Source organism: Crinia signifera, chromosome 6, assembly GCF_055691185.1.
Source record: "Crinia signifera chromosome 6, ASM5569118v1, whole genome shotgun sequence".
In the NCBI taxonomy this organism is placed as follows: Eukaryota; Metazoa; Chordata; class Amphibia; order Anura; family Myobatrachidae; genus Crinia; species Crinia signifera.
In genome coordinates, this window is record NC_139222.1 from 241,620,867 (window position 1) to 241,692,955 (window position 72,089).

Consider the following 72,089-nt stretch of genomic DNA (forward strand, 5'->3'; position numbering starts at 1 on the left):
TCAGTTAAAGACCTCAATAAAAAATCAGACAAATTTGTCTGGGTGAATTTGTTCACCAATGAATCCCATGAAAGAATCAAAAAAGTCAAAAAATTTTGGCCGTTAGTCAGGTCTGATCCAGACCTCAATCTGGGCAACAAATCGTTGATGCCGGCATTTAGGAAAGGGAAAAGTCTATGTGATCACCTGGTCAAAACAGACATAACAAACATGGGTAAAGCACCGGTTACCACCTTTCTTGGCAAAACAAGGAATGGGTGCTTTAAATGCCCAAACTGCACGTCTTGCAGTTTTATGCAAATGGGATCCCATATTACACATCCCTATACAGGGAGACGTTTTCCCTTAAAACATTTCCTCACATGCACGACAAAATTTGACGTTTACATTATTTTCTGCCCCTGCTCCATGGCCTATATAGGCAAAACTGAGAGACAATTCAAGGAGCGTATGTCTCAACACCGCTCCGCCATTCGGGCCGCCATAATTAAGGGTACCAGTGATCAACCACTGGCCCGACATTATGCTAAAGCTAAACATCCACTATCCACAGTCAAATATATGATCCTTGACCATGTACCACCAATGGTGAGAGGGGGAGACAGGGGGAGAAAGCTATTGCAGCTTGAAACCCGCTGGATCCATAAGTTGGGTACTATGGCCCCCCGTGGTCTCAACGAGCAGTTGGGACTGCATTGGTTCTTGTGAGTTAAATAACAATAGGAGTTGTCCCAAAGTGGGATGACACCCAAGCAGCTGGTGTCTAACAGCACTGAAGTTCAGTGCTTATATATGTTGTCTTTATCATGTTATTAATATAGCACTACACCTTTTTGCTGATAGTTGGGAGCTTAATAGCGACCCATGCATTTAGAATATATTATTAATTTTTCAGCAATATATCCTTGTTTTGGGAAAAAAAACTTACTTGAGCAGTTATTGACCCTGATTTATTAAGTGATCCAAGCTTACAACATTGATAACTTTTATACATGCTATGCAGTGGTTCAAATTAGGCTACTCTTTCATCTTTTCTATTTACGTATTATATGTCTTTATATGTTAGCTCTATTTCATTGTCATCGTTGTCTAATTATGTTATAAGTATTGTTTATATTTATCCGCTGTCATCCAGGTTTATGTTGTGTTTTATCACTAATATTTCTTAAGTTTTGCTGTGTGTTATCACTCGTGTTATAAGCAGTGACAGCGGCTCACACATACCAGCATTCAAAGGCACATTCTCACTTTTTTTTTTCTTAGTCTCAACAAAACTTTATTGTTCACCTCAACGAACAGACGCGTTGCCGCGGCAACGGTCTCACAGACAGTGACATCACTAACACAGCGCCACCGGCGTCCACGAGTGACCGCGGTCTCTGCTTACAGCATCGATGTTGCACTATATATAGAGGTAAGCTCACCTTTTTTGATTTGTGTAAGCTGTTTTTGATAAAAGCCCTGAAGGGCTGAAACGTCATTGATCTTGGCTATGAGTCATTTTTGATTGTATCAAGTCCTGAGTGCCGCTGCTATCCCTCATACATATTCGGGTTTATGCTTTGGCTTCATCCCCGCTGATGGCACCAGGCCCTAAGAGACTTTAATAGGAGAGGAGTGCCAGCCCTACGCACTATATATATATATATATATATATATATATATATATATATATCTTGTTGCATGCATTGCCCCACAGAGTTACCCAAACTTGCCTTTTACCCCATACATCAGCGTGTTTTATAACTCACTAAATGCTGTATATCTAGAATGGCTTAATTTGCAGCCTTCATCCTTGGACTGTCATGTCTTTCCCTAGCCAACACATAGTAGACCACTACCACAATGCGTCTCACTTACATACCTGCATCACTCATACCACTACACACCTGCGTCACCCATACCACTACACACCTGCGTCATCCATATCACTACACACCGGCGTCATCCATATTACTACATACCTGTGTCACCCATATCACTACACACCTGCGTCACCTACAGTATGTGCCTATGCACATCCTTGCTGGCGGGTCGCCAGAACGTACGCGCTGGCGACCCGCCAGCAGCCTCGCCAGCGAGGAGACTGAGACGCGCGTGCGTCTCACGCGCACGCGCGTCTCAGTCTCCGTCGCTAGCGTGGCGGAAACCCTGTCCGTCTCCGCCTCAGGGAGACGGACGGGGTTAGGGGGGGGTTAGGGGGGATGCGGGCAGGCGGCGGGGACCCCGGGTTACCGCCGGCAAGCCGGCGGGGACCCGGGGAAACGTATGGAAGCGCCGTCGGAAGGGGGCGCGCGCGCCTCTCGTGCGCGCGCGTCCCCTTCTCACGATCGCCATGGCGCTGGCGGGGGATGGCGGCTGGCGACGCCAGCGCCATCCCCTGCCAAGATGGGAACAGACCCATCTGTATATCACTTCAGACCTGCGTCACCCATATCTCTACATACCTGCGTCACCCATATCTCTACACACCCGCATCATCCATATCACTACATACCTGCGTCATCCATATCACTACATACCTGCGTCACCCATATCACTACACACCCGCGTCATCCATATCACTACATACCTGCGTCATCCATATCACTACATACCTGCGTCACTCATATCACTACATACCTGCGTCATCCATATCACTACATACCTGCGTCATCCATAGCACTACATACCTGCGTCACTCATATCACTACACACCTGCGTCACCCATACCACTACACACCTGCGTCACCCATATCACTACATACCTGCATCACCCATATCACTACATACCTGCGTCACCCATATCTCTACATACCTGCGTCACCCATATCACTACACACCCGCATTATTCATATCACTACATACCCGCGTCACACATATCACTACACACCGGAGTCACCCATATCTCTACACACCTGCGTCTACCATATCACTACATACCTGCGTCACACATATCACTACATACCTGCGTCACCCATATCACTACACAGCTGCGTCACCCATATCACTACACACCTGCGTCACCCATATCACTACACACCTGCGTCACCCATACCACTACACACCTGCATCACCCATATCTCTACATACCTGCGTCACCCATATAACTACACACCCGCATCATCCATATCACTACATACCTGCATCATCCATATCACTACACACCTGTGTCACCCATATCACTACACACCTGCGTCACCCATATCACTACATACCTGTGTCACCCATATCACTACATACCTGCGTCACCCATATCACTACACACCTGCGTCACCCATATCACTACATACCTGCGTCACCCATATCACTACACACCTGCGTCACCCTTATCACTACACACCTGCGTCACCCATACCACTACACACCTGCGTCACCCATATCACTACACACCTGCGTCTCCCATATCACTACACACCTGCGTCACCCATATCACTACACACCTGCGTCACCCATATCACTAAATACCTGCGTCATCCATATCACTACATACCTGCGTCACCCATATCACTACACACCTGCGTCACCCATATCACTACACACCTGCCTCATCCATATTACTACACACCTGCGTCACCCATACCACTACACACCTGCGTCATCCATAGCACTACACACCTGCGTCACCCATACCACATCACACCTGCGTCACCCATATCACTACACACCTGCGTCTCCCATATCACTACAAACCTGTGTCACCCATATCACTACACACCTGCATCACCCATATCACTACATACCTGAGTCACCCATATCACCACATACCTGCGTCACCCATATCACTACACACCTGCATCATACATATCACTACACACCTGCATCATCCATATCACTACACACCTGCGTCATCCATATCACTACACACCTGCATCACCCATACCACTACATACCTGAGTCACCCATATCACTACATACCTGCGTCACCCATATCACTACACACCTGCATCATCCATATCACTACACACCTGCATCATCCATATCACTACACACCTGCGTCACCCATATCACTACAAACCTGCGTCATCCATATCACTACACACCTGCGTCATCCATATCTCTACACACCCGCATCATCCATATCACTACATACCTGCGTCATCCATAACACTACATACCTGCGTCACCCATATCACTACAAACCTGCGTCATCCATATAACTACACACCTGCGTCACCCATATCACTACACACCTGCATCATCCATATCACTACATACCTGCGTCATCCATATCACTACATACCTGCGTCATCCATAGCACTACATACCTGCGTCACTCATATCACTACACACCTGCGTCACCCATACCACTACACACCTGCGTCACCCATATCACTACATACCTGCATCACCCATATCACTACATACCTGCGTCACCCATATCTCTACATACCTGCGTCACCCATATCACTACACACCCGCATTATTCATATCACTACATACCCGCGTCACACATATCACTACACACCGGAGTCACCCATATCACTACATACCTGCGTCACCCATATCACTACACACCCGCATCATCCATATCACTACATACCTGCCTCATCCATATAACTACACACCTGCGTCACCCATATCACTACACACCCGCATCATCCATATCACTACATACCTTCTTCACCCATATCACCACATACCCGCGTCACCCATATCACCACACACCCGCATCATCCATATCTCTACATACCTGCGTCATCTATATCACTACATCAATACATTTATTAGTACATGCAGAAGAGAGTTGTGTGGGTTTTCGATTACGTGGGGGGGCCCCCAAAAATATCAGTGTACAGGGCCCCAAGATTTCTGTTCCCGGCCCTGCCCGTGTGAGCTGACTCTGTCCCGCTGGGAGCCGGGGGATCAGTATGGCAGCGGGTATTACAAGAGACGGCCTCCCTCGCTGGGAGAAAGACGGCATCTGGGAAGCATTACAGCATCTAGAACCATGATCAGACACATGCCTAGGCGGAAGAATGAGTCCATATCCCTATTAGAGCCAAAAATTACTACTATCTCAGTTGACAGCTGGCCACAAACCCATAACAATATCCAAATGTAGCTTAAACCTTGGCTTTATTATTTTATAGGATTCATCGCTCTTCCACCCGTTGACTAACTACTTAATATATGTACTATGTTAACATTTTATTACTCTGACAAATAATGCTTTTGCTAAACTTTTTACATCATTTGCATTACCTCACTGTGCAGAGAAAGCCTACAGATGCCAAGGTCATTTCTACAATATTTATACAAACCTGGGAATTTCAAATACCTACCTGAATGTCACATACTGTATATACTGTAAGTGTTATTTTGCACAGATCATTATCACATGCCATGCACTCTATTTTGTGAAGTACAGTATGTACATTCTCACACAAGCTTAAAGGTCACAATGATGTAAAGGTTTCGGGTGAGACAAAGGGAAAACTCATGACTTGTCTTGCTTAAGAGGTTTTGTGCTAGTGTTCCGTTGACAGCACATACACCATGGCCCTTATTCTGGTTGGTGCGGTAATATCCACGTGCGTTCGTGACGCCGATGTTTTGTGTCTGCGCATGTGCAGAGGAGTCTCTGCGCATGTGCGAGCGGGGCGTACGGCAAAATCCCGCATGAAATGTGAACACTCCGAACAGGGAGTGGAGAGGGGCGTGAAGGGCTATTTGGGCTCATTACCATATGCATACGCCCCCGCGTTTCATGGGCGTTCCCATGCAAACGCTGGGCGTACGTATGGTAATGCGGCCGTGACGCACGTGTAGGGGGCGGACATATGACATCGCCGGATGTCAGCTGCCCGCCCAGATCCCTGCTTTTGCACGGAAAAATGTCCGTGTGGTCTGAAGATGCGACCATCGAATGATGGGGGAGGTTCCCTGAGATGGAGGAGGTGTATTCCATGAAAAATACACGTGCGGTCCGTTCGGCCAGCTCCTTAACGCGTACGGACGGAGTTGGCGATTCGTATGGAAGGCGGGGTTTCGCACGCACGGTCCTGGCCGCATATTCGGATCCGGCCGCACCGATCAGAATAAGGGCCCATGTGAGGTGATGTCTGATATTTCTTTGTTACATAGTTGAAAAATACATTCATATTGTGTTGATCCAAAAAAACACACTTAAGATTTATATAAGACAACACTTAGCTGTGGTTCTGGTTCAGGGCAATTAATTAATTAAAAAACACTTATTAGTCTGTATTTATTATTATTGGCCACTTAAATCCAGCAGAACAACCAGAAAAGTGTAGTAGATACAGCCACTAGAGCAACAGTGCCCTTCAGAATGTAAGCTCTCACAAGCAGGGTCCTTTCCCCTGCATACCATCTATTCACCACTTCGGTGGTATGCCCAGAAATTTTCCGGGCTCAGCTGCGCTGCCGCAGCGGGCTGTCCTTAAAAATATCCGGGAATACCACAATACAGAAGGTGTGCGCCAGTGGTGCCTCCAGCTGTGCACCACCTCTAGGGGCACCCACCTGTCGCTCTCCCCCAAATGCTCACCTCCAGCAAGTCCCGACTCCATCACTCCCGCACAGCTCAAAAAGTATGTGCTGCACATACTTTTTGTACTAGATCTCATGTCATCTCATCTCATCTCATTGCATTGCAAAACCTATGCAATGTGATGCGATGCGATCTAGTCCAAATTGTATACAATAATTGTACCGTGTATGGGCACCTTTAGACACTGTGGAACCCTTGTGGTGTTATATAAATAAAATATATAATAATCAATCATCATCATCATGAACTTAGACATACAGGATGAAAAACATTTAATTCAAGTACATTTCAAACAACAAAAAGCAAAAAATATTATGTATAAAAATATACTCTGAGCAATATAACATCTATGGTAATAATGTACTGAGAGAGTTACATCATCATCATCACTAGAACCACAGTAACAGCTGATTCCTGTGTAGTATCCGCTATTAGATTACATGAGTAAACATGAGCTCATAGGCATCGCTAAGCCTCCAAGCAGATAATAAATCACAGTGTAGTAGTTCATTACAACATGACTAAGGAGCTACTGTATACTGTATATGTGTACTGTAAAGTAGTACATAGCAGCAGTTTCTACTGCAGCATTTATCAAACCAGTCAGCAAGCAGACGCAGGGAGACAGCTACCACACATCTAACAATCTCTAGTTTAATGAGCAATAAATCAGCTGTGCAAACACAGAAGGCATCACGTTTTGTTGCTTTCTAGGAACTATGCAATGAATCATTCTATGCATACAGGGCTGTGCACCATGTATGACAGGTGTAATAAGAGTGTCAAGCATTCATTCATAAATATAGTTTAACTAGGCGATTCATCGTGCCCTACGGGCGCTCTTCACACCGTCGTAAGGGGCTGCGCCCACTTAATTTGTGAACTTTTGTATTGTGTGAAATATGGTTAGAATTGTATGAAAGAATTGCCCTGTATTGCAACTTGAGTTATAGGTGAAATGTGTTAAATAGAGAGCATATGATTTGGAAGGGGGTGTGTATTGTTTTGTTTAATTAAAAAGCAATTACAGAGTAAGATGCACATTGATAGTGTGGAGGGTACAGTGACATTTGTGGGTGTGGGGGGGGGGCTGTGTGTGCATGTTGTTTAGGTTTGTGTGTGCAATAGTATAGTAGGGTGTTTTTGAGTCAGCGGCTCCCCACTAGCGGAGGTCACGACACAGGAAAACAGGAGGCTGGGTAGTGATAGGGGTGTGTGGGCATATGGGGGACCAAAGAGGAGGGTGGGGGACACTGTGCAGCTTCTGTCAGTAGGTGAGGGTCCAGCGTGGCAGCACAGGAGTACAGGACGGTGGCCCTGAGTCAGTGTCTCCTCCTACTGGTTGGGAGTTATGGTGCAAGAGAGCAGGAGGCTGGGCTATGAGGCATGATAGGGGTGTAATACCCGTAGTGCCTTGTATATAGTATGTCTAGGACTTAGAGGACATTTATTGGATGCCTCATCGGGACCCCGGAGAGATGAGTGCTTAATGAGATCCCCACAGGGGACAGTAAATGTGAGCAGACATATTCATAAGTACATGCCTTCACAGAAGGAAAAAGGAAGGCTTTCACGAAAACAGTAGAGACATTTATTTTTACTGTAAAAGACTGACACCCCTCTCAGAGGGAAATGAACTAGCCCCAAATGGAAGGTCCCTATAGTACTTCGACTATGGCTTAACCCATTACCCCTGAGTGGAGGGGGCGCCCAAGGACGGGACAGTTGATAGCAAATACTGATATGAATAAAGTTATCCAGCTCGTGCGGAGGGCGGGCAAGTGGGTTCAGCGCGAGAGAGAAGTGATAAGAACCCCCTGAGCAACGGCTGTGGCGCAGTTTGTTTACGGGGAACGAAAAGAGCAGAGCTGCGCAGCAGGACGGAGACGGAGAGCGTTGCTGGAGTGGGGCAGAGACTTACCAGAGATGTTGTCCGGTCTGCACGATTGACTCCTCGCAGCGGTGACCGGCAGTATCAGTCGACGTGGGCGAGGCGGAGCTCTGAGAGGCGGGCCGTGGCGTCATCCGGAAGGCGGTGCCTCCATTACAAGGATCAGGGGGACGGCCGGAGAGGCGGTGAAGGAAGCCAGCTGAGAGAGAGAGAGGCGGAGCGGTGAGTCCTAACCCAACCCCACAACCCCTATTATTAGGGCATCACACCCACCTAGGCCTAGGGGAGGGCCTTCCCGCAGCACCACCCACCACAGGAAAGCCTGTCCAGTGATAGCTCCTAACGGCCATCTATGCGCAGTACAGCCGCAGCAGATTAACTCTTGTATCACCAGAGCCTGTCTAGTACAGCTCCATAACGTCCATCTATACGCAGTACAGCCGCAGCAGGTTAACCCTCGCCTTACCCGGGTCTGCCAAGGAAGAACTACCTAAAACCAGCTTAGAGCCAGATTGTGTGCAGCAGGTTAAACCTGACGCTGCTAGGACTTGTGAAATCAGCTGGTGGTCAGTACCATTCGCGGAAGCTGACAGGTAGAACGGCGCTAAAGTTAGATATCGCAGAGCAGCACAGGGAACAGGGCTAAACCCGACGTAAATATAGTCAGGGGACGCCCCTCCGGAGAGAACCCTAAACTGGGGACTTAGTTCCAGAAATAGACTGTAACGCAGGAAACAGGCGAAACCCGGCCTCGTGGGCCAGGGGAGGGCCTAAAGGGAGAGAAGTCCTATTTGCAGCGATCCAGTATTTCATCCACCTCGCCATATACATAGATCTGTAGGAGATCAGCCGGCTACCGGAGACTTGTAACTCAGGCAGAAAGAACAGTGGAGATTTGATACTTAGTTACAGCGGAGTCCTTACCCTGAGAGACCTGCTTTGCAACTATACAGTGTTGCATTTCACTAGAAAGACAGGCCATATCTGCTGGCTTTTGTTACAACTTCGTCTCCAACCGTAGCGAGGAACAACTGTATCTTACTTACCTTCTTCTTAGTGCTGTTGAGCCAGGTAGTAGAAACTCTTCCGAGACTGTGGCCACGGGGTGAAACTCTGTAAGGGAAAAAGCGCTTATTATGTAAAGTATAGTTAAGTATAGTTAAGGTATAAGTTAGAATTGTTATTGCGCAATAATAAGGTGGCAATAAACTTCCCCCTACGTCTAAAAAGGGGTATTGGAACGTAAACGTTTGATTTGAGTTAATTTAAATATACGTACACATATACCCTGTTTATTGCCACATAGTTGTTTGTTATAATCTGACTTATTAGTTTCAGTGAATACGGTAAGGTGTTATGGTGATGTGTTAAAAGGAGCTCTGACAGTCCGAGAATCCTTGAAGGCGAAAGCAGGTTCCAGTGAAATAAAAAACCCAATTTGTGTATTGTGTTACTTACCTACTGTCTTGCCGTGTTCTTGAATTTATTGATGATTCTGTAATGTTATGCTCTTATGTGTATACAAAAGTAGACCTGTAAAAATAAAGAAAAAGTTTTAAACCTTCTGTGATCGTCTGTGGAAAACAAAGAAAAAACTTACTTACCGACTGAGGAGTGGAACAAAGCACAGGCGAAAGGTAAAGAGAATTAAAAGAAAATTCGCAACTACCCGTGACCTTACATTTGGCGTCATTGAACAGGATACGATCAAGAAAATGGCGGACGAAGTGATAGATAATGAAAAGCCATCAGGAAGTCAGGCACAACCGGAGCAGTCAGTAGTGGTCAGCTCCTCACCTGGCCCTTTACCCGGTCAAAGTGGTGTAACGGGTGGGAGTGTGATTACCATGCCATACTACTTTGGCACCCCTTGGTTACCGACGTTTTCGGGAGAGTACCCAAGAAAGGAAACTACCATGTTTACAGATTTCCAGAAGAAGATGCGGTCGACATTCAAAATTTATCCTCTAACAGTGGAGCAGCAAATAGAGATCCTGATTGGTCAGCTAAAAGGATCGGCATTACGAGAAGTCCTATCATGGCCTGATGCCGAAAAGGAAACCGTAGAACACATCTTCAAAAGGTTAGGCACTACCTTTGACGTTACGACATTGTCAGAATTAAAGTCCAGATTCTATGCCAGGAAGCAGCGGCCTCACGAGACCTTGAGAGACTTTGCTCTAAGTATATTGGAGTCCTATCAAGATATTAAGGCGATTAGCAGCACAGAAATTGTAGATGTGGAGAACACCTTGATCAGTCGACTCATTGAGGGGGTCCACTGCGGTAACATCAAATCCCAACTGAAATTATTGAGGCTGCAAAAGACCAGAGTCTCCTTTTTGGACTTCAAAGAGGCGGCAATTAAATTGTTCGGATCTTTACAAAAGACAGAGGCAGAGGTGTCGTTCCCAGAGCTGCCTGGATACCAAGAACAGGACTCAGCGGGGGAAGGAGAGTATACGGGGGCCGTGGGAGTCTCCAGGAATTTGCCTACTGTGATTCAACATGTTCAAGCACCCACCTCAGACCTCCCATCCTCCTGGAAGGGGCAGATGGAGGAGCTATCGTCCGAAATGGCCAACATGAGGAGGGATCTGCAACGATTGGTGAATCAGGGGCCGTCGGGAAGACAAGAAAGTGGATGGCGCTCCGGACCTCGCAGGTCCAGAAATGAATGGCCGAATCGGGCCCAAGGACAGGGGCGAAGAGCCTCCGACCAGTTTGACTCTCAGGGCCGGCCTATCTGCCGAGGATGTGGACGGGCTGGGCATATCGAGCGATTCTGTCGTGAAGAGGAGCCTTTAAACCTGAGAACCCCGAGGACCGAGACCGACCCTCGGGGGCCATCACCCCAATAGGTCACGAACCCGACGGCTGGTGTGGAAAATATGTTGGACCCTGCCCCATCATACCAGTTAAGATCGGGGAAATCGAATTCTTTGCTACATTGGACACTGGCTCCCAGGTGTCGACTATTCAACGCAACATCTATCAACAGTACTGGGGTACGAGTCAACCCTCTCCGCCTCCCCCAACTTGGATGAGACTACTAGCTGGCAACGGCCTCGATATCCAGTGCACAGGGTATTGTGAATTTGACTTTCAAGTGGGACCGGCTACCTTCGCCAAGCAGGGTTTCATTATTACAGAGGTCAGTGATGTGTCCGTCCCAGCCATTATCATTGGCATGAACATTTTAGCCCATTGTCCTGAAGCTCTGATTGCAGCCTTGACCTTTGAGGTCCGGCAGGCGGCCCCAATGCTAAAACAACCACTACAAAAGGTCATCCGCGTCCTGCAAGCTCAACAGTGCTTTCAAAATCTGGATGGAGGAGTTGGGAGAATCAAGACCACCGATCGAAAGGCTATCCTTTTGCAGCCTAACTCCGAAACCATAGTCTGGGGAAAGACCAGATGTGGGCCCGCCGGGAAACCTTATGAGGCCATTGTAGAACCCTGTCCTGCCTCCAGCCGAACCGATGTGATTGTGGCCCGGGCCTTAGTGACTGTACATGATGGCAGAGTCCCCGTCAGAATCTTAAACCCGCACGATTATGTGGTGAGACTACACCGAAACTATGTCCTGGCCAAGCTGTCGTGGGTCACATTTCAAGACATCTATGACTCATTGACCCTGAGAATAATTCAAGCTGAACAGACCTCGGCGGCCGAGTCCACAGAGCAACAATGGTGGGACGAAATTCCCATTGGGGACGAACGAACTCCGGTGGAACTCAAGGAAGGCATCCTAAAGGTTGTGAAAGAGAACGCCAGTACGTTCAGCCAACACGCGACTGACTTTGGGAAGGTCGAGACGGTGCGTCATCACATACCTACCGGAGATGCTCCCCCCATCAAGGAGCGGTATCGTCCCATAGCGCCCACAATGTATCAGCCTGTTCGGAAGTTGCTGAAAGAGATGAAGGCCGCGGGTGTGGTGCGTGAGAGTCATAGTCCCTGGGCCGCGCAAATTGTGATAGTAAAAAAAAAGGACGGGAATTTGAGATTCTGCGTGGACTACCGCAAATTAAATCAAATAACACATAAAGACGCATATCCGTTACCCCGTATTGAGGAGGCCCTTACAGCCCTGAAGGCAGCCACCTATTTTTCAACATTGGACCTTACGTCAGGTTACTGGCAAATACAAATGGCAGAGGGCGACAGAGAAAAGACAGCTTTCACCACGCCCATGGGGCTATACGAATTCGATAGGATGCCCTTTGGCTTATGTAATGCCCCTGGGACATTTCAGAGAGCAATGGAACATTGCCTGGGGTACCGCAATTTCGATATGGTCTTACTTTATCTGGACGACATCATCGTTTTCTCAGGGACATATCACGAACACTTGGCCCATCTCGACGAAGTCTTTAAACGTCTCGCTACCTACGGATTGAAAGTCAAACCCTCCAAGTGCCATTTATTGAAGGAGAGCGTAAAGTACTTAGGGCATGTCGTGAGTGCTGCTGGGGTCGTCCCAGATCCGGAGAAAATTGAGGCCATTCAAAATTGGCCCGTGCCCACAAACGTGAAGGAAGTCCGCAGTCTCCTGGGGTTTGTGGGCTACTATCGTAGATTCGTCAAGAACTTTGCCCAGGTAGTAAACCCTATTCATGAACTGTTGCGTGGAATCAGTAAGAGAGTTAGCAGCAAGAACTCCTCGATACAGTGGACTGAGCGTCAGCAAGTGGCTTTTGAAACCTTAAAGAAGCTCATGACAGAGACCCCGGTGCTAGCCTATCCCGACTTTAGTCAGCCGTTTCAATTATACACCGACGCCAGCTACTTGGGATTAGGGGCTGTGCTATCACAACAACAGCATGGACAAGAAAGAATCATTGCCTGCGCGAGCAGGAGCTTGAAAAAGACCGAGAGAAATGATGCTAATTACAGCGCTTTTAAGTTAGAACTGTTGGCGCTAGTGTGGGCCGTGACCGAGAAATTCAAACATTATCTCGCCTCAACGCCATTTGTGGCCTACACTGATAATAATCCGGTCGCCCACTTGTCCACCGCACAGCTAGGCGCATTAGAACAGCGTTGGTGCTCCCGGCTAGCTAATTATGACTTTACCATTAAATATCGCAGTGGGCGGAGTAACAGTAATGCCGATGCCTTGTCCCGACTTCCTGAGAGGCAAGGCGTAGCGGAGAGAGAGGAGGACCTCTGGGAAGATCTGGAAATGCCAGCCTTCTACACCTTACTCGCCTGCCGCCGCGATCCCCGGCCGTGCCGACAGTTGACCTGCTCTAAAAACCCAGTCCCTGGTGATGAGCCCGGTTCAGAGACTAAGTGGGAACAAATTCAACATAGTAGCCCCATGCTAAGAGAACTAAAGACACTGCTATCCTCTCCACGGGGCTGGGGCAAGGAGGAACGTCAAAAAGCCGAGCCTGAGCTGACCAAGTTGTGGCGACAACGTGATAAACTCCGGTACCAAAAGGGACTGCTCGTCCGTGCCACCATAAACGCAAAAACCCATCTACCCGTATTACAAATTGTCATACCTCGCCAAGAAAGGGGTGACCTGCTTCTTGCGTATCACGATAGTTCCGGGCATTTCGGTACCGACAAAATGGAAGCCATGATCCGGCGGCGGTTCTATTGGATCGGCATGAAACGAGACATAGGAGAATGGTGTCTACAATGCCCTACCTGTGCCATAAAAAGGCCCCCCTCGGGGACACAGAAGGCCCCCCTTCATTCGATACACAGTGGTCAGCCATTGGAACTGGTCTCTATTGACCACATTAAACTGGAGCCTAGCCCAAGTGGCTACCAATATGCTGTGACAATTATAGATCACTTCACTAAGTATGCGGTAGCCCTGCCTGTAAAGAACTTGGCCGCTGAAACTACGGCAGAGATTGTTTGGAGAGCCTTCGTCCGGCCTTATGGTTACCCACAACGGATTCTGACGGACCAGGGACCTGCCTTTGAGTCCAGACTCTTTCAGGAGCTATGTCGTCTATATGGATGCAAGAAGATACGCACTACGGCCTACCATCCTCAGGGAAATGGGGCCTGTGAGAGGATGAACCGATCATTGGTTAGTCTCCTGAGGGCTCTACCCGATGGAGAAAGGAAGAATTGGCCCACTCTGCTACCAGAAATAACTTTTATTTATAACAACACCGAACATAGCACCACTGGGTTCACCCCATACTACCTGCTGTTCGGTCGTGAGGGAAAATTGCCTGCCGATCTCCAGTTGGAGGTCCCTTGTGAATCTGATTCCGAGAAACTGCCAAGGAATGATTGGGTGCTAGAACATCGGAAGAGATTACAATCTGCCTATAAAATCGTGGAACAGTCGACTAGACAGTCCCAACACCAACAGACCAAGTACTACAACGAGACAGCCAAAGCCGAGCCGCTGAAGACAGGTGACTTCGTATGGAGAAGGAATAATCGACGCAACAGCAAACTGGATTCCTTCTGGGAGAAAACTCCATACCAAATCATAGATAGTTCCAAAGCCGATGTGGACGTCTATCGAGTACTCCGAGTGGGCGACACCGCGGCTAGCAATGTGCATCGGAACCAACTCAAGAAGTGTTATCAGTGGGATGTCGATGCGCCAAGAATCTCGCCAGGAGTCAGCGAGAGTTCGGCGCCCCCCAAAGCAAATGAAAGCCAACAATTCTTCCATGAAATGCTGAAAATGTTCTGGCCTATCCATGGGAACTTGCTCGTAACCTATCCAGAGGCTGGTTCAAAGGCTGTGGTTGAACTGTTTGATGTAAACCCAGGTGAAGAAGCTGTTGCACCCCTGAATGAGTCCGCTGTCTTGTCTTCTGGACCTGAAGCAGATCAAATGAGGGGACCGGAGGATGAGACAGTCAACGAATCAGTTGAAATAAGAAGGTCCATTCGGACCACCAAGGGAGTTCTGCCCCGCCGGTACTGTGATTGATCGTACAGTGTATATATGTGTATATTAATAGATGTTATTTGTGACGTTTATAAGTACGATTTTAATTCTTGTAATGGACACAAATGTGCTGGAGGACCAGCAAAATTCAGCGGGGGAATGTGTAATACCCGTAGTGCCTTGTATATAGTATGTCTAGGACTTAGAGGACATTTATTGGATGCCTCATCGGGACCCCGGAGAGATGAGTGCTTAATGAGATCCCCACAGGGGACAGTAAATGTGAGCAGACATATTCATAAGTACATGCCTTCACAGAAGGAAAAAGGAAGGCTTTCACGAAAACAGTAGAGACATTTATTTTTACTGTAAAAGACTGACACCCCTCTCAGAGGGAAATGAACTAGCCCCAAATGGAAGGTCCCTATAGTACTTCGACTATGGCTTAACCCATTACCCCTGAGTGGAGGGGGCGCCCAAGGACGGGACAGTTGATAGCAAATACTGATATGAATAAAGTTATCCAGCTCGTGCGGAGGGCGGGCAAGTGGGTTCAGCGCGAGAGAGAAGTGATAAGAACCCCCTGAGCAACGGCTGTGGCGCAGTTTGTTTACGGGGAACGAAAAGAGCAGAGCTGCGCAGCAGGACGGAGACGGAGAGCGTTGCTGGAGTGGGGCAGAGACTTACCAGAGATGTTGTCCGGTCTGCACGATTGACTCCTCGCAGCGGTGACCGGCAGTATCAGTCGACGTGGGCGAGGCGGAGCTCTGAGAGGCGGGCCGTGGCGTCATCCGGAAGGCGGTGCCTCCATTACAAGGATCAGGGGGACGGCCGGAGAGGCGGTGAAGGAAGCCAGCTGAGAGAGAGAGAGGCGGAGCGGTGAGTCCTAACCCAACCCCACAACCCCTATTATTAGGGCATCACACCCACCTAGGCCTAGGGGAGGGCCTTCCCGCAGCACCACCCACCACAGGAAAGCCTGTCCAGCGATAGCTCCTAACGGCCATCTATGCGCAGTACAGCCGCAGCAGATTAACTCTTGTATCACCAGAGCCTGTCTAGTACAGCTCCATAACGTCCATCTATACGCAGTACAGCCGCAGCAGGTTAACCCTCGCCTTACCCGGGTCTGCCAAGGAAGAACTACCTAAAACCAGCTTAGAGCCAGATTGTGTGCAGCAGGTTAAACCTGACGCTGCTAGGACTTGTGAAATCAGCTGGTGGTCAGTACCATTCGCGGAAGCTGACAGGTAGAACGGCGCTAAAGTTAGATATCGCAGAGCAGCACAGGGAACAGGGCTAAACCCGACGTAAATATAGTCAGGGGACGCCCCTCCGGAGAGAACCCTAAACTGGGGACTTAGTTCCAGAAATAGACTGTAACGCAGGAAACAGGCGAAACCCGGCCTCGTGGGCCAGGGGAGGGCCTAAAGGGAGAGAAGTCCTATTTGCAGCGATCCAGTATTTCATCCACCTCGCCATATACATAGATCTGTAGGAGATCAGCCGGCTACCGGAGACTTGTAACTCAGGCAGAAAGAACAGTGGAGATTTGATACTTAGTTACAGCGGAGTCCTTACCCTGAGAGACCTGCTTTGCAACTATACAGTGTTGCATTTCACTAGAAAGACAGGCCATATCTGCTGGCTTTTGTTACAACTTCGTCTCCAACCGTAGCGAGGAACAACTGTATCTTACTTACCTTCTTCTTAGTGCTGTTGAGCCAGGTAGTAGAAACTCTTCCGAGACTGTGGCCACGGGGTGAAACTCTGTAAGGGAAAAAGCGCTTATTATGTAAAGTATAGTTAAGTATAGTTAAGGTATAAGTTAGAATTGTTATTGCGCAATAATAAGGTGGCAATAAACTTCCCCCTACGTCTAAAAAGGGGTATTGGAACGTAAACGTTTGATTTGAGTTAATTTAAATATACGTACACATATACCCTGTTTATTGCCACATAGTTGTTTGTTATAATCTGACTTATTAGTTTCAGTGAATACGGTAAGGTGTTATGGTGATGTGTTAAAAGGAGCTCTGACAGTCCGAGAATCCTTGAAGGCGAAAGCAGGTTCCAGTGAAATAAAAAACCCAATTTGTGTATTGTGTTACTTACCTACTGTCTTGCCGTGTTCTTGAATTTATTGATGATTCTGTAATGTTATGCTCTTATGTGTATACAAAAGTAGACCTGTAAAAATAAAGAAAAAGTTTTAAACCTTCTGTGATCGTCTGTGGAAAACAAAGAAAAAACTTACTTACCGACTGAGGAGTGGAACAAAGCACAGGCGAAAGGTAAAGAGAATTAAAAGAAAATTCGCAACTACCCGTGACCTTACAGGGGTATGTGGCCAACACAGTGTCAACGACTCCCCAGTGCTGGAAGTTACGGTTCAGGAGAGCAGGAAGCTGGGTAGTGATAGGGGTGTGTGGGTATGAGGGTGACTAAAGCTTTTGCGCTGGTGCAGAGGAGGGTGGGGGACACTGTGCAGCTCCAGCCAGTGGGTGAGCATTCAGCATGCCAGCGCAGGAGTACAGGATGGTTCCCCTGAGTCAGTGTCTCCTCCTACTGGGTGGGAGTAAGGGTGCATGAGAGTAGGAGGCTGGGTGGTAATGCATGATAGGGGAATGTGGGCAACACAAGGTGAGCGGTTCCCCACTGGCGGAAGTTACGGGGCAGGAGAACAGGAGGCAGGGTAGTGATAGGGGTGTGTGGGCATGAGGGGTAGTAATGGTTTTTGGCTGTTGTAGAGTAGGGATGGCCATTGGTGCAGATGCCATCGATGGTTGGCTTTGATGGCGATTTTGCACCCTGCCATCGATAGTAGTAAAATATCGAATCACAGGAGGGGGGGCCCACGAATTGTGTGTGTGTGGGGGGGGGGGGGGTTACGGGGGTCCGAGGGGTGCCGCTCACCTACACTATGGTGGATGGTGGGCATGTACTGTAGCCCTGGCTGGGCGGGGGGAGGTGATGTCAAGGGGGTGGTGGTGTGTATCACACTTGTCTTTTAACTAGGGGGGGCAGGTTTGTGTAGAATGCTGGGCGGGAACGTTATACACACAGGGGATGAGTGACAGATCTGGCTAAATATATAAGATTTTTATACTGTACTCCGTATGTGCTTTGAATAAAATGACTGTCATAAACCCCACTTGAACACTGGCACCGCATTGTCAGCGTTAAGAGAAGTGGTCAGCGTTCACACACTGCACGTGGTGAACGGCTGTAACACTGAATCTCACAGTGCAGCGATCTCTATTAACCCACCACTGTAAAGATATTTAATGACCGATTAACACACATAATCCACACTGAGTATAAATGTGAATACACACTCCACTACCTAGAAGCGATAACCTGTAGAACTGTGTGAGATAGGACTGGACAGTCTATACCACTGACACCGGACAAGTTTCAGCGGAGCGTGTCTGTAAAATAAGGAAATGTTTACTATACTCCGTGTGTGCTTTGAATGAAATGACTGTCATAAATCTCACTTGAACACTGGCACCGCATTGTCAGCGTTAAGAGAAGTGGTCAGCGTTCACACACTGCACGTGGTGAACGGCTGTAACACTGAATGTCACAGTGCAGCGATCTCTATTAACCCACTACTGTTAAGACATTTAATGACGGATTACACACATAATCCACATTGAGTGTAAATGTGAATACACACTCCACTACCTAGAAGCGATAACCTGCAGAACTGTGTGAGATAGAACTGGAAAGTCTATACCACTGACACCGGACAAGGTGCAGCGGAGCGTGTCTGTAAAATAATATCAATACCAGACTAATTTAAATGACACTGCCATAATACCCAGTGACATCTAATACAGATTACTCTCACCCAGTCAATGAATCAGGAGTGGAGTTGAAACACAGCAGGAATGTGAAAGGATTAACGTTGACTGTGTGAACTGAAGTTGGATAGTGTGTATCTGTCATTTTTAGAATAAACAGCCAACATTCATCCACTGTATGTGGTGAACGGCTGCAATCAATAGATTCTACACCGCAGTGATCTCTATCAGCTTAAAGAGATATTAAAAATACACACAATATATACTGTATGTAGCGGGACAGAACAGTGTACAACACCAACACCTGTACGGTGCAGCGGAGCTGGTTCGCTAATTGGTCAATGCCCTGAGACGGCAAAAGATAAAGTTGTCACAGCAACAATTGATATAAAACAAATATTGTCCCTCACCAAGTGACATAGCAAAAGTGAAATAAAGCATCACAATAAATACAGTGTATTAAAAGTAAAGTGACTGTGCCGCTAAAATACACACATAACCTGTACGAGTGTGGATTGTATAGTGTGTATCACATAATTAGGCAATACAGCTGTTAGTGTGCATCATTAGGGGATCTTGAATACTTAAAAGTGAACACTGGCAATTTGCATCAAGAGGAATCGGAAAGTGTACACTATAAATAAATAATTAAAAACAGCAAGCAGCGTAAATGAATGGTCACTTTTATTACTAACATTAATCAAATGATATCCTCGTAATACAATAATCAGGGGATTACTATAAAAAGTGTACTAATAATTAGACACAATATTGTGAAAATATCTACTCCCCCAAACAAACGTGGAGATATCACAGTGGGACAGTAACGATTATACATAGATAAGCTGAGACACATTAAAATACATTAATTGAAAGAACAGACAGTGTTAAGTGGGAATTACCAACCAAAAAATAACACAGATCATTGTGAATTGATACGAAAGAACAAGAACAAAAGTCTGATTGTATCCAACTGTTTGCAACTATGTTTCCCTAAGAGTAAAAGGGTTACATAGTGAGAACATAGAGTTCAAACCAGAGTAATAGTCAATCTGCTGGAATGAAACTGCTGCAATAACTAGCAGATAGAAGGGATACTAGAATCAGATAAATAAATAAATATTTAACAAATAATATCACCTCCCAAAGAGGAGAGGTCAGGAGACAGTAGCACAAACAAACAGAGCATCCACATCACGATCTTTTTAAACACTTTTCTATACTTTAATCACATCTATACTATTGTTCTAAATGAGAAGATGTAATTAGCACATCTTTCTTTTTTAATTTATATATCGAATAAAAGTTAATTTTTAAGCGAGACAGTATCAGTTGGACGCCCGACACAGTAATCTGCAGTGTGCACCCATCCAATCTCTACTGTTCCCTCCCCCAACCTTCTTGTATATCTAATAATTAGAGAAGGGTAGCACCACCTCTCCTTTTTGAATGAAACAATCCAACCAATTTAAAGGAGATTAAATACAGAATATATAGGAGATAGCAGATCTAACCTGAAACAGGCGAACATAAGGACTATTCAGTGCGGAATCAACTCCCCTTCCCCTTTCCCCTCTTCTTTCATAAATATATAAGAGATAACTTTTTTATATTTTTAATACAGTTTTTCAATAATACAAAATCACCTATGAATACAAAGAGACACTGATGCGTTTTTTATGTGCGCTTTCAGAAGTGCAATGTAATATATAGTAATACAGTAGTTTCTAATAATACTGTATTTTTAAACACAGTATTCATTGTCTTACAATATCCCTTCCTTATGGGCCCTACACACATAGCGATGTGTGCAGGGCTACCTAGCTATGCTAGGTCGGGCTGTGCTGCGCCGCTATCGCCTAGCACACAGAGCTGACAGCCCACACACAGAGCGAGCTGTCAGCTCTGTGTGCTAAGCGAGGAGACAGCGCCAGTGTTCTCTGGTGGGAGAACACTGCCGATGCCGAGATTGATGGACACTGTCCATCAATCTCGGCCAGCGATGAAGACGCGCGGGGATGCGCACTGCTGCCGATATAGCCCCCACACATACACCGATGTGAGGGCATTTGCTAAGTGACTTTGCCAAACTAAGCAAAATCGCTTAGAAAATGCCTTAATATCGGCATGTGTGTAGGCCGTATTACTTAAGGGACTATTTATTAAGACATTTTTGTGGAAAGTTCTCAGAAAACTGCATTAACTGGCAGTGTTTAACCTAACATAACACCCCAAACCAGCTCAAACAGACCACTGCAGGGCACCAGACTAGTAAGCGATAGCAAGGGATATGTTAAGGAATGTTAGGATAAGTGAGAGCAGCTACTATGTATTGTAGTGCCAGGCAATGGTCTTTTTTGGACTGGTTTGGAGTTTCTCACATTCTAAACTTGATCCCAAAGAATATTAGGGAGTAAGATATTTACCTATAAGTGGCTACCTGGATGTGTTGGATAAGTCAGTAACTGTACTTTGGCCAAGATTAGGCAAATAACTGCTATATAATGGTGAAATGCCTTGCAACATTTACTATAATTAGATAAAATAGTATAAATCTGTATTATTTCTCTTTGTGTGTGGCACTACAAGTCTCAGCAAGGTAGTACCTCTCATTACAGTTTGGATGAGCAGTCTAATACCATTTCCCCATAACTGTTAGTTTGTTAGTCCCCCAAGAAGGCAGGGGTGTAGGATAGAAGAGCTACAGTGCTTAAATAACAGGTTCTTCTGCCATATTTTGTTTAGAGCTCTATGTCACCCAGGGGCACCGACAGCTCTGCCTGACCCCGGTATTGGGATGGGGTGTGGTTCTGCTATTGAGATGCATGGGATCTAAAAAAGTTTTGGAAATGGGCTGCATGTTCCTGGGCAGCGACTGGGAGGTGGCTACTTGGACACACAATGATGGTCTGTCTTATGGGTGTGTTAGGGGTGCCACAGGTATGTTGCTGAACTCGTGTACTCAGACACTTAATTTTTCACAATGGAGGTCAACCATTCCCTTGTCGAGCTCCTGCTTGTGTTACTCTTTTGTCAATTTCGACCTGGAGCATGTCAACATTTTTTCAATGTTAACCTGGCGCATGTCGACTATTTGGGCACCATCCAATGATTTTCCTCATAAGTTTCTATTGGGACTGTTTTGCTGGTGCTGGCAATTAAAAACAAGAGAGATCTATTTATCGAGCTATGTTGTAATACTAAACTCTGTCCTAAAATATGTATACAACAGCTGTGTATGAATCTTTTAAGGGTACTTGTTTCCTAGCACGGCCACAACGATTTAGATCGTTGTGGTCGGAAGATAAAAAATCGGATCGGTCGCATCGCATGCGATTTGGTCGCATACGATGCGACCGATCCGATCTGCCGATTTTTCACCCGATTTTTTTATTTTTTCACCAGATTTTTTTTAATTGCCCCCCCAAATGTTACTAAGTGTGCTAGACCCCACGATAGACGTGAACCCGAAGCGTGGCGAGCGCAGCGAGCCCGCGAGGGGCGGCGGTACGCGTCCTCCGACCTTTTCATTCCCCTACTATCCACTAGGGCGTGGAGTGAGAATATAATAGTGTGGCGAGCGCAGCGAGCCACCGAGCCCGAAGCGTGGCGAGCGCAGCGAGCCCCGCGAGGGGACGCGTATAACTTCACAGGTATACGCGTCCCCTCGCGGGGCTCGCTGCGCTCGCCACGCTTCGGGCTCGGTGGCTCGCTGCGCTCGCCACACTATTCTATTCTCACTCCACGCCCTAGTGGATAGTAGGGGAATGAAAAGGTCGGAGGACGCGTACCGCCGCCCCTCGCGGGCTCGCTGCGCTCGCCACGCTTCGGGTTCACGTCTATCGTGGGGTCATGGCGGGCACATAAAAAATGTGAAATGGGTCATATTGACCCATTTCACCTTTTTTATCAATTTTCCCTATGTGAGATGGACTTAATCAAGTCCATCTCATCTTGTGCCATTATAATGGCACAAGACCGACACGATCCTCCCGATTTCAATGTTAAAAGATTTTTTAACATTGAAGTCTATGGAAAAATCGGGTCAATCGGTCGGTCGCATCGCGGCCGATTTTAATTGGTCGCGACCGACCGATTGACCCGATTTCTGTCAATCAAAGGCAAAAAAATGTAAAAAATCGGCCACATCGTGAGGATCGTGTCCCTTAATTAAGAGCCACGATCACTCACGATTGTGGCCGTTCTAGGAAACAAGTACCCTTTTAAGTTTAGCTGTTGGACCTTTTGCTACTACAGTATCTCTTGGACCTCATATCCCATTGGCATTGCATAAACCAGGTGCATATACTTTACATCTGTTCATTCATGAAATAAAGCAGGCATATATAGGAGGTTATTCTGGTTCATTCCCTCAGATGCAAATTTGCATCCTTGCCAATGAACCAGATCCCACCTTGCAAACACTGTCCCACCATTTGAAAGGCGTGTTCCTTTGCACTGTCTGCGAATGGATGCTTTTCCTAAACATCCATTTGTATGTCAGTGGGAACCTCCCATATCTTTCGATTGAAAGATGTGGAAAATGCACGCATATGTAAGGGGGAAGTGGGCGGGCAGCTGACAACTGGTAAGCAACCTTACATATGTGTGTACCATCGGGGGTAAGTGGGTGAGCAGCTGACAACTGGTGATGTCAGCTGCCCACCCCCGCATGTCCGCCACGGACTCATTAGCATCATACCACTATGCTAATGTGCCGTCCCCACCCAGCATTCACAAAGTTGGGTGCACGCACCCAACGAACATTCTGTTTGCCGTGGCTGCACGCACCAAGCGCGTGCACATGTGCAGCAATGCGTATGCATAAACACAAAACATGTTTTTAAATATACTTACCTGTCCCCTGGTGGTGCCCCGATGGTCCCTCTGCATCCATTTTGTCCACCGGCGTCCACGGCAGGCCTCCAGCACCATCTCCGCCATCTCCAGCGGTCCCAGGAGCGCATTGCACTCCTGGGACCGCTGGAGACGACGGAGAGGATGCTGAAGGTCTGCTGTGGACGCCGGGGGACTTGGTAAGTATAAAAAAAGGGTTAGGGGGGTAAAGAAAAAAAAAATAGAATTATAACAAAAAAAATTGCAATTTATATGGAAATTCAGACAAACTCTGCATGAGCCCCTAATTACATAAGTGCTAATGTATCTACTCATCACGTGTCAAGTGTTCTGTGTTCTGAGGTATTTGCGTTCTCATACAAGCTTAAAGGTCACAATGATGTAAAGGTTATTGACGAGACAAAAGGAAAATCTCGTGACGGTCTTGCTTCAATTGCTTTGTGCTACATTGTTTCAGTGTACATAAACTATACACATGAACTCAGACACAGTTTTTTTTTATTTAAGAGCTAAATAACTGAAATAGTTTTTTAAATATATTTTATTTATAATAAATTGTTTTATTCCTTGACCCATGTAGTTATAAATAAACTTAAACTTCCAAAAGTTTTGTAATAATAATAAAAAAAAAAACAGTGGCAGATTTTACCTATGGACTACAGGAATACTGCACCCGATAGTAAAATCAGCCAATCCAGTGAGCCCGTTACAGTCTGTGACAGCACTGGCTATACTGTGATAGGCAGTGACTTTCTATTGCAGTGACGGCATGGCCATCGGTTGGATGGGTGGACCGGGGCAGGCGGCAAGCCACATGATCCCGCCATACAGTTCTGTACAAACTGGCACTGTGTTTTCTCCATCTGAGACTGCCAGTTCATCCATTCGCAGGCAGGGAGAAATCATTCGATGGTCGCTGACCATCGAATGATTTCTCCAGCACTCGCAGTTTAGAGACACCTATATAGTGACTCTAAACTGCGGGCGCCCTGTGCGAGGATCCGGTGATGTCAGCTGCCCGCCCCCCTCATGTCCGTCATGGCCTCATTAGCCTGAGAAACCCCAGCATTCGCACACGCTGGGCGTTCCCATATGCTATTGGGGCTGCTTAACGCCCCCTGCCCTTTTCTGCCCCCCCCCCGCTCACTGTGTCTGCACATGGGCAGAAACGCATCTGCGCATGCCCAAACATTGGTCCTCTGTGCAAATGCGTGGAGGACTAAATGGATCTGAATAAGGTCCTTAGTCACAGTGAAGTCCCATTGGACAGCTTGCAAAAATTATGCAGATCAGCGATTAGCAGCAAATCCCTATGCATGATGCTCACCATTGAATGATTTTTCCAGTCTGTGCAATCTGTGCATAGCCCAGGACTTGCTCGGCAGCTGCAATAGAAACAGCCGGTTACCAACTCCAAATGCCGGCTGCACTTAGTGATAACATAGAACAATTTTATCGCAGGATAGCCTTGTGCATGCGTAGTATCATGAACTGTACACATGTGCACTGGTTATTTTATCACCCGGGCTGCAAATTCACAGCTCTGCGATCAGGTCTCCATAACTCCCTACATTTCAGTGATTCAAAATAGAATCCTCTAGATAAGGACGGCCTTAAACAGGGACTGACAGCTTTGAGGTTTACATACATATAAGCAGGGCAGCTGAGAGGAATGCCGGACCCCAGTAACATGTTGGGGGAGTGGCTTAACCACAGAGGGCACTCTGTATTGCAGTCAATGTTTCGGAACTTTTGGTTACTATACATCTGTCACCTGTGAATAGATGTGCACATGTGCAGGGCCGGACTGGCCAACTGGCAGTTCCGGCAAATGCCAGAAGGGCTGATGGCCTTGTGGGCTGATTTTGTTCAGAAACTTCCCCCTCAGCCTGCTGCCTCCCTGTCCCTAGGCATCACTGTAAAGTGCCTCGCTACCGCCGCATCATTTGCATATTGATGCCGGCGTCATCGCATCATGAAGCAGTGGCGCCAGTTCCTGAGCCCTCTGCATCCAGTCCTGGCCGCCCGTCACTCTGCGGCGCCCCGATTGTCATTAGTCACACCTGACTGCCCGGCACCGCCACATCAAGTGACAGTCCTGATGAGGGGGGAGCTGAGGGGCAGGCCAGCCACCTGAGTCAGAGAGTCAATGCATCATTTCCCCTGAGCGGGGGAATCTGCAGCAGGGCGCCACGGCGGCGGGGTGCTATTTAAGCAGAGGGCCAGGCACAGCCAGTCACGTGGTGACTGTAGTCGGATCCAGTGCCACAGTGCAAGCCAATACTAGTAAGTCTCCTGCTCTTATTTTTGTCAATGGATATAACTGTATGCAGCATACTGTATTGTGTAATGGTAATAAGTTAACTGTGTGCAGCATATTGAGTAATGGGCATCACGGTGTGCAGCATACTGAGTAATGGGAATCAAGGTGTGCAGCATATTGTGTAATGGGCATCAAGGTGTGCAGCATATTGTGTAATGGGCATTATGGTGTGCAGCATTTTGTGTAATGGGCATTATGGTGTGCAGCATTTTATGTAATGGGCAACATGGTGTGTAGCATTTTGTGTAATGGGCATTATGGTGTGCAGCATTTTGTGTAATCGGCATTATGGTGTGCAGCATTTTGTGAAATGGGCAACACGGTGTGCAGCATTTTGTGTAATGGGCATTATGGTGTGCAGCATTTTGTGTAATGGGCATTACAGTGTGCAGCATTTTGTGTAATGGGCATAATGGTGTGTTCCATAATGTGTAATGGACATAATGGTGTGTTCCATAATGTGTAATGGGCAGTGTAATGCCTCCTTTTTGTGATGCCATGCCTCCTTTCCATGAGGCCACTCCCCCTTTTCACTGCCTGGCTTTGCCGCACAAAGGTCCCCCCTACTGCAGTGGGCCTGTTTGCTCAAAATGCCAGGGCCGATTTCTGGTCCCAGTCTGGCTCTGCACATGTGCACAGTGTATATTCATGGTGAAGACCTCCCAACTGCATCACCCACTGTGGAACACTGCTGCCTCTCACTCCCTTTCAACTCTCACTCCCAATATCATTCATTTATAGAAGTAGATGTTTTATTTTTGTCAATTACAAAAGGTAATATTTTGTTTACTTCAAGTTAGTAATGTTGCCACAAAACTCTTCTCAGTAACTCGGTTGACGTTTTTCAAAGGTTCAACGTCTTTGTTAGCGTTGAGCACTGGGTTTAAGATGTTTGTATGAGTACTTTTACCAGTGCAATGACTGTAGAACAGTATGCTAAACCCCTGTACACCAAAGCAGATTCATCAAACAGAGAGATATAGAACAATGGTTGGTGAAGAGAATTTTGTGCTTTGATCCACAAAAGATGTCTTCTTCTATTTCTTGTACAATTCTTATTGTTTTTCCACATATGAAAGAATAACAAATACTACAAAGTAGAATACCATACCTCCCAACTTTTTACTTGAACAAATCGGGACACTCGCGCGGCGAAGTCGCGCGAGCGCCCGCAAAGGGGGCGGGGCGTATGCAAATGAGGGCGCGGCTTATGCTAATTAGCCGCGACCTCATTTTCATACGAGAATAGACGCTGTGCGCATGCGCACAGCGTCTATTCTACTAGATTGGGGGGTCTCCCAACTGCCACCCCCCGCAGCGGGACAATGCCTGCCGCGGGTGGGACGTCGGGACAGGACCCGAAAATCGGGACTGTCCCGACGGAATCGTGACAGTTGGGAGGTATGGAATACTGTTTATAATAGGTGCACACCCTTGTGATTACGTGACGTATTCTTACAACCTGTATCCATATACAATAACCGCACCAACAAGGGGGTTGTTGTTGCTGTATTCTTCCAGTTTTGGATATATGGGAACTACAAATATCATCTTTTACTGTCAACCTTGTCACAAGGGTGTACACATAATAGAAACAGTATTATACTATGTCATTTATTATCCTTCTGTTTGTGAACAATAACACAGCTTGTAACATAAAGGGGGAAATTTACTAATATGAAAAACCTAGTTTTTCGTATTAGTATATTCCCTACGACTGCATACGACTGTTTCAGTCGTATGCAAAGTCGTGTTCCGGAGGGGAATGTACAAAGCAGTCATATACGACTGCTTTGTAACCCTCCGATGGTGTAACCATTCGTATTAGCTGGCCATATATACGGCCGCTAATACGAATTAGTAGAGGCAGTCTGCACGGATCAGTCAGATCCGTGCAGGCTGCAGAGTGTAAAAAAAAATAGAAAAATAAATAAATAAATAAAACAACGTGGGGTTCCCCCCACAGCTATAACCAGCACCAGGCTGAAAGAGCCGGGCCGGTAATTAAAAATCAGGGAACCCGACAAATAGGGGTTCTCCGATTTTTAACAACCAGCCCCAGGCTCCAGGTCCGGGGCTGGTTCCCAAAATACGGGGGACAAAATGACTAGGGGTCCCCCGTATTTTAAGAACCAGCCCCAGGAAAAACCAGCCAGCAGGGTAATGCCACAGCCGGGGGAGACTTTTTATACAAGTCCCCCCGGCCAAAGCATTAACCCTACCGACCAGTCAGCCTGGCCAGGGGCCCTGGGGGAGTGGGGACCACCCCAATAAAGGGGTCCCCCCCTCCAGGACTTACCTGACCAGGCTGAAGCCTGGTGCTGTCCTCGATGCCCCTGGGCGGTGGGCATCGAGCTGATTAAGTGTAAAAGAATAGATGAAAACCTATTGTTTAAAACTGTGAAACTATGAGTCCCAGCAAGCCTCCCCCGCAAGCTGGGACTTGGAGAACCACAAGTCCCAGCCTGCGGGGCATTAAAGGGCCCGCTGGCACTTGTAGTTCCACAGTAATAAAAATAGTACAATAAACACACACACTGACACAATGAAAATAAAAGTTTAATACATCCATTACACACATACTAATACTTACCTATCTTGATCCCGTAGGTAGCCCTCTGTCCTGGTGTCCGGTGTCATCCTCCAGGTGCATGTCGGCGGTCCGTGTCATCCTCCAGGTCCATGGCGGTGTCTGGGTCCGAAGAAATCCATGTTGGAGCTGTGGAAGGAAATCCTACTCACCTGGTCCTGTGCTGAAGATGTCTTCTCTTGGTCCGACGTAGTCCAGGTAATCTTCAAACTGTCGCCGGTCCCCACACTGTCCGCATCGCACTGAGGAGAGATACAGAGATATTTCATACTCGGCACCTCTCCTCAGAATGATTCCATTGGCCGCTTAGCGGCCAATCAGGACCCAAGAAAGTCGGCTCCTGATTGGCCGCTGAGGAGAGGCGCTGAGTATGAAATATCTCTGCATCTCTCCTCAGTGCGATGCGGACATTGCGGGATTACTTCCGAATGCCGCTATTGGCCGCCTTGCGGCCTAGCGGCCAATCAGGAGCTGCTAGGCCGCAAGGCAGCCAATAGCGGCATTCGGGAGGCGGAGCCGCACGATGTACACAGAGTAACGTGCGGCTCAGCTGTTCGTCTGGTTCGCATTCTCGGTTTGTTTTTTTGCAAAGACCCCTTACCTGGACTACGTCGCCCTGGGACAGGTGAGTATGGTTTCCTTCCACAGCTTCCTCCATGGAGTTCATCGGACCCGGATACCGACAGCGACGTCGACATGGAGCCAGAAGACGACACAGGACCAGAAGACCAGGACATCAGGACCAGGGCTACCTACAGGATGAAGATAGGTAAGTATTAGTATGTAAGGGCTTTGGATGAATTAAAGTTTTATTTTAAGTGTGTGTCAGTGTGTTTTATTTTACTATTTTTAATACTGTGGAACTAAAAGACCCAGCGGGCCCTTTAATCCCCCGCAGGCTGGGACTTGTGGTTCTCCAAGTCCCAGCTTGTGGGGGAGGCTTGCTGGGACTCATAGTTCACCAGTATTAAACAATAGTTTATTCTTTTTTTGACACCATTCCATCAGCCCGGTGACCACAACCCAGGGTCACCGGGGACAGCACCAGGCTTCAGCCTGGTCAGGTAAGTCCTGGAGGGGGGGAACCCCTTCATTGGGGGGGTCCCCACTCCCCCAGGGCCCCTGGCCAGGCTGACTGGTCAGTAGGGTTAATGTTTTGGCCGCGGGACCTTATATCATAAGTGTCCCCCGACTGTGACATTACCCTGCTGGCTGGTTTGGCCTGGGGCTGGTTCTTAAAATATGGGGGACCCCTAGTCATTTTGTCCCCCGTATTTTGGGAACCAGCTCCGGACCTGGAGCCTGGTGCTGGTTGTTAAAAATCGGGGAACCCCTATTTGTCAGGTTCCCTGATTTTTAATTACCGGCCTGGCTCCTTCAGCCTGGTGCTGGTTACAGCTGTGGGGGGGACCCCACGCTGGGTTTTTTTTTTATTTATTTATTTTTTCTATTTTTTTTTTACACCTTGCAGCCTGCACGGATCTGACTGATCCGTGCAGACTGCCAGAAACATTCGTATTAGCGGCCGTATATATGGCCAGCTAATACGAATGGTTACACCATCGGAGGGTTACAAAGCAGTCGTATCTGACTGCTTTGTACATTTCCCTCCGGAACATGACTTTGCATACGACTGAAACAGTCGTATGCAGTCGTAGGGAAAATACTAATACGAAAAACTAGGATTTTCATATTGGTAAATTTCCCCCATAAGAACACCCATAACCTCCAAACAGGTGAGTGATGTCTTCCTGAGAGTAATTTCCTAAAATGTAGAGTTCATTCAAGCCCAACCTTATATTGGAATGTGGGTTGAGCGTTTAGTGACTTGAATTGGTGAAATGAGCTAGATCAGTGGTTCCCAACCTCAGTCCTCAAGTACCTCCAACAGTTAACGTTTTGCAGGTCTCTTCACAGAATCACAAGTAAAATAATTAGCTCCACCTGTAGATCTTGTAAAATATGGCAGAGTAATGAGTGTACCTGTGCACCTGCCCGGAGACCTGGAAAATGTGAACTGTCGGCGGTACTTGAGGACCGAGGTTGGGAACCACTGATCTAGGTACACTTTTATCGTACTATATGTACTTCAACTCAAAAGGTGATATTATATGATTATAGTTTTTAAGAAGCTAGCTGAAGATCCATTCTGAAGCTGCTCACCATCTAATGAGTTTTTCACTGTGTGCAGTCTGTGTTGCTGCCGCTCCAATCACCATGAGTGACTCCCGTGGCAACTGGTGTGATTCCATTGCTATGTGCGTGCATCTAATTGGCTTCCATGGCTCATGAAAAAGCATTGGGTGGCAATATCGCAGTGTGGCGATTCTAAGCCATCGATGCAAATTTGACGCACCAAAAAAGTACAAGCGGCCAGATGGCCGTAATGATGAGTGGGTCTACATCTGTATTTTCACTCTGTCTGACACAATTCAGAAAGGAATTAGAGATTGTTTTTCAGCCACAACATTGTACGAGATTTCTATACTTACAACTTAAATCCCAATGTGTCCTCATACAGCCTTGCTGTGATGCTTACACATAGCGGGTGTGTGCAACAGCTATACCATAGACCTGATTGTGAACTGGAGTGTGCATGCCCCAAAGTCCAATTCAGTTCAATGGGACCCACTCCCGATGCAATAGTTTGCAGTATGCTGCAATGTGTTCGCATTGTAATCACACTATGCCACACAAATGCGGGACATAAAGTATTTGTAAAATGAAATTCTTTAGATCTTCACTTAATGGAGATGGAGTGTTGTATTCGCCTGCCCTTGCCATGCTAGTTTATGCTTTGTAGTGCCCCGTATAGATATGTTATTCTTTATAATGGAGATCAAATATTGGAATGTTGACTGTTGTAGTTTTGGTATAGAGCAGTGGTTCCCAACCTGAGGTACGTGTACCACTGGGGGTATGCTGCAGACCAGTACTTGAAAAATATTGGTAACGGTGGATGAAATGAAGAAGTCTTCCGATGGCGGAAAAAGTCTGTCTTCCGATGGCGGATGACACCTCCCATTGCCATGGAGAAAAAACAGGTTGCGTCAATTCCGGATCCATCTGCAGCATCACCAGCATCTCCTTGTGTTTATGCTCCACTTAGAGCTACCTGCGCTGCCCTCAGACATCAGCGATCATCTGCCCCGCGCTGACACGGGTGGAGGAAGCAGCGGCATTTATCCTACAGGCATTAGCAGGAACCCTGGAGACAGTACATAGCCAGTGGCCAGACAAAGAGGGACCCAATTCCTGCCGCTTATTACTCCTCTGCTACTCCTTAATATAAGGACATGCATACTGCTCACATCCACGTCACTTGTAAGTACTGCCAACATTTCACATTGAGAGGAGGGGGATACTCATAAATGAAGAGCCTAAACAAGGGGTACAGGGAGAGAAAATAGGTTGGGAACCGCTGGTATAGAGCAATCGTTTTATAAATAATATAATATAATGTACTGTATAATATAATATAATGTTCACACAGGTTGAGTTTCCATTAATTGAAATTCTCGAGACCAGGAGCATTTTGGATAAAGTATAATTTTAGATTTGGGAATATATCTATATTTCTTAACTCACTTGGTCCCCAGGTGTCCCCCGGGTGTCTCCGGTGCTCATCACGTCCATCCTGCGAGGAATTCCGGTCCCAATGATGCATTGTGCAGGTTACGTCACGATGTCACAGGCGCACCTGCCCAATGCATCATTGGGACCGGGAATACCTCTACAGATGGACTCCGGGGATGCCAGAGTACCATGTGAGTATGAAAAATGGTACAGGGGGATCCCCCCCCCCCCCAAAAAAAAAGCGGGATATTCCTTAATGGTCATGCAATAAAAAAAAGAACAGGGCAAAATTTTGGCATATATCTTCAAAATTTGCCCTCTATAATTATTTGGATAACATTTTTTTTTTTTTTACCATTTAACTATACAGTAGGAGCAAGTTTCATCTTTGCTCCTTTGGCCATGGCTAGTCATGGCTATTCTTTTGTTCTCAGCTGCAATACGTATTGTATTGCAGCTGAGAACAATAAAATAGCCATGGCTAGCCATGGCTAGCCATGACCAAAGGAGCAAAGATGAAGCTTGCTCCTACTGTACTTACATCTTTTTCAAGTGAATGTGTTTCATTTCCAGCTCATCAGACCAGGGCACTTACCATGCCACATGAATTATGCCTAATGCCACTTCAGGCTGATGCCTTGATAGCATGGCCTGTGGTGTTCAGTGAGCAATGTGGGGTAGTATTATATATCTCAGAAATCTTTCTCAATTATTGCATTTTATCTGCAAGAGTAGAAACATTGGGTAGATTTACTAAGATGGAAGTTCTATTGAGAATGTATCTATTATATTCTAAAAGTTGCTAAATAAATAAGCAGTAGAATCTAATTAGTGGATATGGGCAAAATCCCATTTCAATAGAACTTCCATCTTAGTGAATTTACCCCATGATGTCCACGAAAGCTCAGACTTGCTGCTGCCAGCGGAATGACACTAGTAGAGCCGGAACTCCGCCGATGAGATCTACCGACTTTGTCTTTGGGTCCTTAACCTAGTTTTTCACCCTGTACGTAGCTGTGCAATGTGACATCAAATGCAACAGCATCTCAAAGAAACCCCACCTGCGAATCACTTTGCTGCAAGGGGGATCTGCTCGGCCAGGCTTCTCTACGGCCAGACTGGACCATCTGGCTATCGATCCTTCTGGTATTACCAGTCCGACCCTGCCAGCATCTGTCCTGTAATTAGTGGCACAGGGGGGGACTAATTACTCAAGAGGGGCCTCTTATCAGAGGAGCCTGGTTCAACCACCTCATATACATGAGTATATTTACCTCCACGTTGTTATCTTCCCAGTGCCATCTTTCGGAAGATGTTGCTGCGCAGTGTAAGCAAAGACTAAGGCACTTGTTCGGTCTTTGCTGTCAAGTGCACATCCACCATCTTCCCAAATATCACTGAGAAGATGGCACCAGCTGAGGAGGAGGGATTCTCTTACTGCAAGGCAAGGTGCTGATGTCCCCATCCCTTCTTCTCTGTGTGTGTACAGTGCCCGCTGTGGAGCAATTACTTTTTAGTAATATATATGTATTTGATTGAGTATGGCCACACCCCTTCCAATTAGGCCACACCCTTATATACATTAGCCAGCCGCCAATCTTTATGGCCCTGTAATTGCTGCCACCCTGCCACTGCTACTGGTCATATTACCGCCTTCTGAACACATTTACTTTATAGTTTATTATTTTTGTTCCTTTTCACTCAGTGCTGTTCTAATTATATATACAACTGCTGTTCTGGTCACTTGCCCCTTTTCTTCCTTCAGAAGATCCTTCTACAGCACCAAATGTACTGTACCACACATAGCAATAACTAGAGCTATGAAGCTGCTTGTAGCAAATATGATAAATATTTTTTTTCCTTTTTTGGCATCTTGAATCAAGTGAAGAAGAATGACTGTCTCTACATGTGCTAATATTGAGTATTATTCTCCACAGTCCACTTTCTCTCAACATCCTATCAAAGTGATTTGACTAGATTTCTTAGTAATGAAGCACACATCGCCCTGTGTGTATATCCCCCAGAAACGGCAAAGCGCGGTCTTGCACGTCGCTATCGCCTGACTAGATCATGACTACATGCAGTCAAAATCTAGTAAGATTGCAAATGTTCTCACCAGAGAACACTGGCCCTCACAGATTGCTCAGCACACATCACTAGTGCACCGCATGTGCAGGGGCTGGCTGGCAACTTTTAGCCTAGGAGGCAAGTCCAGAGCACTGGCCCATAAGACCCCCACCCCAGGAAAAATAAAATATTGCCGCAAGTGGGCAGAGAATAATTCAGTAAGAGGGCGAGGGCGAAGCTCCTATCGCAATGCGTGATCAGACGAAAAAAATCAAACATTTGCTCCATCAGAGGTGAGGGGGGCGGGGCTGGGAAACCCCCCCGCTCCCCCTGTTTAATAATAATAACAGGACACCACAGGGTGCTCCCCCTGCAAAATTCCAGGACACCACAGGCTGCTCCCCTGGCATAATACCAGGACACCACAGGCTGCTCCCCCTGCACAATAACAGGAGGACAACACAGGCTGCTCCCCTGTATAAAAAGAACAGAACACCACAGGCTGCTCCCCCTGGCTGCTACCACAGGCTGCTCCCCATTTATAATTACAGGAGGACACTACAAGCTGCTCCCCTTCCATAACATTAGAACACCGCTGGTTGCTCCCCCTGCATATTAACAGGAGGACACCACAGACTGTATATGGCAGAAATATTATAGATTTGTTATCACCTGTCCTGAGTTTTGCCGGTCTCCTCCGGGTCTGTGCTGCTGTGGCTCCCGCTTCTCAGGCAGGTATCTCCCTGCGCTGTGGCGCTGCTACCAAAGCAGGCGCCTTGAGCCCGAGCGCCACCGGCTCCATCACTGTCAGCGACACACAGGAACCGTGCTCACACTCTTCCTCTGGGGAGTGTTACACCAACAACAGCCCCTCAACCACTCCTGGGCCCGACTCCCCAGCTCCAGTCCCCGCTCTCCACCAGTCCCCGCTCTCAAGTACACAGCCTTACCTATCAGCCTTCTCCGCATCCAGCACTGGCTAGGGGCTGACGTGATTGCGGCGGCTCTCCTTTGCAGTGGCTGTCCCGCTGCTTCGTTCCTGCTCCTCACCAGTCACCTCCTCCTCACCGGCTCCCACTTCTCTGCCCTTTCTGTTTCCTCCGCCCGCCCGACTCTCTTCCCTAAGCCGCAAAAGTCAGACACAGGGATGGACAGTGTCAGTGTCATCTGCACTGAGGACATGACCTCAGTGCAGGGGGCCGGCGGCCATTTTCCTATAGCCGCGGCCATGTTCTGGCAGTCATGGCCAGCGCTGGATGGCTGGAGGAGGTACTGTAGATAATGTGCCAGCGCTGGACGGCTGGAGGAGGTACTGTAGATAATGTGCCAGCGTGGCCCGCAGCCAGTAACTGGCAAAGCGGTCCAGGGGGCACATGGCACCCTGCCCCCCGGCCCAGCCCGCCCCTGCGCATGTGTGTCAGCGATGTGTGCTGAGCGATCTGTGTTTAATTACATTGCTCAGCATGGGCACTCATATTCCTCTGTGTACAAGCCTTTACAGCATACTTGCCTACTTTGAAAACTAGTTTCAGGGAGATTATAGTTGGTAATATAATTTTGCAAAGCGCCCCATTGAGTGGGCGTGTCATGCTTCTCCCAAAGGGCGTGTCTAGTTCCATATATGGAGAGATTGTGAAAATAGATTGTGAACATGGCACTTAGAAGCGTGGGTGTGTACTGCTACATCTGAGAGGAATCTTTTAAAATGACTTATATCCAAATGTAGATGAGCCCAAAGCAGTTAGTAAGAGCTACTATACTTGCTACAGTGCTGGGAACTGGTGCTGATGATTTAATGTAAATGTATCTATCTCTCATTCCTTTTTTCCCCATTCCCCAAAATGTAACACTGTAATGTGGGCTAGGTGACATGAGGGAGATTGCTAGACTATTGAGGGAGAGAGGGAGATTGCTGTTATTTCAGGAAGTCTCCTGCAGAATGCAGGAGGGTAGGCAGCTATGCTTTACAGTCTGTGTGACCACAGGATCAGCGCAGCCCTATACTTGGGGTTAACTGTTAACCACAGCAGTGTGCTCCTGGCAGGTAGTGGCGAGTTATGACAGGTGGGGCATTCGCCCCTTCCCCCAGTTTTGTGGGTTCAGGATAATACAGCAGAGGGGAAAGAAAGATCCTGTGTTCTGCACTTGTGCTGGGTACAGGCACATGCATCAACATATCCCACTCTGGATACCAAGACCAGAGACAGAACAAAACCACTGAGGACTGCGGAATTGCCATCGCAGTGCACAGAGTAGAGTAATAGAGACATCAGCATTTTACAAATATGTTCCATAAGTCATGTTTATAACAGTGAAACCCTCATACATATGTTTATAAGACTGTAACCCAAATATAGAACTGGAGTGACAGCATTTTTCATGCCGATCTGCCAATATGATTTTGCATATAAGATTTGTTTGTTTTTTGCATAATATATTCTAAGGAATAAAGACAGTACATAACACTTTCAATTACGTTTATTATATAGCTATTTTAAGAAACAATTATCAATACAGTTTACAAAATAAAAGTAATTTACATTTACACATTTTATACTTTCCTACCTACAGTATAGTGCATCTATTTTAATCCCTGACGTCTATGCAGTGCCTGATATTTGGTACCATATCCCCCTGACAATAAAGCACCATGCAGAAGTGAAACATAAGGACAGAAGTCCTTAAATATACAATTCAATACCTTAAGCTATACAAGCTCTGATGAATGGAAATATAACTTCAATGGTGCTGAAGCTCCATTTAATGTCATGAACACTAAGTACATGTGACTCCCCCCCCCATTATCTTTGTTGTCTCAACCACAATGATTTCTGCAGACTCATTCTCCTCTCCCCCCTACTCACCTGTGCTTACAAATCGGAGACTGTTATATGCAGGGGGTGTGTTTTAAAATTGACTTTAAATATGACCCATGAGCTGGGATTCCCTCATCATTCTGGAAAGCCCTGCTCTGCTCTACCCAGGGAACTGCACCTGAAACTGTCATCAGCCATGAAGTACCTCATCTTGCTGGCCCTAGTGGTTCAGATTCTAGCCCGTCCAAATGGGAAACCTGGTAAGCAGCATGCTCCTCCAAGCATCTATCTATCTATCTATCTATCTATCTATCTATCTATCTATCTATCTATCTATCTATCTATCTATCTATCTATCAGCAGTACATTACCAATGCATTTAATCTAGTACAGTCATGGCTAAACTATGGCCCTCCAGCTGTTGTTAAACTACAAGTTCCATCATGCCTTGCCACAGTTTTGCTATTAGGAATGCTTAAACTACAGTATGACAAAGCATGCTGGGATGTGTAGTTTTTCACAACAGCTGGAGGGCATGTCTGGACTAATAACATAGAAACATAGGGCGGTATTCAATGAGCCTGATTCGCAATGTTTTTATGGCGAATTTGTGCTGTTTGGCGAATTTTTGACTAAAACGGTGAATCACCCTATTTAATGACCAGATGGCGAATACATTTGAAGGTTTTTTTCGCCATGATTCACCGAGTAGCAATCGCTATCTTTTTATGGAGAAGTGGAATGTGAACTTTGAAAATAAAGTGTTTTGTTTTTTACATTTGGTGTCAAAAAATCTGGAATTTTATTCTGAGGAGGGGCATGCTATTTTTATTCATGTGCTGTAAGCACATGAATATATATTTAATAAAAAAAAAATATTTTTTTTTAAATTTTTTTTTTTACACAGCAGCCAGCAGGGGGCGCTGGAGCCGAGCCGCTCATTAGATATTCATATAATCACTGCACCCGATCGTTACATATGCACGATCGGGTGTAGTGAATATACCCGGTCCCCTGCTGGCACCCCCGGGGGGCAGCCTGTGCTGCCTGGCACCCGGGGAGCCCACCTCCCCCCCACATACGCTCTGGGGCAGGCAGAGAGACTTCCATCTCGCTGCCTGCCACCGTCCTCAGGCTCCCTGCGGCGTTCGGAGCAGGAGCTCATATTCGTCGGTCAGGGGCAGCGAGCCCCTGACTCGTTGAATACCGGAGCCGGCGAGGCTCCGGAACATGGCGAATGTGCAGCGAATCCTAAACAGGATTCGCTGCACCTTCACATTGAATACCGCCCATAGTCTTTCTATATGTCTGTCTGTGAAAATGAGTAAGGAAATATTAATCCAGTGTCTACACTCCATACTGGGGACATATCCTAAAAAGCTCTTCCCCCACTCCCATATCATGTCTGTATTAAGATTTCCTTACTTAAATCAATTTTACAGTATAAGGGTGTTTCCAAACCAAGGGTTCATTCTTTAGCCCCTAATTTGCACTAGAGTAATAACAGCTGCACCTCAAGATGTACCCCCTGTTAGTTGAGGTGTAGCATAAGATAGGTAACAGAATATCAGAGGGCGTTTTAAAGTATTGCACCACCTAGAGTCATTAATTTGCTCTAAGATTGGGCTAGCAGCTGGAGAGAACAAATAATCAGAGCCGGCCCTAGCCTAAATGACGCCCTAGGCAAAATTTTGGCTGGTGTCCCCTAGCACCGGCACTAGTTCCGCCTCTGACCCTGCTTCCCTTTCCCAGCACCATCAACCCTCATCATAGCAGTTATCATTTTGGTGCTCCTACCCACAATATTTTAAATAGAAACAGTGCACACATTTGGTGCGCAGCCCGAACAGGGGTGTGTTCTTGCTGGGAACAGGCATGGCCACACAATAGTACCCCAAATTCAAATTATGCCACACAGTAGTGCAACTTTATTCACATTATATCATGCGATAGTGTTCCTTATTCACGTTACATCACACAGTAATACCACTTTACCTTACTCCTCACATTGTTCACATTATACCCTTAGAAAAAGATCCTGAGAAAATATTGTATTTTAAGCACCTCCATGGCCACACTGCAACCCAGCACAAAGCAGAGTGTGCTGGGCAGAGGAGAAGAGCCGCTGCTGTCACTGGGCCCTTCCATCAGACTTTGACCTGGGTAATTTGTACCCCCTAACCCTTTCTCTTGGCACCCCTGATAATGCCACACAGTAATGCCCCTTACACATGACACATTATTAATGTCCTTATAAACATAATGCCCCTTACACATCATGCAAACCTTTACTAATGCCCTTCATACACATAATGACACACATAATGACCATTACACATATGTTGCACATTATTAATGCCCTTATACACATGCAGGGCCGTAACTAGGGGGGGCTGGGGGGTCACGCGCACCGGGCGCTGGAGGTGAGGGGCGCTGTGAGGTCCGGTGACAGGTATGTGGACGCTGTAGCGGCATGTTACTTTGACTCCGTCCATCTCCTACTAGCGCGGCTGCAGGAAGCGCTGATGACTTCGAAAAGACTTGCCGGACGCTGATTGGCTGAATTCAGCCAATCAGCGTCCGGCAAGTCTTTTTGAAGTCATCAGCGCTTCCCGCCGCAGCGCTAGTAGGAGACGGACGAAGTCAAAGTAAGATGCGGCTGCGGCTTCTGCGGCTTCAACGGTGAGAGGACTGTGCGGGGAGGGGGGGGTCTCCGGCGCCAGGGAAAAGGCATCATTTGGTCGGTCCCCCCTGTCAGCTGCTAACTAAGCAGCGGGGAATAAACGCTGTGCGCATGCGCACAGCGTCTATTCCCGCAGCCAGGGGGCTGGGGGCATGGCTAGAGGCTCACAGAGCCTCTGGGTCATGCCCCCATAGCGGCAAAATGGGGGCGTGGCCTCGCGAGAGAGCAGCGATTATAGGCCACGCCCCCAAATTAGGCCACACCCCCGAAAAGCATCACTGGGGGGGGGGGGCACCAAAAGACTGCCTTGCCCCGGGCGCCGGAAACCCTAGTTTCGGCCCTGACACATGACACACATAATGCCCATTACATATATGTTGCACATTATTAATGCATTTATACATGACACACCTATTGCTTCTTACACATATGCCGAACACTATTGCACAACCAACCCACTCGCAGACAGCACTCACAATGCCGCTAACACTGTGAAATCTGCCTCTGATTGGATACAGATGTTTCCTCATATATCTTGCCTTAATAGGCCATGCCGCTCCTAGCCAGTTCTGCTAACGTTGGGTGCCTTTTTCTGCTGAAAATTCATCTTATTTGCATTGTTATGTGACCAGCACACAAGGAGCTTCCGATGATTAAAATGATATGCGGCATGCCTATATTCTGTGTGCAACTGTGGCTGTACCTGCATACGGAATGCTATGTTACGGTGATTTTCAAGAATACACTATTTCATATGCGGATACAGCCTCACTTACACACAGAATATAGGCATGCTGCATATCATTTTAATCAGCAGAAGCTGGTGGTGCCCCTTGGCATTTCAGACGCCCTAGGCATTTGCCTAGTTTGCCTATGCCTAGGCCCGGCTCTACAAATAATAAATGTAATTTCTTCAAAAACAGACAGTAGTTTTACCCACCGTGTTTACAATCATAGAACATGAATCCACAATTACAGTATATTCAATACATTCTTAAAACATCATATTAGTAATGTAGCAATACATGATTTGGAGGAGACACTTGATGGCTAACCTCTGGTTTCACCTTATAAATCAAATTGCTCAAATCTGTAACTCTCCCAGGAGAATATTTATGTAGCACTGTATGCAAGCCATCCTGATTGTCCACATAAAGTGGACATCTCTGAATACACATACAGTATAATGGGGAAACCTGATGCTATGAGAAAACATATTATGTTGGAAACTTAGGGGGAAAACCTGCTAATATTGGATTTCTATTTCACATGGGATGTTGCATACCCTCCAACATGACCCATTGCATTCGGTACACGATGCTCTGCTCCTGGACCCTCTTAATGTATGAGTGCTGTCACCTGAGTTAAAACACCCTTCTTGTCAATTTCCTAGTTCCACACAGGTGACGGCACTCAGGGCCGGCGCCACCACTAGGCAAATCTAGGCATTTGCCTAGGGCGCCGGCCACTGGAGGGCGGTATTTCGCCCCCCCCCCTTGCCGCCCGGGTACCTGTCCTGCGGCGTAAAATCTGGCGGCGGCAGCGGGGGGTCCCTGCAGTCAATAAGAAATAGCGAGCGCTATCCGCCGGGCTATGCGGAAGCGCTTCTGTTTTGGAAACACTGGCCGCATGCTGATTGGCTGAGATTCAGCCAATCAGCGTGCGCCGTGCGGCCAGTGTTTCCACAACAGAAGCGCTTCCGCATAGCCAGGCGGATAGCGCTCGTTATTTCTTATTGACTGCAGGGACTTGCCGCTGCCGCCGCCAGCTTTACAGCGCCGCAGGACAGGTACCCGGGCGGCAGACACCGGGGCGCCCCCACCCCGACTTGCCTGGTGCCTTGCACCGGCCCTGACGGCACTCATACATTAAGAGGGAAGTCCAGGAGCAGAGCATTGTGTACCAAATGCAATGGGTCATGTTGGAGGGTATGATGTTGCTATCTAGATATTTATTTAGTGCTTTCTAGAAGATAATAGAAGGAATCTAATTGGTTGTCCATAGCAACATCCCATCTGAAATAGAACTCCCATCTTAGTAAATTTCCACCTGGAAACCAGCAAAGGCATACTGTAAAGGTGTGTGCACATGGTGCAATTTGGTGGCCACCGGGAAGGAGAGGGGAGGGGGGAGCAAGGGACTAGTAGATTGAAGCAGAAATAGTCCACAAGCATTTTTCCGGTTTTGCAATTTTTTTTAGCATACTTACCTGGTCCCCTGGTGGTGCCCCGATGGTCCCCTGGCAACCACAGTCTTCCCAGGCTGCTTTTAGGATTCTCTTCAACAGTCCTAAGGGTGCATTGCGCGAGTTTGCAGGCGCACTGGTGACATCACCGGCGCGCCCACACACTCGCGCAATGCACCCCTGGGACCAGAGATGCCAATGAAGAGGATCCTGAAGCCTGCCGTGGACACTGGGGAATGTGGTAAGTGTCAAAATAGGGGGAAAAAGAAAATCAAAAAAATTACATATTCTAAAAAACACGGTTTTTGGAATATTTAGTTTTTTGGATATTCGGATACAGGATTCTCAACCTGTATTAATATACCAAAGACATGATTAGAGTAGGAGAATGTTGTGTCAGACCTTCATTATATATGTTTTGTATGAGCCACTTTGGCAGAGGGTAGCATGAAACTGTAAAGTACTGAATATTACTAGGAACACCTCCAAGACAGCATTGCTAAGAACTGTACCCAACTAGCTAAGTTTTGGGCGCCCCCCCGCCGTTAGGGGGTGGGGGCCGCCCCCCCCGCCGCCACCCCGGCAAGCACCCGCCGCCCATGCAAACCCCCCCAATCCCCCGCAGCCTTACCTATCGCGCTGGTCCCGGCGGCTCCGTTCTTCTGCTGAGGACCACCACAAAATGGCCGCCCCCATACAGCAGACATTTTCAGATAACTGTGTGCTATATGGGGGCGGCCATTTTGTGGTGGTCCTCAGAAGAAGATCGGAGCCGCCGGGACCAGCGAGATAGGTAAGTCTGCGGGGGATTGGGGGGGGGGTGTAACTATAGCACCGCAGCCCCCGGCGCCCCCACATGCACAGCGCCCCCCCCGCGGTGGCGAGGGCTGCGGTGCTATAGTAACGCCGCTGCTTACTAGCAACTAGTATGTTGGTCAACACAAATTAAAGTCATATTGTTAAAGCCAAAATTGATTCTAGTGTGGATTCATCCTCTTTAATAATATGTTGGAACCCCAGTTTCAATATCTTTCGCAAAACCAATCAACACGCACAATAGCACCTGCACACAATACCCACTCATGCACCATGCAAGTATATTAACTCATTAACCAGTTAACCAATTAACAATTTGGAAGAAAACACAACCATGATGTTATACTGACATTACATACATTATTAAAGGGAAAAACACATTTTATTTTTGGTGTTGATCACCACACATTCTCACTGTTAGCAAATAATAAATGTAAAGACAATAAAGGAAAGTTTTGAAACAGAAACACAGGCATCAACCATGTAATAGTGCTAAACTTGCTCATTGTTAATGGGGAGACAATTGTTAAATTAGTTCCAGTAAACACAATGAAATGAGGCAAATCATCTCATTAATGAATGGTGACCTGTGAGCGTATTGTTACAGTTGCGAATTAAATCACCCACAAAGCCTATTCGCACACTCGCACGCACAATGGATGGGATTGCAAACAGGCCGATGTGCTTATAAACAGTCCACTCCCCTTTGGCTGTCACTGCAAAAGAACAGGTTTCCATGTGTTAAGGTCGTGCCTTCGCTGGCTGTGTGCGTGTGATTGCCGCATGCGAATGTGGACAATTAACCAGAATAAGGTCCACTGTGCATATACACACTACAAACACGCACATTGCACACACACTGTGCACACTACACAGTCCCACACACACACATTCATAATGCAACTACACACACACACACTACAAACACACCACACACACTGTACACACTGATCCTGCACCCACGCACACACACACACACTGCCACTCTAACACTGCACACACAAACTGCAAATGCACACTGCACACAATCACACTGCACATACACACACTGCACTCACTTACCTCACAAGTAGCAAAGTGGTTCTGTCAGTCTGGCTGGCCAGAGATCTACAGCAGCTCCATTTCTTTCTTCACAAGCAGCCGTGCTCAGTCTCATGTACTGTACAGTAGCTCAGCCCACCTGCATCATACAAGGGCCAGCTGCTGAGATGCTACTGTATAGCAGGAAATGTGGGGGTATGGAGGGCAGACCAGTGTGCAATCCCCAGCAAGTGGCACTCTTAGGCACCTGCCTCACATTCAGCGACGGACTGGGCTGTCGAATCGACCCTGGCATTTGTGCACGCACACCACCTTTGTCAAGCGAGTGGAGTGCACACGTTGGGCACGCAGACATATGTGCAGCGCATGTGTGTGCTGCCTCTACTGGCTTGCAGGAGAGAGGGGAGTAGAATCATGTGATGCCTCCTCTCTACTGGACACCTGCGGTGCACAAAGAGAGCCGCCGGACTCACCGCGAGTCCAGCAGCTCTCTCTGTGTGCCATTCGGGAGGCAGAGCCTCCACCTTGTGGCAAGAAATCGTCCCACCTGTCCATCAGCCCCTCTGGCATTTGCCAGAAGTACCAGATGGCCAGTTCGGCCCTGCTCACATGAAATCCACCACTGATCTTGCTCAGAAAATCTAGTCTTTAATTACACATTAATATCTAGGTTTCATTGCTTGTTACTTTATTTACACAAGATATAAGAGCAGAAGACTGTATTAGATCAAAATACTTAAAGACAATAGTTCAGATGTTTATAATAAATTGATAATATGGACCATAATGAACATATTACAACTACAGGGGTGTTGATTGCTGGATATTATTTTGTTTTGTGGTGTACAGTAATATGACTTTAGAAATAGTCTAATAAATGTTAAAGGTTAAAAATATTTGGTTCTTTACTGCATATATGATCATTTTGTATTTTGGAGTCATGTTTGCTTTTTTTATTTTATGTTCATGAAACCTACAAAAATAGTTTGATAGTATTCAAAATGCTTTTTAATTGTTTAAATTGTATTGATTTTTTAAATATTTTGAAAATATTTTTTAAACAGAAAATCACGGTCCTGGTGGGCCAGGCGGTCATGAAGGTAAAGGAGGTCCAGGTGGTCTAGGTGGTCTAAGTGGTCCTCATGGTCCAGGAGGTCTTGAAGATCATGAAGATTCAGAAGGTCCAGAAGGTCCAGAAGGTCATAGTGGACCCAGAGGTCCTAGTGGTCCAGGCGGTCCCAGTGGTTCTAATGGCCCCAGAGCTCCTGGTGTTCCCAGCGGTCCTAATGGTCCCAACGGTCCCAGCGGTCCTGGTGGTTCCAACGGTCCTAATGGTCCCAATGGTCCTAGCGGTCCTGGTGGCCCCAGCGCTCCTGGTGTTCCCAGCGGTCCTAATGGTCCCAACGGTCCTAGCGGTCCTGGTGGCCCCAGGGCTCCTGGTGTTCCCAGCGGTCCTAATGGTCCCAACGGTCCCAGCGGTCCTGGTGGTTCCAACGGTCCTAATGGTCCCAACGGTCCTAGCGGTCCTGGTGGCCCCAGCGCTCCTGGTGTTCCCAGCGGTCCTAATGGTCCCAACGGTCCTAGCGGTCCTGGTGGTTCCATCGCTCCTGGTGTTTCCAGCGGTCCTAATGGTCCCAACGGTTCCAGCGGTCCTGGTGGTTCCATCGCTCCTGGTGTTTCCAGCGGTCCTAATGGTCCCAATGGTTCCAGCGGTCCTGGTGGTCCAAGCATTTCTGCTGGTCCTAATGTTTCAAATAGTCCTACTCTTCCACCACCCTCTGGCAGTGTCAACCCATTCAACAACCAAAATGGAACAGGACTGCCACCAAATTATAACCTCTCTCTTGGAACCAACCCACCTCCTTCAAATCAACCTCCAAGAGTTAGAAGAGAGATTAAGAATGGTCCAGGATTGCCTCCACCTCCACCCAAAACTGGAAATCCTCCACCACGTCCAAATGGACAAACACCTAACATTCCCCAACCAACTGGAGGACAGCCAGATGCTACAGGAAAGCCACCAGTCAGTGGTCCATTGCAGCCCAAACCCAAAAAATGTGAGTTATTTATAAATGAAACCATCTTAATACTAATATCATAAAACATATGAAAGCAGAATACAGTTAATGAGACAAAGTGAAATACAGTATTTTTAGAATTTGTACTGCCAGATGTACTGTCAATAAACAACATAATTATGTATTCTAGTAAACTTACCCAATGACTAGTGACTGGATGCCACCATATAAAATACTGATAATGCAATTTGCATGCAGAACAATTTATCATTTTTAAAAATATATAGATTTATATTGAAGCATACAGTATGCCTAAACACAAAAATAATTATAGATAGAATTATATTGTACAATATATACTAAAATAAGGTGTACATGAAAGTGGTCAAAGTTGTACCTCAACAGCCAAAGCAGTATAAATAATCATTCAATATGGAGCAGACACATTATACAGTATACAAACATTTTAAATGATAACCATTGTACAACAAAATACAGTACCATCTGTTTGATGATTTGCAGCAGAAAATAAAATAAAAAAATAGAGTAACACCCCCCCCCAAAAAAAAAAAATAGCATTCAAAAGATCATGGGGGTTATTCTTGTTTGTTCGGATCTCACGGCGATCCGATGTTGTAGTTGTGTGCATGCGCACTTCTGTGCATGTGCCAAATTCATGCAGCCACGGCAAATAGAGTGTTCACCAGGCACACACACCCAAGACTACAAATGGGGGCGTTGGGGGATGGGCCTGGGGTTTCGCCCACGGGAATGCCCAGCATTTCATGGGCGTTCCCATGAAAATGCTCGGCCTTCCCATGGAAATCACGCAGTGACGCAGTGCGGGGACGGGCAGCTGACATCACCGGATGTCAGCTGCCTGCCCAGTTCCTGTCAAGTGCGCATGTAAATCTAAGTTACCTTAGCATCACTTACATACTGTACGCATGAGCCCTCCACATCATTCGATGGTCATTGACCATTGAATGATGTGGGTGTTTCCCCATGGGCTGCAAATGGATATTTATGTTAAACATTTATTCACAGCCATGCAGGCAAACCCACCTTGCGAGGGGCGGGGGCAGACAAACCAGCGAGTGGCATCTGCGGGACTCGCAATGCAGTTTAAAATTTTGCCCCTGATGAAGTCTTTATGACGAAACGCATTGAGTTCCTTGTTCCTTACACCAATAACTGGATTGCTATGTTATATTGTTTTAAACTATGTATTAATAATATACTATTTTCTTATAGTATTGTGTAAATTGTTTATATATATATATGCATATACGTATATAAATATATATATATATATATATATATATATGTATATATATCTATATCTAAACACACACATAATCACACACACACACAAATGGGGATCCGTATCGTTTAAATTGGCAAGCAAGAAGAGAGACAATGTACAGTAGCAACAGGTACGGTTCCACTGTCCGTAGAGGCAGGTAAAAAGGTTTTGGGTGCGAGTACTTAACTAGAAGGGAGAATAAGAAATCTGGTCCCCCTGGTCTATTGGTTTAGGGTATACTTGCCTACCCTCCCGGAATGGCTGGGAGGCTCCCTTAAATTGGGTCCCCCTCCCGGCTCCCCGGGAAGGCGGGCAAATCTCCCACATTGCCCCCGCAGCCCCTTCACCCCCTTCCTCACTGCATCAAATTCCGAATATTGCGGGTCCGCGGGGATGGGGGCAGGGCTAAAATGACGTGAGTCATGTCATTTCACATCATTTTAGCCCCTCTCTCAATCTGTGGATCCACAAATTGCCACGGGTGACTTTTATGGGGAAACATGTTAAAAGGAAGGAGGGTGATTGATCGTACTGGGATTCAGATAGATTGTATGATATAACCTCTTTATCAAATTTCTTTAGAATAGATACTATATATATAGTGAGGTGTACTACCGCCAGACAGTGAAACAATAGCACACGAGAAACAATAGAAAGTCTTTTTTGGTGGTGCACGAGGAGAAAGAGAAAGAATATATAAAATATAACCTTAGTGGATTTAAGAAGTTAAATGCGAAATATAAAATCAAACACACAACATGGATTTGACATTGGACTCATTAAAAAAGGAAAGAAACTCTCCTTAACGTAGCGGGGTAAGCACCTGGATTTTGTAATCACAAAATTTGTAGGTTGCGTGGTGTGTGCCCTAATATAATGGGGTATTCAATCAGTGATTATTGGTGTTTACCAAATAAATGGGGAACCATGTCCCTGTGTTTATTATATCACACATAAAAAAAGAAGATGCCCCTATGAAACTAGGTGTAAGCGGTACATAAATCGGTACTTATGTATTATCTGGACTCCCATGTTAAATGCACCCCATTTTTTTATACCCCTACTATCCAACTACGCATGGAGTTGATTTTATATAGTGTGGCGAGCGCAGCGAGCCACCGTGCCCGAAGCGTGGTGAGCGCAGCGAGCCCCGCGAGGGGACGCGGTCTCATAAGAAAAATGGGAGTCCAGATATTACATAAGTACCCATAAATCCTGATATCCACTCTTTATACGGCAATGAGGTTTTCAATGGCCAAGAGCGGCACCTCTGAATTAGCCGTGTTATAGAGTCTGCAGTAACAGTTATAGTAGGAGGAGACCCAGCAGGGTAATTAACACTGCGGTTGCACTGGACACCGTGATTTAGGGAGCCCATACGATTCTCCCTGTGGTTGTCTCTATGTGCACATCAGCCTTTATCAGCGATTTGTATCTATATTAGGAGGTAACAGGACTAGACGGGACGCTGTCCCTGCTGGGTCTCCTCCTACTATAACTGTTACTGCAGACTCTATAACACGGCTAATTCAGAGGTACCGCTCTTGGCCATTGAAAACCTCATTGCCGTATAAAGAGTGGATATCACGATTTATGTACCGCTTACACCTAGTTTCATAGGGGCATCTTCTTTCTTTATGTGTGATATAATAAACACAGGGACATGGTTCCCCATTTATTTGGTAAACACCAATAATCACTGATTGAATACCCCATTATATTAGGGCACACACCACGCAACCTACAAATTTTGTGATTACAACAAAATCCAGATGCTTACCCCCGCTATGTTAAGGAGAGTTTCTTTCCTTTTTTAATGAGTCCAATGTCAAATCCATGTTGTGTGTTTGATTTTATATTTCACATTTAACTTCTTAAATTGACTAATAAAGGTTATATTTTATATATTCTTTCTCTTTCTCCTCGTGCACTACCAAAAAGACTTTCTGTTGTTTCTTGTGTGCTAGTGTAGGAAACAACCATAGTGAACGGATATGGTGGAAATAAGTGGACAGAGAGCCTAATTCAAACTTGATTGCAAAGCACATTTCTTTTCTCATTGACAAAACATGTTGCACTGTAGGTGGGGCAAATTTAACATGTGCAGAGAGATTTAGATTTAGGAGAAGTGTGTTGAAACCGAAATCTAATTGGCAGCATAAAAAATAAAACATCCAGTATTTACCTTGCACAGAAACAAAATAACTCACCCAAATCTAACTCTCTCTGCACATGTTACATTTGCCCCATCTGCAGGTCAACATGGTATTGTCCATTAAAGGAAAATTGATCCTGTCTGAATTATGCACAGAAGCTCACAAATTGCAAAAACGATATGCCACTAGGTGGCAGTATAATCACATCAATAGCAAAATGAAAGGCTGCCTCATATTAAGCAAGAAAATTCAGCCAATGTAGTAAACAACACTCAGTATAAGAGGTGCTGAAACAAACACATCAACACAAGTCTATTCATACACACCCGCAATTAAATTAAATTAAATAATCCAGAGAAATAGAAGGAAAAAAAAAAAGATTTAGAATCAAACCACCGCAGCAGATAAATGCAGCATACGGGGGTAGATGTATGAAGCGGTAATAAGGGAGGAGAAGTGATAAAGTGACTGGAACTTTATCACCGGCCAATCAGCTCCTAACTCCTTTGTAAACCCAGCCTGTAACTTAAGTCAGGAGCTCATTGGCCGGTGATAAAGTACCAGGCACTTTATCACTTCTCCTCCCTTATCACTGCTTCATACATCTACCCCTCCATTCTGTAGATGAGGTAGCATAGATTTTACTAAACCTCCCAACTTTTGTCCCGCTATAAGCCGGACCTGCCCCGGCAAAGCCTGAATAGGGGGTGAGAGCTAAACAAATATGTTCAGGAGCAGATGTTAACATTTCATACTGAATAATACTAACATAACCATAAATATATGTAGGATAATTGTGAAACTGCAATTACCTGAAAATTCGGGAATACCAGCATTCTGAGGCATTAAACTTTAGAAAGAGATTATACTGGACATTTGCTTTAATAAATTAGAATGTACATGGTTTATAGAGGTTATAGAAAAATCAGATGCGTCTTATTTCATATAGAATGTAATTATTTTTTTTATGTGATATCATCTTTAATATGTCTATATATTATTTTCAGTGCTTTTTTCGGTTTATGGTTTTACTGTTTTTTTTTTTTTTACTTTTTCATCTTGTCTTTCATGTACAGGTATTTATAACTAACCTATATAATTTTGTCTTGCAGAATGGAAACCAACATTAAAATGAGAATATGAAGAACCAGCAATAACTATAGTAAACTGATGTCAAATGCAAATAAACAGAAGACTAAAATAAAATGTTTCCATGAATTCTTGTTATTTTATATTTTTACATTCATGTATTGAGCTTCTATTCCTGCCTGCTGTAGTGAACATCATTAAAATTCAGAGGGAGCATAGAAGCTGTGGCGAGTGCAGTGAACCATCAAGCCAGCGATGCCGTAGCATGGCGAGCACAGCGAGCCCACAAGGGGATTCATTGCCCCCCCCCCCCCACCACCCATCTGAGTACTGGCGGCCAGGATTTCGATGTTGGTACACTAACCATTAGGATCCTGACCATCGGCCAGTTATACTCCACCCATGTGGAGGCAGTTTTTTTTTTAACTAGATAGCACGCACCCTGTAATTGACTATTGTATTGTAGTCAAAAATTAGGTTTAGTTCAAATCTCATGTAGTTCAAATCGCACCCACTGCAAAGTCCAAATTGTTCAGCACAGCGGTTCTCAAACTGTGGGTCCTGACCAATGTTCCCTCTAATTTTACGAAGGCTGTGTGCGGCAAAAGGTTTTGGCTGTGCAACTTTGGAAGGAAATATAAATTTTTGTGCATCACTTATATATAACTGGAAAACGACGTTCAGCATTTGTGTTAACTTTACTTCAAATTTATATTAAACATTTAAAACACAGCACACAATGTAGTTAATGGGTGAAACACACACACATTAATTGAGTACACAACTGCAAAAAGGGACCACTGCTGCTTTGTGCGCTCTGTTGTAGTGTCTGTGCGCATGCTCGGTGAGTTGTGTGTGCGCGCGCACACACGCACAGCTTAGATGGAACACTGGTCCTGACCCCAAAGTGGGTCCCGACCTGCTTAGCATGGGGTCGCGACTCCATGTTGCTGGGCATCAGGCTGATTACTTTTCTTATCTCAGTCAGTGATTCAAGGGGCGAAATGTAATAGGGTGCGATTTTTTAGACTAAAAAAAAATCGTACCAATTCGCACCTTTAAAAATCAAATTTTTTGCCGCGAATTCGCATATGTAATGAGATTCGAATTTGCGGCAAAAAATGCGATTTGCCGCGATTTCGGGCGATTTTTAGTCATGAAAATGTGCGCATTTTCATAAATGCGATTTTGTGCTAAAAAGAAAAGTTTTTAAAAAAACGGCGTGGGGTCCCCCCTCCTAAGCATAACCAGCCCCGGGCTCATTGATCCGGACCTGGTTCCAAAAATACGGGGGACAAAAAATCTGGGGGTCCCCCGTATTTTGAAACCAGCACCGGGCTCCAACAGCCCGCGGTGTCATGCCACAGCCGGGGGACACTTTTTATACAAGGTCCCCCGGCCAAAACATGAGCACCGTGGCTGGTCAGCCTTGGACGGGGTACCTGGAGAAGTGGGGACCCCCCCAATAAAGGGGTCCCCCCCCCAAGCTTCACCCGTCCAGGGCTGAAGCCCGGGGCTGTCACCGGCGTCCGTGGCCAGTGAACGCCGGCCTGATAGGGTTAAATCGATCATACGTTACATTGCTTTATACCGGAGAACTACAAGTGCCAGCAGACCTCCCCCGCATGCTGGGACTTGAAGAACCACAAGTCCCAGCATGCGGGGCATTAATGGGCCCGCTGGGACTTGTAGTCCACCTGTAAAAAGAATGTTTATAAAAAACACACACAAAGAGAAGTAAAAGTTTATTACACACACACCTCACTTTTACACCAGCGTTACTTACCATTCCTAGATCCAGCGCTGGTCTGGCTGCTTCACAGCCGGCTCCCCCCGCACTGACAGGCAGCGGGGAGAACCGGCTTTCTCCGTTGCCTCTAACAGCTTCTGTAGCGCTGTCCCAGTGCTACAGAGGCTGAGAGCGCGATTGGCTGAGCTATGCGTCTCCATGGAGACGCATAGCTCAGCCAATCAGGACTGAGCTATGCGTCTCCATGGAGACGTATCGGCCAATCGCGCTCTCAGACTCTGTATAGCGCTGGAACAGCGCTACAGAAGCTGTTAGAGGCAACGGAGAAAGCCGGTTCTCCCCGCTGCCTGTCAGTGCGGAGGGAGCCGGCTGTGAAGCAGCCAGACCAGCGCTGGATCCAGAAATGGTAAGTAACGCTGGTGTAAAAGTGAGGTTTGTGTGTAATAAACTTTTACTTCTCTGTGTGTGTGTTTTTTATAAACATTCTTTTTACAGGTGGACTACAATCCCAGCGGGCCCATTAATGCCCCGCATGCTGGGACTTGTGGTTCTCCAAGTCCCAGCATGCGGGGGAGGTCTGCTGGCACTTGTAGTTCTCCGGTATAGAGCAATGTAACGTATGATCGATTTAACCCTATCAGGCCGGCGTCCACTGGCCACGGACGCCGGTGACAGCCCCGGGCTTCAGCCCTGGACGGGTGAAGCCTGGGGGGGGGACCCCTTTATTGGGGGGGTCCCCACTCCTCCAGGTACCCCGTCCAAGGCTGACCAGCCACGGTGCTCATGTTTTGGCCGGGGGACCTTGTATAAAAAGTGTCCCCCGGCTGTGGCATGACACCGCGGGCTGTTGGAGCCCGGTGCTGGTTTCAAAATACGGGGGACCCCCAGATTTTTTGTCCCCCGTATTTTTGGAACCAGGACCGGTCCAAGAGTCCGGGGCTGGTTTCAGAAATACGGGGGACCCCTATGCTTTTTGTCCCCCCGTATTTTTGGAACCAGGTCCGGCTCAATGAGCCCGGGGCTGGTTATGCTTAGGAGGGGGGACCCCACGCCGTTTTTTTTTATAAAAACACTTTTACACATTTTTATTAACAGGACCATGCACAGAACTCAATGATCTGTGCATGGTTCTGTCAAATTCGCCTGTCAGAACCTGGTCTATTTTTTTTGCGATTTTTGGTAACATTTACCAAAAATCGCACCCTATTACATTTGCGAGTTGTATACTTTATAATGGGAAAACATCTGGATGCGATTTGAAATGTGACTAAAAATCGCACTTCTAAAAGTGCGATTTCGCGGTAAAAAGTGCGATTTTTTTACCGCGATTTTCAACCTATTAAATGTGCGATTTTCGGAAAATGTGCGATTTCGGCCGTTTTTGACCAAAAATCGCACATGTCTAAAAAATCGCACCCTATTACATTTCGCCCAAGGAGTCTGAAAAATCTGTTGAACTGTCTGTTATTTTAGACTCCTCCCATCATTTTGTGCCTCCACAATGCTGCCATGTTTGTGCTGTCTGCTGACTACACATGTGATGTGATGACCTTCTGCAATAACTTACTGGGGTCCTGTCATTATTTGTGTTGTCTGATGGGGTCCCAGAGCAAAATAGTTTGAGGACCCCTGGTCTAGCATAAATTGTATGGCTCAAATCACACTTAGCACACATCTCACCGTGTGTGCGCATAAATACTAGAGATGAACAGGTTTGATTTTACGCAGATTTACACGGATCTCAATGCGGGATCTTATTGGCTATCCAAAACATATAGACAGCTGGCAAAATCTGAAATTGCGATTATTTGGCGATAAGAACCAAGTAAAACCAAACCTGCTCATCTCTCATTGAAACCTCTGAAGGAAAAAAACGTAATTACATTTAAAATAAAATAAAAAATTAATTTTGTTTTAAATGGTCATAACAGAAAACTGTAATTTTTAGGGAAAGATTTTAAAGCCTGGTGTTATTCCTGCAGATAGGGACAGTTGGCTATCATTGGTTTTAATTTAATGTGCATTACTGTAGCTTAATATGGATCACTGTACCTAAAATATATATGAAAAAAGCTTTAAATTACCCCTAGCAACATAATAACTTTATTTTCCTCATTACAGTATTTTAAAGTCTAGAAGTGAGGTGTAGATAGCACACAGCTCATTTTAAATTAGAAATCAGTAAATTATATATATTACAGTACCTGTAAATTACAGGGTGTGCCTAGTGTCCAGCCCACACAAAACACAACAATTACAACCAATACGTGAAACACATGGATTACATTTATACATAGCTTTAGTTCAGGCGCTGATTGGTTCAAAATCTGGCAATCCTCCCATCAAATGTGTAGTGATGGTACCATGAAAAGAAAATTTTTCAATATAGTGAAGTACGTTCAACAACACTTTAATACATATAACAACTGGTGGATCCCACTTAGATCTCCAGTGTATACACTACATAAAAATTAACAGACAAAGTTTTCACACAGGGTATTCCCTGACAACAGCAGAATTTGCTAAAATATCCAGGTGTGTATGGGAGGGTAAGATCACAATTACCGGATTGGGGAAGAACTGGTATCAGCAGTTCTTATGCGCATAAGTGAAATCGTCCCGGGGCAAGTCACTCTCAGCAATCTTCCACTTTCCGGCACTGCGGCTCCAAGTCCTCCCGTCCACACCGCTGGCAAATGACCAACGCGTTTCGACTGCGTAATCAGTCTTTATCAAGGTCCAAAAATGTGAGGTCCTCAAATTCTGCTGTTGTCAGGGAATACCCTGTGTGAAAACTTTGTCTGTTAATTTTTATGTAGTGTATACACTGGAGATCTAAGTGGGATCCACCAGTTGTTATATGTATTAAAGTGTTGTTGAACGTACTTCACTATATTGAAAAATTTTCTTTTCATGGTACCATCACTACCCATTTGATGGGAGGATTGCCAGATTTTGAACCAATCAGCGCCTGAACTTAAGCTATGTATAAATTCTTGTTCTGCACTGTTGTTTTGTAAGGGTTAAGGGAACACCCTATATATACTTAGCAAGGAAGGCAGCTGTGCGCACTGGTGGAGGAACACAATCTTTGTTTACATGGATTGCATTGTCACATCAACCCCACTCTTGAATAAAAAATAAACAAATGATCACAGTGTTTGACTGGCCCACAACGGCACAGGGGACACTACCAGTGGGCCCCATTGCATGGGGGCCCATACTCCTGCTCTAGGAATCAGGTTCCACACTGTGTATTTGAATTATACATTATAAATAAGTTACTCTATACTGTGCAGGTGTATTTTCTACAGTGCATTGCTGTTATTAATCTGGTACATTATCATGTATGCACCAGGGTTGCCTACTTTTGGGCTGTCCTTTATGGGGTTAACCTTTAATTATTGTTATCACATTGTTGCGATTTGCATCATCAGGTTCCTGCTGCTTCCAGCCGAGGGGTGAATCCTGGGGGAAATCCATGGGACTTGCCCACCTTGCCTACTATATATATATACTAGAGATGAGCAGTTTGGATTCTCAGGAATCTGAACCGTTCTGAACATCTAGGATCTGAGTACGTTCGGGCCGCTCCACGGGTGTTCCCACCTTAGTCAGATGCATGGTTGCATAGGGAGAGGTATCAGCAGTAGAAAGAAATAAGTAATAATGCCACTGTATAGGTCACTGGTACAACCTCATCTAGAGTATTGTGTTCAGTTCTGGACACTATATCTCCAGAAGTATATAAATACATTAGAGACTGTACAAAGAAGGGCAACTAAAATGGTGCATGGCCTACATCACAAAACGTACCAGGAAAGACTAAAAAATCTTAATAAAGCTATGTACAGACACTTCGTTTTGCTTTTAATTCGGTGTTACAGATGTAGCCCTCTTCATCCTTGCAGGGACTGGCAATTCTATCACCTGCCCCCGCCAGCGGTCGGCTCCCGCCACTGATGCTCGTGCACCCCGTGGCAATGGAGCTTGCCGTGGGTCCCTGCTGCCTCCCCCACCATCGCTGACGGTCCTCCTCGCTGTACAACCTCCCCCCCCCCTAACCCTGCGCAAAGCAGGATCTTATTGGCTATCCCAAATCACATGACAGTTGTTGACAGTTGATAGCCAATAAGATCCTGCTTTTGATCCCGGCTTCCTCTTCCCTGAAAAGGGCTATGTAACCACAATTGGCCTCATAGCCCGCCATGTCTCCGGCAGAGGAAAGCAGCAGGGAGCAGCAGCAGTGCCCAGTGTATGTGAGTCAGAGCACCAGGAGGAGCAGCTGCCGGCGGGAGGAGAGGCAGCACTGGGGGTGAGCATGGCGGGCTATGAGGCCAATTGTGGTTACATAGCCCTTTTCAGGGAAGAGGAAGCCGGCACGGCATCAGCATGGCTGACGCTGCACATAGTGTGAGCGGTCAGCCCCGTGCCACATAGAGAGAACACCCCTGGACGCATTTGAGTAACGTTACATAGGCACAGTGTAACCGGCAGCCTGCTCTTTATCCCGGCTTTGAACATCCCACCCAGTGACACAGGATATTAACAACTTATAACTAACCTGTGTACAGCACTTTGACCGTTAACACGGTGTACGGGAATACTGCACCGACCAAGTGCAGCCTTCCCTGCATGCTATAATTAGACATAGCCAGCATCTAACTCATACTGACTGCATGATATTCACAGCAGTCCTCCTAAAATTAATTGTCAGTAAAAAGGAGATAAGGTTGTATTGTGCTGTAATGTGTAAAAAGGGAAACTCTACTGCTGCAATGTGTAAAAAGGGGAACTCTGCTGCCGTAATTTGTATATTGGAGACAACTGTGCTGCGTAATATAAATTGGTATTATTTTGTGGCCAAGCCCCTTCCCTATGAAGCCACTACCCTATATGTTTGGCTTGAGCACCCACCATAAAAAAACGATAAATCGGCACCTATGCTTGGGATAAGCATATTGATATCCTTACAAAAAAATAAGGATCAAATGAGATAACATGCTTAAAAAGGGGCAGACTAGATGGGCCAAGGGGTTCTTATCTGCCATCAAATTCTATGTTTCTGTTACTCGGATCCCCTTGCGAGGCTGAACGACTACCAGGCATCAGATTCTCGTGAGACTTTGATCACATATAAGCAGGGCCGGCACCACCACTAGGCAGCGTTAGGCATTTGTCTAGGGCGCTGGCCACTGGAGGGCGGTACTGAGCTGCTGGAGGAGCAGCAGCAGGAGAGGTCCTGCCAGCACTGAGGAGAGCAGGAGGAAGGAAGTTATTGAGGTGAGTGAAACCCCACCAGGCTGGTCCTCGGACTCTCCCCCCCACCTCTACACCCTGCTGCTCATCGGACTCAACCCCCCCCCCCCGGTCATCGGATCCCCCCCCCCACTGGTTATCATTAGCCAGTGCAGCTAGCAGCGGCCGCGCCCCCTCCCGCATCTGCCCCACCCGCGAGTCTGCGGTAATCTTCGGCTGCAGCACAACCCCCCCCCCCCCGGCTAGTCACCAGCAATGTTTGGCGGGTGGCGGGTGATTTTTTTTGACCAATTTCGTTGAAGGACATTGATGACCAATTTCCCTTAAACCCATTGTCCTAGACAAAAGATGCTGACAAAATATCTAGCTACAGTTTAGATAAGATATCCAAATTGAGCTGCATGCACAGCTGACAAACAACCTAGATGAACCACTGGCGGGTATAAGCATCATTATTTGTCACATTCACACTAAAAGATATTTTGACCAATATCGTTCCGAAGGTCCAAAATGATCAAAATTAGTCAAAAATGTTTTACACTGTGTATGCACCTTTACTAACAAACACCTATGCTACATATACTAATGATGCTGAAGAACAATCGATGGTGAATACCGATGGTGGAACATAGATGGAGCTGAAGAATTACCGATGATGCTTGGAAGTCACCGATGGTCAGTACAGATGGAGCTCAAGAATTACCAATTGTGCGTGGAAGTCACTGATGGTGAGTATCGATGGCGGAACATCAATCGAGTCAGTCAAGCTGCAGACTTGGAGTATTTAGGTTCTAGAGCAGGATGGAAAGCTCTGGAGAACAGCACCTGGATGTGACTAAGGAGACACAGAGAGAAAGCACATTACAGGCAGCAAAATCTGATCAGTAGCACTGGCAACTGAATTTACTTACACAGCACCTATATAGCGGCAGGGGAGTGGTGATTGGCGGATCAATTAGCACTGGTGAGAGCTTCACAGGGTAGGCTGAGAAATACCATGTAACCACGAAGAACATGGCTGCTCCCATGTTCAGGGAAGATGGGTTAAGCTGTTTGTACAGCACATGGAGCATGGCTATGGTAATGATGGTGGTGTGGAAGCCGCAGGAGACAGGGGCTGACAGACAGGCATGGCTTGGTGTATCAGCAGCTGCTGCACTGGAAGACTGCTGGATCGCTTATACAGATGCACCCTGTGAGTGCTGGATCCCTGCACTGCGGGCTAAGCGAAAAACACAGCCTGCAGGTCATCGCTGATAGAAGCATGATCTAGAATGCAGTGACAGTCCTGCTAAACACTTGGAAGGTAAATATACTGGTCTCAGTACTCTGGCCATGAAAAGAAGCAGTTGCCACAGGGTGAATGCCCTGAAAGGGGGTCCCCTCCTCCATTGCCCTGGCTTCCCCTATCAGCGTAAGCCAAGCAACCTTTCTGTATTATTAAGATACAGTGGTAGAGTGGCAATACAGCAGCCTGGTAAGTGGCATGGAGTGGAGGTGTGCTACAGTCCTATCAATCACTGAATTTGATTAATACTAGGTGATGTGGGGGTGTGAATGTGTTTTGATTGCACTGTCCTCCCATCAATGGTCTCCCCAATTCAGTGCTGCAGGCTTTCAGGATGGTGAGTCAGGACATCTCAAAAATGATGGGGGGCACCAATGAAGGCATCCCCATTCAGCACTCACAGCCGCATTATACAGGCAGATGTGAGTGGACCCTGATCTCTGGGGGTCTCTATGTGGGTGGCAGATCAAGAGCCATACTTTCCAGATATCAAATCAGTATCTCTTTAATAACCTTACTCCTTGGCAGCTGAATATAAGCATAAGATTATTGTTAGTAAATGTTCTCAAGCAGGCCCTGTGACAGGGCCTAGGGGGACAGCTCTTATTGGCCCTGATGATTCTAAGGGCCCTGGAGGCAGAGCATGGCTGTGGGCTTTGGGGCAGGGATGTTTGCTATCTGTGCCCAGCCACAGCAGTCCACCTGTACTATAGGTGTGGTCCAGCCTCTGTGGCCATCCGTTTGGCAATTTACAGGCTGTGCCACTGAACAGCTGCCGCCTGTACTGCGCGTGTGCCCCATCACTATTCTCTGTACTGCAGCTTGTAGGCAGCTGAGCGGAGGGCCACAGCGTTGAGACCACACATATAGTACAGGTAGACAGCTGCGGCAATCCGATGGCAGCCCCGCAGCATGCTGAAGTCCTGGATCTGTGCACCTTCCTATGGGCAACAATCATTTATCATGTAATCGCCCATGGCAATGAGCATGTAATCACCTGGGCAAAAAGCATGTAATCCCAGGTGGCAATGAGCATGGACAATAGCTGAGGTTGCTTTTGCTCAGTCCTATGGTAGCAAGACTGCAAACAATGGAGGAAGTGGAAGAGCAGTACAACTAGTGTACTTAAATGGTGTGCTGTCCTTCACCGATGGTCTTGGCAGATATTTTCCTTCCAGTGGTCAGTGACACCATTCTACAAGATGTGTCATTGTATTTGGGCATGGTATTAAGGAGGAGGATGCTGTCCCCTCTTTGTCACTGTTGGAGGCCACTGTTGTGTTACAAGGCCTGACAGTTTACTGCTGATCTGCGCATATTGGGTGACATTCTATGGGATGAGATAAATGCGCATGTTTTTTTAGCGCACCACATCGCCGCTATTCGCCCTTTTTCAAATCGCATTTTTCAGTCATAATTCGCATATTTAATGTGATGCGCTTTGGAGGCTGAACAGTGCGAAGAGGTGCGATTTGCAGCGAAGTGGTGCGATTTTAAGTAACAAAAAAGTGCGAGTTCTTCCGCCGGTCATGTGCGAGTTTTGGACCAACCGGAGTGCGATTTACAAAACTGTCTCCGCATGAGTAAGAACCCCCCAACCTATTGGCCCACCTCTGTCCCCTCCATTATGCATCACACCCCCTATATAAAGGGGCACTGGCGCCATTTCACTCTTTGATAGGAAGTAAGGAGCATGGAGAGGAGCAGTGGCAGTGTGATTAGAGGAAGAGGTGTTGGTGGCAGAGTGAGGAGTGGCAGAGGGAGCAGTGGCAGAGTGAGGAGTGGCAGAGGAAGCAGTGGCAGAGGGAGCAGTGGCAGAGGGAGCAGTGGCAGAGGGAGCAGTGGCAGCAGCCAGCCAAGTGGGAGAGCCAGCAGTTTGGCAGGCAGCATGGCCACAGCAAGGCCAGCCCCAGACCAGGCCCTGGGCGTCCAGCCCCAGCAGGAGTAGGTGGAGGATCTGCTGGCATCCCCATCCTATAGCCAAGACCTTGACCATACCCCACAGCAGCTGCAGGAGGGCCACATGTCAGAGGTGGAGGAAGATGGTGGTGAGGAGGAGGAAGACACTGGCATGGAGGAGGAGGGGTACATGGCTGGAGTCGAAAATGAGGAGGAGGAGAAGGAGGTGGAAGCTGGCCGCACCAAAAGTGGCCGGAAGGTCAGATTTTCATATGAGGAAAATGCTGCACTTGTCCGGGCTATCATGCCAGTGTTTGACCGTTTGCTTGGCAAATCTCACCACAAGACCACTGCACAGCGCAAAAGGGCTATGTGGAAGGACATCACCCAGGCGGTGAACGCTGTCAGTCAGCACAAGCGCCTGGTCCGCAATGTAAAAAAGAGATTCAACGACATCAAAAGGCAGTTGAAAAGTAAAATGGCCATTGAGTTGGAGGAGGCCACCAAGACTGGAGAAGGAAGCCCCACCACTGTGTGCTACACTTCGTATGAGGTGAAGCTGAAGCGCATCATACCCTCTAAGGACCTGCCTGGCATGCACGTGGCGGATACCGATAGGCCGCAAACGCCATCCAGAGCTGGTAAGTGTGACCCCATGCAATCTTAAACATACATGCCAATGTTTTATAACTATAATGTTCACTTGTATTGTTATGCTAAGTAAAGTGCTGCTGTGGAACTACATAGCCCAGCAAGGTCATGCACAAGAAATTGCATGCTCCTACTTTCAAATTGCTCATAATGCTGGGCCCAGTAGTTCCACAACTGCTCATATTGATCAACACTGTAACATTCTTTCTAGCAGCCTAACATGTATGTGGCCAAAAACACAGAGGTGTACTGGTGGTTTAGTTGCCATGACTACATACCACAGATTATCCAATAGTTGTCATGTGGCCACTAATTTAATAATAATTTTACCAAATAATAGTGTGAAAAAAAAAAAATGTGGTGAAGAAATAATGCAGTCCTTATCCAAAGGAAGTATTGTCCATTATAGTCATTTCAATGCATGGGTTTTGTAAATGCTTATCCATTGTAAGGTCCATAATGGCTGCCCATCTTTCCTTGTACAGATTGTCGATCCCGAAGTGCTGCGGCATCCAAGAACAGAAGGCCCGTTGCTGCAGAATCTGCGGAAGCAGGTAAATGAACAAAAAACACGCCATTACACATACAGTACACACACCCATATCACATCAACAATATCTCACACTACATTCATCTCCTGCTGCTACATTGCAACGGAAATGAATGTCATCTGAGCTAGGCATGTGACATATTATTCATGTCAATGTTACATGCTGTATCGGGGTACATGTGTAAGTACATAACACCCCTAGGTATGTGCGTCCAGCATCTCAAGCCCTATGTAAAACAGTATAGACGACAGTGTGGCCTATATATGCATCAGTACTTACCTCTTCATCTGTATCCACCGGTGCTATACAACTAGGGACCAACCAAACAGATTCTTCAATAATGGTGTTAGACGAAATGGACATCATTCTTGAACCGGTCGAGACCTTTGCGGCAGAGGAAGAAATACAGACCTCATCACAGAGTGATCTTCCCCTAAGTGGGGTGTCTCCCAACCCACCCCCACCCACAAACACACCCCATACAGCAGCTTCTGCTTCCCAAGTAGCTAACTCCTTGGTCAATTTCAAGGACAAACAGATTGAATTCATGGCCTCCCAAAGCCTGCAAATAGGTAACATCCAGGGGTACATGCGTGACACCTTTCTTCAATTACGCAAAATTGCACGTAGTGTACGGGTAGGTGTAGGCACTCATGTGCGCATTGCTAACAGCATTGACACCCGTTTTGCAGAACAAACTTCTGCTGTAAGGGAACAGAATAGGCATATTGGCAGCCTTGCGCAAAGTATAGCTGCACTAAGCCAATCATGCACAGCGCAGACCAATGCCTTAATAGGTATGCAGGCCCAAATACAGCAGCTGGAAGCCAATGTGGGAGGTGGTGCAGCATCAACCCTCAGCAGTGTATCCAGCACACCAATAAGTGGCTCCCCCACTTCCCCACCCCGGCGGAGTGTTAGGACCCGTGGTGGGCTTGGTGCAGGTTCTAGAAGTGGTGTAGGGGTGCCTGATGCTGGGAGAAGGTAGCTCATATATATGTTTGATAATTTTGTAAAATCCCAAACACCTTGTAACATGCCCCCACAGTTGTTATGTTTCACCTGCAAAACTGCAGATTGCGTCTGACAAAGTAAGCAGAAGTAAAAATGTCTAACCGCAAACCATTGTGTTTGTGTATTTTTATCAAAACCAATTATTGTGTGAATTCTAACATATTGTAATGGTATATGACAATGGGATTGCACTAAAGTAGTGTGGGGTAACTCCTTGGCCGGCAAAGGTTGTGGATCTACATATTCCAGCAGGCTCTGACACTCATGGTTTGGACTGTAATGGTTGTAGTGTGTCAGGGCATGCTGGCACATGTAGTTCCACAACACCAGTGAGCCATGTTTGACTGCAAACTTCATTCATACATGTATCAAATGTACTTACAAGCTAGATACCAGCAAGGGATAGGTCAGCACCACCATCTGCATCCGTTGGGCACTGTGTATTAGGCTAAATGTGGGTGGAAACAGATGGTATTGGTCAATAATTTGTTTATGAGTACACTTACAGCACAGGTACATTTTGGAGTACAGGGCACATGTGCTTACCAGATAAGTAACGGCTGATGATGTGTGTGCGCCACAACTTTTTTAAAGCAAGTAACACTTCAGTAAAATGCTTAGAGAAAGTGGCTTGTGATACCCCCAAGGCCCAAGAGGTCACAGACTGAGTGGAGCCTGTGAACAAATAGTAGAGGGCACACATTAATTTGTGCAGCCCAGACACTGCATAGTTGGCTCCCCCAAAAGGGTCCAAATCATCTCTCACCTGCTCATATAAGTCCAACAGGTTAATGCGGTTCAGCCAAAACATCCCCACAACCTGTTGATCCGAGAGGGAGTCCAGGTACAGCCGAGCACGATACATACGTGGGGTACGCAGTAGTCGAGGGGCTACCTGGATCTGGCGCGCAGCTTCCTCCCTCCTGCGCAGCTCCTCCAAATGGGCCACATCACAGATAAGCAACTCCAAACCACTCTGCAAAATCTCCATGTCTGAAACCCTCACAGGTGTCCTTAATGATGTTGGGGTTTATGTAGGGGTGTTTGTGAGTGAAAATGAGGGCACCTGTGCTGAAATTAACCATGTGTGCACTTGACCAAAGTTAGTTCTGGGCCAAATCGCCAAACAGAACCTGGTCTGAAATAAGTGCGATTATTAGACACCTAAAAAGTGCGATTAAAATAAGCGATTTGTATACTTTTCTATACGAAAACATCTGGATGCGATAAAAATGCGAATTAATTTCGCACTTTTGGTCCGCATGCGTTAACGCACATAATATGCGATTTCAGTCCCTTAGCGCACCCTATTAAATAGGCGATTTGACGGAAAAATGCGATGTCGCAATTTTGTTGACTAATTAACGCCAAAAAACGCAAATCTCATCCCATAGAATGTCACCCATTCTCTCTCATAATACCATTTCCTTTTCTAATTCTGTATATTCTGTTATTAATAAATGTTAAATTTTAAAATTCTATTCTAATGTATTTGAGGTTTTATTGTTATGATTTTACAGTATGTGTTTGTTATAGGGTTGACCAATGTTTTGTAGACAGCATGTACTATTAACCCCTTCCTGACAGAGCCAGTTTTTGCGTTCCTGACAGAGCCCTTTTTTTCAAATCTGACATGTCTCACTTAAGTGGGGATAACTTTTTTTTGCTTTTTCTTATCCCAGTGATTTTGAGATTGTTTTTTCGTGACACATTGTACTTCAAATTAGTGGTAAATTTGGGTCGATACAGTCTGTGTTTTTTTGTGAAAAATACCAAAATGTCGTAAAAAAATGGAAAATTTAGCAATTTGCAAAATGTTAAATTTTCTGCTTGTGAGACAAATAATCATACCACTCAAAATAGTTAATAACTAACATAGACCATATGTCTACTTTATGTTGACATCATTATTTCAACTTCCTTTTAATTTTTTTGGACACTAGGAGGCTTACAATATGAATAGCAAATTCTCAAATTTTCAAGAAAATTTCAAACACTGATTTTTTTAGGGACCAGTTCAGTTCTGATGTGACTTTGAGGGACTTGTATGTGAGACACCCCCATAAATGATACCATTTCAAAAACTGCACCCCTCACAGTATTCAAAACAGCATTTTGGAAGTTTGTTAACCCTTTAGGTGTTTCACAGGAATTAAAACAAAGTGTAGGTGAAATTTCAAAATTTCATTTTTTTTGCAGATTTGCAATTTTAATACATTTTTCTAAGGAACACAGTACATTTTACTAGAGAAATGTGACTAAAAATTGATTCCCCCAATTCTTTTGTTTTCATAAATATCCTATATGTGGCCCTAGTGTGCACGTTGACCAAACCACAGGCTTCATAATAGAAGGAGCACCTACTTGATTTTGGAGCCTCCTTTTTATGAGATTATTTTTTAGGCACCATGTAGGTTTCTAGGCACCATAAGATGCTAAAAGTTAGGAACCCCCCCACAAGTGACCCTATTTTGCAAACTACACCCCTCAGGGAATTCATCTAGGGGTATAGTGTACATTTCAAACCCCCAGGGGTTTCACCAATTTTGATACAAGTGGGCAGTGAAAATGAAAAATTACATTTTTTTACACAAAAATGCAGTTCTGGCTCAAAATTTTTCATTTTCAGAAGGTATGAAGGAGAAAAAGCACCCCAAAATCTGTGCCCCAATTTCTCCCGAGTACGGCAATGCCTCACATGTGACCAAAAAATACCAGTTGGGTGCATGGCAGGACTCAGAAGGGAAGGAGTGATTTTTGGATTTTGCAGCACAGATTTTGGTGGAATGAATGGTGGGTGCTATGTTGCACCAATACAGTGGAACCCCCCCACAAGTCACCCCATTTTGCAAAGTACACCCCTCAGGGAATTCATCTAGGGGTATAGTGTACATTTCAAACCCCCAGGGGTATCACCAATTTTGATACAAGTGGGCAGTGAAAATGAAAAATTACATTTTTTTACACAAAAATGCAGTTCTGGCTCAAAATTTTTCATTTTCAGAAGGTATGAAGGAGAAAAAAGCACCCCAAAATATGTGCCCCAATTTCTCCCGAGTACGGCAATGCCTCACATGTGACCAAAAAATACCAGTTGGGTGCATGGCAGGACTCAGAAGGGAAGAAGTGATTTTTGGATTTTGCAGCTCAGATTCTGGTGGAATTTTGGTGGGTGCTATGTCGCATTAACAAGACCCCCCAAGCACCAATACAGTGGAACCCCCCCACAAGTGACCCCATTTTGCAAACTACACCCCTCAGGGAATTCATCTAGGGGTATAGTGTACATTTCAAACCCCCAGGGGTTTCACCAATTTTGATACAACTGGGCAGTGAAAATGAAAAATTACATTTTTTTACACAAAAATGCAGTTCTGGCTCAAAATTTTTTATTTTCAGAAGGTATGAAGGAGAAAAAGCACCCCAAAATCTGTGCCCCAATTTCTCCCGAGTACGGCAATGCCTCACATGTGACCAAAAAATACCAGTTGGGTGCATGGCAGGACTCAGAAGGGAAGGAGTGATTTTTGGATTTTGCAGCACAGATTTTGGTGGAATGAATGGTGGGTGCTATGTTGCACCAATACAGTGGAACCCCCCCACAAGTCACCCCATTTTGCAAAGTACACCCCTCAGGGAATTCATCTAGGGGTATAGTGTACATTTCAAACCCCCAGGGGTTTCACCAATTTTGATACAAGTGGGCAGTGAAAATGAAAAATTACATTTTTTTACACAAAAATGCAGTTCTGGCTCAAAATTTTTCATTTTCAGAAGGTATGAAGGAGAAAAAAGCACCCCAAAATATGTGCCCCAATTTCTACCGAGTACGGCAATGCCTCACATGTGACCAAAAAATACCAGTTGGGTGCATGGCAGGACTCAGAAGGGAAGGAGTGATTTTTGGATTTTGCAGCTCAGATTCTGGTGGAATTTTGGTGGGTGCTATGTCGCATTAGCAAGACCCCCAAAGCACCAATACAGTGGAACCCCCCCACAAGTGACCCCATTTTGCAAACTACACCCCTCAGGGAATTCATCTAGGGGTATAGTGTACATTTCAAACCCCCAGGGGTTTCACCAATTTTGATACAACTGGGCAGTGAAAATGAAAAATTACATTTTTTTACACAAAAATGCAGTTCTGGCTCAAAATTTTTCATTTTCATAAGGTATGAAGGAGAAAAAGCACCCCAAAATCTGTGCCCCAATTTCTCCCGAGTATGGCAATGCCTCATATGTGACCAAAAAATACCAGTTGGGTGCATGGCAGGACTCAGAAGGGAAGGAGTGATTTTTGGATTTTGCAGCTCAGATTCTGGTGGAATGTTGGTGGGTGCTATGTGGCATTAGCAAGACCCCCGAAGCACGGTGAAATGATGAACCTAATAATCCATAGATGTGTGGTATATTTTAAAACACTCCTTTATACATAGGCCGGGTTTGTCGGGGCAAGTTTCACAGTGGAAAATAGTTTCCTTTCTTATTCCCTTTTTATAGCAAACTTTGCACCTTTTTTGTGTCCTGCCCTTTCTTGCAGTGGAGGGGATTTCGTTCGGAAAATGCTGCCCTGGTACAATACGGGGGCCAGTACTAGAAGTACTGGGGCCCTCTGCCTGCTGGTTCCCAAATACTAGGCCCTTTATGACTTCCTCTTGAAAGTGCATAAATGTCCCCCTCTGGCCGGTAGAACGGAATAGCACGTAAGCGTTATACAGTGCCATCTGGATGATATACACGGCCAGCTTCTTGTACCAGATTTTTGTTTTCCGCAGGGCACTGTACGGCTTCAGTACCTGATCTGAAAGATCCACTCCGCCCATGTACCTATTGTAATCCAGGATACAATTAGGTTTTGAGGTGTGGGTACTGGTACCTCGTACAGGGACGGAGGTGGTACTGTCTCCGTGAATTGTTGTCAGTATAAGGACATCCCTCTTGTCCTTATATTTGACCAACAACATATTTTCGGTGCATATTTCCCTGCTTTCACCCCTTCTCATTACTTGGGCAATGTGCGTTTTTGGGAGGCCTCTTTGGTTCTTGCGCACAGTACCGCAAGCTGCTGTACCTCTTGAACCAAGGGCCTTAAACAGGGGGATGCTAGTGTAAAAGTTATCCACATAGAGGTTATAACCTTTATCCAGGAAGGGGTGCACTAAATCCCAGACAATTTTTCCACTAACACCTACGAGGGAGGGGGGGCATTCTGGCGGTTCAATTCTTGAATCCTTCCCTTCATATACCCTAAACCTGTGAGTGTACCCTGAGGTGCTTTCACACAGCTTATACATTTTTATGCCATACCTTGCCCTCTTACTGGGAAGGTACTGGCGGAATTTAACCCTTCCTTTAAAATGTATAAGGGACTCGTCTATGCAAATGAATTTATCTGGGATGTACATCTCTTCAAATTTGGCACTGAAATGATCAATGACCGGCCTGACTTTGAATAGCCGGTCAAAGGTGGGATCATCTCTGGGTGGGCACTGTGCATTATCGTTGTAATGCAAAAATTTAAGGATCGTCTCAAATCGAGCCCGGGGCATGGCCATACGGTAAAATGGGGTGCTGTACAGAACATCTGTACTCCAATATTGCCTAATTTCTGGCTTTTTTACTATGCCCATATGAAACACCAGACCCCAAAACGTCATCATCTCTACTGCATCTACAGGGGTCCACCTAGCAAATTATGACGTGGGGTTTTGGGCAATAAACTGCTGGGCATATAAATTACTTTGGTCCACCATTAAATTTATAAAATCATCAGAGAAAAAGACTTTGAAAAAGTCAATTTCTCTGAGACCTGTGGAATCAAATTGGATTCCTGGCATGGCCAAAAACTCAGGAACCTGGGGCTCAAAATTGTCTGGTGGTGGGGTCCATACGAGATCAATTATTGGGGGGGGGGGTCTCAGCTGCTCTACGGGGGCGTCTTTGAGGGGGTCCCTCATCACCAGAGGAGGAAGAGGAGCTTAAGGCGAATCCTTCAAATTCCCCGCTTGCATCACTGGCTGTGTCAGAGTCAGAAGCAAGCATGGCATATGCCTCCTCCACTGAATACATTCTTCTGGATGACTGGGATGACATTTGGGATGACATTTGGGATGACATTTGGGATGCCATTTTTATTTTTGTGTTACTGGTAGTGAAATGTTTCAACACGTGTATAGTGTAGGGGGGGGTACAAACTTTATTTCAACCAGGGGGGTATGTAGTGTGTAGTGTGTATGTAGTGCAGAAAAAAAAAATACTTTATACAAAAAAAAAAAAATGAAGGGGTTAAAAAAAAAAAATTGAAGGGGTTAAAAAAAAAAAAATTGAAGGGGTTAAAAAAAAAAAAAAAAAAGGTCCTGCTCCAAAAATTGAGCACAGATGTTGGTCAGTAACGTCCGTCACTGAACAGCGCTCAAAGGCAACAGGAATTTGATCAAAAAAAAAAAAATAGATCAACCCTGTGCCGAAAAAGATGATCAGTGATGTACGTCACTGATCAGCGCACAGCGGCCACAGGACACCCCCAAAATCACAGTGTGTGTAAAAAAAAAATTAAAAAAAGACCCCACAGCACACACAAAAAAAAAAAAGGTGATCAGTGATGCGACACTGATTACCAGTGAGGGGCAGCAGGTGCACAACCTTTGGTGCAACTGACAGTGCAACTGGCAGGTATATATATAAAAAAAAAACCTCTGCACCCCTAAAAAGTTGCTGATCACCTCAGATATAGTGATCAGCACAAAATGCGGGGGCAGCAGACACAAAATTTAGCACTCTCTATCACTCTCTGTCACTATCTCTCTCTATCTCTCTATCTCTCACTATCTATCACTCTATGACACTGCAGCAGCAGCACTGACAGTTATATATATGAAAAATAACCCCTGCACCCCCAAAAAGTTGCTGGGGGTGCACAAAAGGGGGGCAGCAGACACAAAATATAGCAGTCTCTATCACTCTCTGTCACTATCTCTCTCTATCTCTCTATCTCTCTATCTCTCACTATCTATCACTCTATGACACTGCAGCAGCAGCACTGACAGGTATATATATATATATAAAAAATACCCTGCGCCCCCAAAAAGTTGCTGATCAGTTAATTTATACTGATCAGCACAAAAGGGGGGGCAGCAGTCAGTTATATAAAAAATATATAGCACGATCTGTCACTATCTCTCTATCTCTCTCTATCTCTCTCTCTCTATCTCTCTCTATCTCTCTATCTATAACTCTATTACACTGCAGCAGCACAAAATATAGCACTCTCTGTCACTAGGCCTCTCTATCTCTCTCTCTCTATCTCTCTCTCTCTCTAACTCGATGACACTGCAGCAGCACAACACAGCACAACACAGCACAGGATGTCACAAGATGAAGCAAGATCCCAAGCAGTGATCAGGTAAGTATTGAGCAAGGTTCTGGTCAGTAAATGGCGACAGCTGGGCACGGTGACCGCACTGCACGCTATTCCAGACCGGAATGGCGTCTGCAGTGTAGTCCCCGTTAGTTTAAACCCCCCTCCATGGCTGTGATTGGTCCGTCGGTCCGACGGACCAATCACGGCCTTTGGGGGCGGGCGGGGTGAGGTGGGGTGACACCAGTGTCACCCTTACACCCCGCGGTGATTGGTGCTGTACTTTACAGCACCAATCACCTCCGATCCCGTGTCACCGGCGAACGTTATTCGCCGGTGACACAGAAAACGCTGTAATTGGCTGTTCACACTGAACAGCCAATCACAGCGATCGCCGACGGGGGGGCTGCATCGCAGCCCCCCCTGGGCATGCAGGGACATGTCTGCTGTCAGGGACAGCAGACATCGTCCCTCTGTCACTGCGTCTCTAGACGCAGTGACAGTTAGAAGTCATGACGTATATATACGTCATGTGTCGGGAAGTACTTCCCGGCCATGACGTATATATACGTCAAATGTCGGGAAGGGGTTAAGTAGTTTATGCAACCTGGGTGAGGTGCTGCATTAGGAGACAGGGGGTGACAATTAATGATATGCGAAAATGTGATTTTTGCAATATTTTTTACTTTTCGCACTTTTCCCCAAATTCGCCTATTCAATGAGATGCAAAAAACACTGAATCGCACTTTCTGAAAGAAATTTTTAGTTGCGCTGGAACAATGCGTCTGCATTGTGAAACCACACAATGGGTAGTGTTCCAGCTCTATCCTGCACTTAGATCCCAGGTACCGGTACTTGTGTATTATCCGGGCGCCCGATTTTTTTCATCGCACGTTAAAAAATCATATCGCATACAATCATATCGCATGCGATGCGACGCGATTGGACCCGGTTTTTAATCGCACAGGCACCCAGATGCCTGATTCTTATGTTAAATGCCCCCCCAGACCCGATTTTTGATTGTACACTCACCCTGATGGGTGATTACTATGTTAAATGGACCCCCATTGTTAACGCCACCCCAGTATCAACGCAAACCCAAAGCGTGGCAAGCGCAGCGGTACGCGTCCTCCGACCACACTATATAAAATCAACTCCACGCCGACGTGGATAGTGGGGGTATGAAAAGGTCGGAGGACGCGTACCGCCACCCCTCGCGGGCTCGCTGCGCTTGCCACGCTTCGGGTTGGCGTTGATACTGGGGTGGCGTTAACAAGGGGTGGGGGGGGGGGCATTTTACATAGTAATCACCCATCAGGGTGGGTGTACAATTAAAAATCGGATATGGGGGTGCATTTAACATTGTAATCAGGCATCAGGGTGCCTGTACAATGTATTATCGGGTATAATCGCGTCGCATCGCATGCCACTAGTTAAGGCATGCGATGCGACGCAATATTAAAATTGTACACTCCTCCCGAGAAAGGCTCAAAATCGGGTACAATCGCATCACATGCCTTAAGTAGTGCCATGCGATGCGATGTATCGGGCGCCTGGATAATACACAAGTACCCAGGTACCACTTCCCCCAATGTGCTGTAGGAGAATGGAGATCAGAGGCATTGGGCAGGCAACTGGCTCCCTCAACACCATATTGTGTACACAGCCTAGCAAACAGCTCTGAATCAGGACCACGGTTTATTTCATCTATATAATAAGTT

The 72,089-nt window shown here is 46.2% G+C and overlaps 1 protein-coding gene across 1 annotated transcript; it reads left to right on the forward strand.

Annotated features, from left to right (window-relative positions):
• Window positions 1-45,301: 45,301 nt before the first annotated feature.
• On the forward strand, window positions 45,302-50,702 carry LOC146007248 (uncharacterized). Its single transcript, XM_083145601.1, has 2 exons — window positions 45,302-46,087; window positions 50,623-50,702. The coding sequence occupies exons 1-2, from the start codon at window positions 45,317-45,319 to the stop codon at window positions 50,638-50,640; spliced, it is 789 nt and encodes a 262-aa protein (XP_083001727.1). The 5' UTR covers window positions 45,302-45,316; the 3' UTR covers window positions 50,641-50,702.
• The last annotated feature ends 21,387 nt before the right edge of the window (window positions 50,703-72,089 follow it).

Bases quoted from the DNA above. Each gene is read 5' to 3' on its own strand.
- LOC146007248 (XM_083145601.1), top strand. From the start codon at position 45,317: ATGGTCCCAACGGTCCCAGCGGTCCTGGTGGTTCCAACGGTCCTAATG.